The sequence below is a fragment of the Struthio camelus genome, chromosome 30 (genome assembly GCF_040807025.1).
Source record: "Struthio camelus isolate bStrCam1 chromosome 30, bStrCam1.hap1, whole genome shotgun sequence".
In the NCBI taxonomy this organism is placed as follows: domain Eukaryota; kingdom Metazoa; phylum Chordata; class Aves; order Struthioniformes; family Struthionidae; genus Struthio; species Struthio camelus.
This window is the reverse complement of record NC_090971.1, coordinates 4942187-5007243: the sequence shown is the minus strand read 5'-3', so window position 1 is coordinate 5007243 and position 65057 is coordinate 4942187. Positions and strand designations below refer to the sequence as shown.

Below are 65057 nucleotides of genomic sequence, written 5' to 3'. Positions count from 1 at the left end.
TCTTAGTCTTTTTTGTTTTATCTTGAGAGAATGCAAAATACTTTCTTTTTCACTGCTTTACACAAAGCCACTTACCTGTACAACACCCAAGTGAATTGGGTAATTTTTTATTGTTGATTTCTTGATGGGATAATTAAGACTGCGGCTCAATAATGTACCCAGCCATACTTGTTGATTCAGTGGGACAGCTGGGAGGAGTGCTCAGGCATACCAAGTCCTCATTACTTTTATCTCCTATACTGTGACTCTGAGTCAAGGACCATTGTTTTGAGAACTATAAAAATCAAAATAGATGATTATCTTGCACTGACAACTTAAATAAGCAGCCCTAAGACATGATGGGAAGAAAAATTACTGTCTACACTGCCCAGAATAAAAACTCATCTACAGGAAATGAAGGCTGAACAATCAATACTGTGAAAAATACTTGACACAGAGTTTCTGGAAACCTGGCTCATCTCAGACTAGAAATTAATAGGGCAGGGACATGGTGGCTAAAACAGGTTATTGAGACTTAATCATATTATTTCAGCACTTCTGTTTCCAAATACTGTAAGTAATGTGTATTGACATATGAAACCTTTGGGATTATTAAATGCTATTCCTTAAACAAAGGGTGTTTAGTATGACATTACTTCTAACTTGGAATTAAGCCCAATTAAATTAGCTGGGAATTGGACATGAATTTGTTTTGTGTGAAAAGGTGAGAACTGTCATATTAAACAGGGTACAGCCAAGTACCTCAGATTTTGAGGTGCTCAGTTCCAGGTATTTCAAAAGATATTTCCCATGATAGAAATTTGTTTCTATTAGTCCAATCCTGAAGATTATCTTTGAATTTTAAAAGGAAGATTTACGGTTTTTTGCTTCCAAAATGCAGATTTTATTTCATGTAACTGAATTGCCAGAAATGGCTGAAAAGCTAGACTGAAAAACTGATTTCAGTAGTTGTAGTGCCATAAAAGGATCATGCAGATTGCCAAGGCTTTGGACAGAGGTCTGGGACCTTTATCTCCAGCTCTGACGCTATAAAAAACAGGTAAGCATCAATATGTGGCCAACTCATATTGTCTTATAGCTTCACCAGTAGGTCAGTAAAGTATTTTGAAAAATTATTTGCAGATTCATATCGGTAAATCTGATCTCCCTTTGTCTCCAATGAAGTCAGTAGAGTTAAAGCAAACATGCAGCCCACTCCCCTCCCCAACATGCAAGACATCTGCAGGCTATGATGTGGATGTAATGCTATCTGAAGAGGAGTTGCTTAATTAGTAACTATACACAAAACAATTACTTTGAGTGACACATGCAAAAAGTTTATTTAGTAATTAGAGGGACAATGAGCAAAAAGCATGGTTCACTTCCCTCAGGCCAACTGAGAACCTATATAAAAGCACCTGTGGCTGGGAGTCTTCAAACCACTTCTCTTCCTTTCTCTTCAGTACTCCTCTTGTGTTGAACAAGTAAGTGATTTTCTTTGTGGATGGGCAGGCGAGAATTGGGTTATGTTGGTTTGATTTATTTTTTAGATTGATCTTATACCACTACTCTGTATGCTAATAGATAGGTGCTATTTTCACAAAAGAGGGGGTATTTCGTGAGAGAGGCTTTTTCAGAGAATAAGTCGCAGCTTGACCCAGCTGAGGTGCTGAGACTTGCAGTCTGCAGAGATCTCAACCGCTGTTTCATCCTGCATGAAGGAAGACTATCTGGCTAATACAGCCAAAACAGTTTTGTATCCCTTCATCTCTTTGCATTATCCTGGTAATGCCTGCATAAGGGGCAGTCTGCTTGCATCTACCCTTAAAGGGGAAACTGAGGCAAAGCATGGCAAAGTAGTAAGGGGTGTTGTAGGAAATAGAGTAAATAGAGGAAAACAAAGAAAAATGTATTTCGTCTTTCTCATGCTTACTTATAAACAGATTTACCTGGGACGCTTTTCTTTGAATATCTTTCACCATTTCCCTTGACCTGTGCTCTCATCACCTTGTGTTTTTCAGGCTTGCTGCCACCCAGCACAATGTCTCTCTATGGACAGGTCTGCAACTACCGCCCCTACCCACCATGCAACGTGAGCTGCCCCGCGCCCTACGCTGACACCTGGAACCAGGCGTGTGTCACCTCCTGCGGGGACTCCCGCGCCGTGGTCTACCCACCACCTGTGGTCGTTACCTTCCCGGGCCCCATCCTCAGCTCCTGCCCGCAGGAGAGCATCGTGGGCACCTCAGAGCCCCTGGGCCTGGGCAGCCCCTTTGGCCGTGGGAACTACTTGGGTGCCGGCAGCTCCTTCGGGTCCGGCATCTCCCTGGGCAGCGGCTACTCCTACCCTCGCTACTCCCGCAGGTCCACAACCTACAGCCGTGGGAGCTGTGGGCCCTGCTAAGCCCCGCATGAACGTCCCTGTGAGCAAGGCCCAGCAGGGATCAGAGCAAAATCCCAATTTGTGACTGAGCAGAAGAGCATGGCTTTCAGAGGTACAGCCTACTGGGCTCCTGTGGGAGTCCTTGTGAGCTGGGAGCACTTGGCCATTCTGAGAAACAAGGCTGGAAAATCTATTTCCCATCTGTATTAGTTTTCTGCTCATAATGCTCTGATTCTGTGCTTAATCCCATTTTATTCTGACGTGGTGTAAGTGTAACCAAATTCCTCTGTATTCTTCTCTACAATATCGTGATCTGGGTAAAACCCACTTGTCACTCCCAATAAAATCCTTCATGCATTGCAATATCATCTTCTCTGTTTTCTTTGTTTAGTCTCTAAAGCTAGAGCTTTTTGCTGGTAAAATAATCCCCAATGACTAGTCCCTTGCACTAATTAAGGTGTTAGAAGAAATCCCATACCTTTGGTGTGAATCTCAAATGCTTCAGAGCCACAGATGGTGCCCCAAGTGCTGTTTGCTGCATTTGATAGTCTCAGGATCCAAAAGAAAATTGAATGCAGGCATGTATAGGGAGACCACTAGCTCAGCCTCATATTTCCTTCAATCTGGCAGTATAAATGCAGCCACCCTGGACTGTGGTAAGCCTCTCAGTACTTCCCTGAAGGATATGGACACGGAGAAGGAAAAGAGAGCCAGGTGCAACAGCTTAAAAAACACCACCTACATGTCCTGCTTATGCTCCTGGACTAAATAGGTCAAAACCCACCCGGGGCGTTAGCAGTGTCCTGAGCAACACATGCGGTTGTGATGCGTAGTAAAAACAGGCAAGGTGCTAGCATGTTTGCCCTTATTTCAGACAGCATTGTGCCAGGAAATGTTTGGAGGTCCTGGGAAGCTGCGGGGGTGCAGGTGGGACCCTCCTTCAGCTAGAGACTTGGTGACCTGCATTGCTGTTAAATGCTTGCTTTAACAGCTGGTGCTTATAACACCCCTGGGATCTAGGTGGTTGTTACAGAGAAGTCAGATGAGACATCCTGGCAAGTATTTTTCTCGGAATCTTTTGCCAATTCAGAGGAAGAGCTAGGAGGAAAACACAGGCATGCCTGTTCAGGCTGGTGTTATTTACAGTTAGAATTTGGATTTTTTTTCCTGCCAGTAGCTCAGGACATGGCAGGGACACAACCATGACTGTTTGCATCTTTGCTCAGGTTTACTCAGAGCATCGGGACTGTTCTGGCACTTTGAAGTTGTAAATAATATTTCCTGATGTGTAATCCTAGCCATCTTTCAATCCATCCCCTGTGGGAGTAGTGCTTAGCTGGCACAGCTTGGTGCAGTTTTCCTTGTTTTTCTGTTTCTCTTTTCTTTGTTTCTATGAGCGGAGCTGCTGCAGTCTACTGGCAAGGATTGGACAAGAAGCCATTTAGGTCAAGATCTCCCCTCTCCCATGTCTAGCATTTGCTTTTTCACAGAAAGACCTTAAGTGGATGTAAACCGCCTATGTCTGCCTAACAGCCCTGAATAATGAATTGGCATTGGTTCTTACAACCAGAGTAGTGTTTTTAGGTAAAAAACTAAATGAAAAGATGGGTGATATTTCACTTCAAAATGACCATATAGGAATCCCTCTTGCTCTGCTGGTGTAGAAAACTCATGGGTGGTATGAGTTGTCAATCAGCTGGAGAAGTCTGCTGGGGACATTGACAATCCGATATCAAACCTGAAGAGGTGCAAAATAAAGGTTACCACCAGGAAAATGCCTTCATGTTTCGGTATTATGAAACTATTTAAAGATTATGCACTTCCTGTAACCTGTGAAAAAATAAGAGCAAGTGGGTACTCTAAGCAATTTTCTGCTGTCACAGAAATCCCTGACTAGTAATCTGTAAACAAGCTTTCCTGGACAGTTTCAAACTGAAATGGTAGAAAAGGCTTCCCTGGAGATAGACTCATGCCAAACTTACGAGAATCAGGGGTTTAGCAGAATATACAGTTGACAATTAAAGCTACTCTTCTATTTGCATTCCAATATTTAAGAAACCATTGAATAAACTCAATATTAGCCAAGTAATCATGGATCATATAACAAGAAGAGTGGCTGGAAGAGTTTTGACCAGTGAGCACTACTATCCAGTGGCCTCATGTGGATATGAAACTCATTGTTCATAAAGACCTGCTATGTTACTAAGCAATATTTATTGAACGTGCAACTCATTTAGGTGATGCAAAAAATTTTCTGACTTATCCTAATTATTATGGTGCTCCCTGCTTTATCATTTCATGACAGTGTTACACCCCACAGTTCATTTCCTTTCAAAACTTCAGTGACCAAATCCTTCCTGGTATCAGTCCACTCCCTTCACTGGCTTTGGGTGGGAATGAATCAAGCTTCTTTTTTGTGATTACTCTTTTCTTTGACTCCTTCACCATTCTAAACTGTGTTAGATGTCTGGTTGCAGAGTCTGTAATGCCATGATGGGTGTCCACTGGAATTTATCTCCGTAATTCATTATTTGCAGAAAGTCTGTAAGTGGTATGCTTTGCATCACCCCAGATGTCCCACTATCAACCTGACTGATTGCTTTATTGTTCAAATAATCAAGCCCTGATGGCTCTCTGATCACTGGTACTGAAAAGTCTTGGCTTGGAGAATCCTAACAGAGTGTAGTGCAAATAAACAAAAATAGATGGAGTTTTCCCTCTCCTTACAGCTGAGAAAGGCTATCTGCATCCCTTTTAAAGTCATCTTCTGGAATGACCATTGACTTTCTTGGTCGGTTTGACATATCTTCAAAAAGTTCTAATCGCCCCACAAAGTGTCTTGGCTCTTTGCTCTTGCCATCCATACACTAGGCTATCTGTGGCCAAGAATATAAATTTTGCTCAGTTTTGAAGATGTTAATGTTGAGTCTTAAAATGAAGACTTGCACTGGAAAGAGTTAGATGGAAAGTTACTGGGTTGGAGTGTTTTAGGGAATCATTGCTGAAAATATTAGAGAGGACATGGTATAAACTGAGATTAGCTAAATTCAATGGGGCCATGTTCAGCTGGAGCAGTTGAGGGTCTTGTGCCTGAATCTGGAAAGAGATTTGTCCAAGAGTGCTCACAGAGCTGAGAATACAATGAAGCTGAGAAAAATACTGAAGGAAAGGGATAAACACTGGCTCTTCAGCAGTCTGAGTGAAGCCTCGCATCACACCATAAACTGCCCTTTGGTCTGGCTGGGGGTCACAAAGTCTTTGCAAGAAGTTTGTATGAATTAGGACTGTGGTTTAAAGTAGCAGCAGCATTTCAGTTGTGCATAAACTAAATGCTCTTTTTTTGCCTCACAGTGAACTGCACAGATTTCATTCACAGGGAAACTGCTTCTATCAGAAGGATGATGTAGTAAGGCATGAGGGGAAACCGGGAATTGCCTAATAACAGCAAACACTGAGCAAAATGATTATATGCTTGTGAAGTGTGACGTGTAATCTCTTCTGTTTTGAAGCTAATCAAACCTCATGTGCAAAGGGTGCCTCAGATCCTCCAGGCTATCTGAGAAGCAGTATAAAAACACCTGCTCTTCACAGTGCTTCCACCAACTTCTCCTGATTTCTTCCCATCGGTGACCTGAGTAAGTTTTAAATTCTTCATGTCTTTTGGTATGCTCTCTTAATGATAAATCTAAATCAGTCCTTCATGACTGTCTGCTGTGCCACTGACAGGGTCAGCTTTTCCATACGAGGATCCTTAGCCCTGTGCAGTCCTTGAGGCTGGCATTATCCAGCAGACCTTGCTAAGTACTGTGCTTCAAGAGTTTTGAGACTTCTAGTTCTTAAGGCTGGTATAGAAATGAGCTGAGTCAGAGCTTGACTTAAGCAGAAGCTGAAGTTCAGTTTTGAAACCCTGAGATGCCAGATGATCTTAATTTTTTTGTTGCTATAAAGCTTATTATTTCCAATTTGGGGTTATCTCACCACTTTAACTAGCTTGGCAAAAATCTAACTCTAACTAAACCTATGTCCTGTCTTTAAGGACAATTGGTGTAAACTTATATAGGAATATCTACTTCCCTTGCTGTATGATCAACAATTTTAAGCCTTTATCAGTGGTTCAAAGGTTGGTAGCCCTAACCTACCAAGCGTTGGAATTGGGTGCTTTGTAACCAGGGGAACAAAGGCTCGGGGTGTGCTCATAATCCCGTCCTACAGAATAACTACTGGAAAGAGTGCTGGGTTGGATGGCCATTGGTCTCATGAAATACAGAATTTTTTGGTGCTCCTTTACAATAGAACCAAACACAACTGAAGCAAGCACTCCTTACAGTCTAGCCCTCAGGGTTTTGTTTTGGCACATTCTGTGTAGACATGTCAAAAAATGCAGATTGCCTGAAGTATGCAGGGAGGTTAGGAAGAATCCAGAGCTTGGCAAGGAGAGAGGGTAAGTGTGAATCAAGCAGTCTGACTAAAGAGAAGAAAAGAGCCAGAAACTAAGGAACCACATCATCTTTACTCTTGCACCTACCCAAGCTGGAAGCTTCCTGATCAGATATCATTGCCTGAGTGTCTGAACGTGAATCTCTTCTTATACTGGCCACTTGCTTTACATTATTCATCTGTCTATGTGTATTTCAGAGTCGCTTCCTCTGCAGAACAATGTCGTCCTACAGACAGCTGTGCAATTACCCCTGCAGCACAACGTGTGAGGTGACCTGCCCCCAGCCCATCGCTGATGCCTGGAACGAGCCATGTGTTACATCCTGCGGTGACTCCAGGGCAGTGGTCTACCCACCCCCTGTCGTCATCACTTTTCCCGGGCCAATTCTCAGCTCTTGCCCTCAGGAAAGTGTAGTGGGATCCTCAGCACCAGCCGGCATCGGGAGCTCATTTGGCTATGGGGGATCTTTTGGCTACAGAGGCTCTCTTGCTTATGGGGGTTCCCTGGGAACCAAATTTTCATACCCTTACTGCTCTCAGAGGTTCAGCTGCTACAACTCTAGAAGCTATGAACCATGCAAAACCCGGCAGGATTATACCTGCACTAAGAGCAGTCAGGATACTGAGTGCAAGATCCAAACTCAGGAGTAAGATGAGAAAGATGGGTCTCTAAGTTGCTGGCACAAAAAAAAGGCTTATTCTCTCTAACACTTTATGTCATATTTGTGTTTATATCTGCTTATGTACTTCTCATTTCTTAATTATAAATATATTCTTCTATTCTTCTCATGATCCAAATTTTCAAACACATTAATATTCCTTTTACATTTAGTCTAATACTGTACAAGAAGACTCTCTATACAGACGGTATAGAACAGGCTCTATACTGTGATTTCTCTCACTTGACATTGCCTGATGTCGATTAACAATTATGAAAAGGGATGAGAACTGGACTGCATTGTCAAACTGACAGCTGCAAAAGAAGAAAACTGTGTTTGAAATGAAGTTTTCTGATACATGAAAACTTATGTGACCATCTGTAAAAGCCTGGAATTCTTCAATCTCTGTATGACCATATTTTACTATTGTAAACTTTGCTTCTCAATCTCCTATTAAAGATCATGCTGCATTGCAATATTAGCATTCTGGTTTTGCTTTTTCTGTTTTTATGAATCAGTATGATTGAGATAATCATGGTAATTCATAATCCATCCTAGGTAAGCCCTGTGGTGAGGGGGGAGCCAAGATCCTTAACTGATCAAAAGCATGGTGCTGGCCCTCTGCTCAGCAAGGAATTTGCCCATGTTGTTTACTTGTTTTAGCCCTTGTAGGGCACCAGCCTGCACTGCTAGAAAATTGCTGGGGACAGGAAACTATGCAAGGAATGAAAGGGAGGTGTGCCATCATTTTCATGCCTGGACACATTTGTAGGAGAGGGATGACAAGAGCTTGTAGGACACTTAGGAATTAGCAGTTGGCTCAGTGCACCTTGCACAGTGTATAGCAGAGGTAAATTCAGTTGTTCGTAGAAAGACATATTTGGCTATATCTACATTGCACATTTGGTCCAGGTCAGAGACTTGTCTTCCTAATTCCCTAATTCTTAAAACAACGAACTTAGCCTACAACAGTTCAGATCTCAAATTCCAGCCAGCTGCTCAGAGGAGAGGCTGTCTGCCATGCAATACTCCACTAAGCACTGTTAATGTGAGTCCCAGCTGAGGGGCTACTTAGCTAATTGTTTACCTGCATCTCAGCAGTAACTTGTTAGTCCCAGCTGGGCCCTGAGCCAGCAGATGTTCCCTATTTAAGGAGCACTCTTTCTCTTCTTTTGTTTTTTCTGCAGTCATCCTTGGCTCCCTGAAGCTGCTCCCTGTTGCTGCTGAGCTTCTGCTGCTTCCAACTTCTGCTTGTTGTTTCCTAGGACTGTGCTAGGAGATTCCTTTTCTCTGTGCAGTAATAGAAAGGTAAGTTAGCTGAAGATGTCTACTCTGAGGTGTTTCAAGTTGATGTAGTTATTTGATCTTAGAAAGCTGGATATGAAAGCACAAAGCAGGGAAGTCAGTTCAGATTTCTTGGGGTTTTGTCACTAGATCATTCACTGTCTTTGAATTTCTGTCTCTGTAAAGTTTCCTCTGCTGCTCTGTAAAGTCTAATAATCCTTTTTTACTTCTCTGTGCAGAGAGAATTTTATTTCTGTGTTATAAAGAACTATATTAGTTCTGGTAAAAAGCCACAGAAAGGCAGAGGAAGCAGGCATGAGCTATGTACGCAGAATGTTTTGCAAGTGGATATTTAGTACTTCATAGTGGTCTAGAAAGCTTTATCTAAGGGCTGGGCAATTTTCTCACACCTGTCTCCTTCTAAAGATTAGATCGGACATGCTAGCAAGTTCTACATGGTGTAAGCAGTATTTCTTGATGAATGAGTCCATAGGCGTTATATAAACACAGTCTGTGGAGTGCAATGCTCATCTGCTAATCTTTCCCTCTGAGATAAGGAGGTGGTTTGGTTGAGTAGGTTTATAGAGGCTCTGTTACCCCAAAACAGAGAAACAAGAAAACAGATGAATGCTATTAGGCTGCAATAAGTGTTTATTGGGAGCAAGTGTACATTTTAAGCAAAATACAGTACAAGACAGACTTCTAGGGTTTCAAAAAAGGGGCAAATTATGCTTGGGTGTACAAAGGGAGACTTATTCTGTCTGCCTTGTTTCTCATTCCAGCTATTTACTCTAGGTCTGATACAACACCTTGTGGCATAAAGATGATTTGTTTTGTAAATTCTTGCAGATGTTCTGTGTTTTATTTTGTTGCTGAACACAAAACCAGAACCATGTGTTTATGTGAGCTGAGGGCCCTCTGAAGCCTTTGAAACTGGTCCAGACTTTTGTGGGTCAGCACACTTGTCCAGCAGTGTTAGGATTGTGTGTCTAATATGAGAAAAACCACCCCAAAACTGTTGAAATAGTACCTTTTTTTGACTTGGATGTGAATGAAGCAGAAAAACAGTTCTCTAAAGCTACAGGGAAGCAGGATGCTTTATACTGTGTTGCAGGATACCTGAGGTTGGGGTTTAACCCCATGTGCTTCCCTTTCGTCCCACAGAGACCCCTGCCCTGTGGCAGCAGGATGTGAGGGGATGTAGGTGGGTGGCCAAGTGCAGAGGGAGCTTGGGGAGCAGCAGCAATGTAGTGACAGAGTCACAGGAGAAACAGCCCAGCTCTGTTATTCCCCTGCACAAATCTCCAGACTAGCACAGTCTCCCATGAGGCTGTGGCCTTGCACTGGGGCATATCCTACCCATTAACAGTGCCTGGTGCTGTGGGTTTCTGGCTAGTCACACTATACATATGCTGCTTTGCAGTGACTGATGTCTGCAGTGCAGTGTGTCACAGCTAGATTGCAATTATTGGGGCCCATTACTAAGTTAGGGATTTCATGAACAAATACATTTGCTCCTAAGTCCTACAGAAGGCTGTTGCAATGCTGCAGCTCACTCGGATGTTTGGTGTCCTCAGTGATTCAGGGTCTCATCACTGACCTGCACTGGAGGAGGAAAGAATGCATATTTCTGGGCAGTTTTTTCATGTATTAAAGAGTAGCCAGGGAATTCATTTTTTCAAACTGATGACTTTAAGTCAAAGCTGAAACATTTCTAAATGATCCTTTTCTCTTGAGTTGACTGAATTTCTCATTGCCCCTGAAAACAAGAAGCACTTTGAGGTGCCAACAGTATTGATAGATGCTAGTATGTGGTTTCCTGTAGCCTTTCAGGAAGGAATGATGGTTAGGGGAGATGCCTCTTCAAGAATTACATGATTCACTTGCAGGTAGCACCATCAATGTCATCACCTTCTTCCAGGCAAAATGAAACCAGGTGTGGCTCTGGCAGGAGGAGCAGACTGGGTGGGTTGCTTCCCCAGAATGTTATCTCCTGCCTCCCTTTGTTTCTGATCCTGTTTCTTGTTTATGTGGATCCTCCATCATAAAGTATCACTAGCTTTAAGGGTGTCTCTGTAGGCATTGCTGGGAAGTGACGCTGCAGAAATTCCCTGGCTTCCCCAGTCTTCCTGCGTGTGTCACCTTACTGCATTGCATTACAGTGGTGGTAACAGTTACCAAGTGACAATGTGCAAACAATGTCCTTTTAGCCTTAACTGTAAGACTTGAGGAATTAAGGAAATTTTTTCAAAAAAAATTTTTGATTAGATGTTCAACTAAACATCTTCAACTGGATGTCTTCAACTAGATTCCCTAGCAGGGACTGGATTTTAGAAGTGAAGAACTTGCTTTCTTGGGGATAAAAAAGCTTTTGTAAGTTATATCAGTCTGAATACACAAAATTCATAGTCTCTATTGAAAATAATATAATTAACCACTGCCAATCCTGAGCTAGTCAGTGTGAACCTAGAACTTCACTTCTCTCCCCTGTATGTAAAGGGAGCAAAATGCCCATTTGATGCTGCAGATGTGAGCCAGAACTGAAGACAGGATTTTTGAACAAATGTGCTGAAATAAGCAGCTAATCTTCTGCATTAGCTGCGACTGCACTTTGAGATTTCAGTCCAAGGTCTTTGCAGGGTGATACATGGCTTCACTCCCTGACCTGTTTCATCCCAAACAGTGAATAGTTCATCACTCAGCAGGGGGCAGGATGAACTGCACAATGCACCCTTCACAGAGCATGATTTGGCAAAGCAAGGTACTGCCCCAGGTGTGTTGGCATACAGAGTTTGCTGATGAACTTCTGAGCTGTCTTTGCTCTTTGAGGTGTTTGGGGGGGGGGGGAAATAGTTCATTCAGAAACAAGGTAACAAATTGACAGGAATGTTGGTAAGTGAAGCTTTGATGACAGGATTTGCTGGACTGCTTGTCAGAGTGATAGTGTTCTCATCATCAATCACCAGCTCTGATAATTGTGCTAATTGGGGCAGTTACAAGTGGAGTGAATTTTTGCTTGATAGTACAATGGGACTTCACATGCAAAGAATGGCTCACAGCCTCCTGATTGCCCGAGTAAAAGCATAAAAGCAGGCACAGTGCAGAGCTCTGCTAACCACTTCTCTTGCCTGCTCTCTGCTGTGAAAAGGTAAGTCTGAGTCTCTTTCCTTGCTGTTGTTATAACGTTGCTGTAGCAATGCAGGATTGCACCTGAGAATAAACTTGATGCAGCTTTCTTTCAGTAAGGGTTGTTTCTTACTTAGTGGTAGGTGGTGGTGGATATAAGCTGTTAAGTCAGGAAAGGAGTTTATACAGCCTGAACTTTCCACCACTCTAGACTTATCTACACCAAGATTTAGTGCATCACTATTTATAGTGAGATCAAAGTTGCATCTGGTAGTCTAAGATCTAACTTACCTGTAAATATTTGAACATTAGTCCATACAATTCTTGCATTCATAGATCTTTCCTGGTGGCTTTTTCCTTTTTTCCCCTCCCTTGGCTGTGTAAGATATGGACCAGGAGGAGTGCTCCTGATGAATATTTCTATATTACAGTTACCTCTTTAGCTGATGGAACTTGGTTTAAAAAAAATATCTAGGAAAACTGATGGGACTGGTTTCTCCAGCCTGATCGCCCTGCCTTTAGGAGCATGTCTTACTCTGAACTCATTGACTTGCAATAACTGCCAATTTAAGTTAATTCTGAGTTTAAAACTGAGCCTAGATGCTGCTATTACTGATGATGTTTTGTCTTGCTCTTTGCAATTACTTCTGAACTAATGTGAGCCTTGTGTTCATGTGTTACACTACACACTTGCTTGTTACAGTTGGCACTTTATTCCTATTCTTTATTCCAAGCCTTCCTTTTTAAGTGTTTTAGGCGGGGCAGAGATTAGAGGACCTGCAAAGCAGTTTTGTGAGTAACTGAGTGATTTTTATGGTTAAAGCACTTGCAAGGACTCAAAACTTTGCACAGCTCCTATTTCTGCCCCAGCTGGGACCACATTCAAAGAAGTCCTAGCTTTGCTGGAAACCTCACCATGCTGCGTTTGCATCCCAAATAGGGATATTCTGCTGAGCAAGCTCTCCTTATGAGCTTTTCAGTGATGGGGTTACTTATTTCATCTTGCATAGTGCTTGCAAGGGAACCCTAATGCCAGTTGTAGTAGCTAGGTGATTTGGGAATATCAGTGTCACTGACAGCTGGGCTTGCTGGGTCTAACTACCTAAGCTTGCTGGCTTTTTTTCTTTACTATTACCTCACCAAATGGCTCTGGGCAATGCATTTGTTTTTCAGCCTCCATTACCTCTTTCATAAATCTGGAATAACAACTTGCCTCACAGTTGTAATGATTAGAGGTGACAGAGAACCAGCAAAGAATATGTTACTATTTAAGTGCTAGCTAGTATTTCTGTTTGTTTCTGCACATATTCATATGAAAAAAATCAAGGTTCACAAGAAGTCATATTCAATAAAGAGATGGGGGGGAAAGAAGTGATAAAAGATGGGGATAGCTCAAGCTCAAAGGCACCATTCCATTGGTAATTAATGATGTTTTTATGCATCAAATCAGCTCTGCAATTAGGAGCCAAAGGAAATGGAGATGGATGCTCAGGAAAGAGGGGCATGAGAAGATTAGAAAAGAGACACAGCTGCAGAGATGTAACTGAAGTCATTGGCCACAATCTTGGCTCTTTTCCCCTTGTTTTGTTCTCTCTTCCCTGCTCAGCCTCTGTTATTTTGGCAGTTGAGCTTTCAATCTTGTATTGCATTGGCAATGTATTTCAGGTTTATCTCCACTCCCAGAAGATGCCTTTCTACAGACAGATGATCAGCTCTCACTGCCTTGCACCCTGTGAGATGACCTGCTCTCAGCCCATTGCAAATGCCTGGAGCCAGCCATGTGTTACATCCTGTGGTGACTCGAGAGCTGTGATCTACCCACCACCTGTGGTCATGACATTCTCAGGACCTGTTCTCAGCTCTTGCCCTCAGGAGAGTGTGGTGGGCAGCTCTGCACCATCTGGCACTGGGAGCTTATTTGGATCCATGAACTTTCTGGGTTGCCAGGGTTTCTATGGGAGGTCATATTCTCCCTATGGGTCCAGTAGGTATGGTTTTGGGAGCTGCAGACCTTGCTAAATGTGCAATGAAAAATGAGTGAGGACCAGTTGCCTGACAGAGGAAGACGCACCTTCAGGCTGTTGCTGGCATGGCTTTCTGGGCATGACAACCCAGCATCTCTGAATTGTACTTTTATGGAACTCTCAAGCTAATGATTAAATTCAGTTTTGATTACTCTCTCCAGTAGCTCCTGACAATAACCTTGAATTGGTTATGTCAGTGATCTTTGGTTGGAAGTGAGACAAGAGCGAGAAGTTTTCCTCTGCTATGAAAGAGTAATGTGTGTGAAATGTATAGCCCTGGGACAATTCTTTGGTTACAGTCTTTAATGAGACACTGGCAATTTTCTGTATTTTTCATTCTCAGTAATGCATTCTACTTATTACTTTCTCACTAAAATGTTCTGCATCAAAACTATGGGCTTTCCAGACTTTTTCTGTCCGCCACTTTTTTGTTCATAAGCTATTCTGGATGAGAATTGATCTTTGTGGAGGGCCATGAGAGTGTCTGCATTTTCAGTTGCACTAAACGCCTAAAGTTGGAAGATGACCAGGCCCTTTAAACTGGAGGGAGCATAATGATTGGCTTCTGCATGAAAGTAATTTCATGCTCTATAAGCAAGTGTTGTAACTTGTACAACTAAGTTTGAAACGTCCTCCAGGGCAGGTGTGGTTACAGTATGTCTTGGCTACATAGTAACAAAGTTAAATACATGAGTAACTTTGAACATCTTTCCTGTGCTCCACTAATCGCCCAGGGCCCCAGCTTAACTACACATCTTACACTGGTTTCATAAGAGCCATTGATTAAAAATAGCTGCTAATCATCTGTGAGTAGAACTTTCCTTTGACTAGCCAACAGGGATTTTTTTAAACTGAAGGGTCAATCTTCTCTGAAATTCCTTAAATTCTCTGAACTTTCCTCTTGATACCTTTAAACTTAGCAGCCCTGCTTTAAAAACAGGAAAAAAAAATAGTTCTCAGGTCATCTTCACCCACTCCTTTCAGCACCTCCTATGATTGCAGTGCTGTCCAGGACTGCCAGCCACCAGGGATTGTGCACTGCTCTGCACTTTTGCTCTTCCCCATGTGAATCTGCTGTTCTTAGAAATATTGGATATGTATTGGTAAACCTCAGCATGCTCCTGCAAACTAATATCCGTGCATTTGCATATTACAGTCATAGACCAGAGGAAATAGAGGAATGAAAAGCCTCAGTCTCATGCTGGAGAAATTCCTGTCCACAGGAATGAACATGTGATAGTAACTTCAAAGTGTTTGAAGGTGTGACTTGACTTGTAAAACCTGCTGAAATGAGATGAGCCTACAATGATTTAGGCAGACAACACCTTTTTCTTGTTGGGATGTGTCTGGAGACTCTTTGCTTCTATTCTCCTTCTGTCTCCTATCCTCTATGTGGTTTTCCTTGTGGTTCCTGGGATGCTATCAAAGGAGAAGTATTCATTTGCACAGGTAGGCAGACCTCTAGTGCAAAGTTCTGAAGACCTTTGCAACCAGATTAGCTATTTTCCAGCCACATCTCTATGGTTTTGATCACTTCAAAAGATGCATGTAGCCTTTTCTGAGAGTTTTGTCTTTGTGCTACCCAGAAGAATAAAACTGCATCAATCCTCTTTGCATTCTTGCTGCACCTATGCAGTGGACTTGCAGCAGTTGCCAGTTTGTCATGCTTTGGTAAAAGGATGCAGTCAGAAATCTTTCACTGTGGATGTTTTCAGCATATCTGGGTGAAGCTGCTCTGCTCATGTACTTGTTATGGTACAGCAATGACAAATGTGGGAGCTAGAAGTTGAAGCCTGGACTATAAACAGAGTGTGTTAGTATGTAATAATTGAATAATGGACTCTAATGACTTTGAATGGAGCTTGAATACACAACCCTGTTTGCTAAAAAGTGACCTGCAGAGATTGCTTGGAATGAAGGACTGCAAAATGGGCCACTCTGAATTTGCCTGTTACAATCATACTAGAGGAAATATGGAGAAATGATTCTTTAATTGTCTTCACTTGTTCTTAAACTTCTCTTGACAATCAATAATCTGCCACTTTCCAGGTGGTTGCAAAGCTAGGGCAGTAAGGGAAATGCAGCAGGCTGAATTTGGATTAGTTACCTGTAAGTGGAATCACAGATGAATGCAGTGGAAGATAAGAGAGCTAATTTCACTGGCAGCCATAGGGCATCTTAGGTCGGATCACATGCAGACACGAGATGGGAGGAATGCAAGCTGCTGTTCAGTGTGATGTTCTTGGCACAGTGCTGGACTCCCAGTGGTTTGTCAGTGGCGGCAGCCCTGGGACTACATTGGACTCAGTTCTTGGTCAGCCATGGCAAACCGGGGAAGTCTAGGCTGTTAGCAGTAAGTGTCAGTGATTCTGATTCCTATTCTTCCTCTTGGCTCTGACAGCTATACTGCAGAAACTGTGAACCACATCAGACCCCACAGAAATGTCAGTGAAGCAAGTAACTGCTAAGAACAGGGCAAATAAATGAAATGGCTCAAGCTCAGAGACTGAGTCAATAGAGGTCACTGCGCTCTCCTTTGTCTAGTCTAAAAGTGTTATGAGTGTGTGTTTAAATCCTAACACAAGGTAACCGTGTTAGTAAAGGAGATGCACTCAGAAGTTGATCCATAAAGACATTGTAAACATGGCTTAAAGTATCTGTTCTCCCCACGCACTAAATTACATTTCAAGACAAATATCTGTGGGAGTTAAGCCTCTTATGTTTGATTCTAATAAATGGTTTCACTAAATACTTACTAATAGAGCCTAATGTTTTTCATGTGGTTCAGACTTGCACCACTGGTAAGCGGCCTGCAGGTGCAATGACTCAACATAACTGAGCCAGAAACATGCCTTGCTGACTGCTAGCTTCCTCCCAGGATTTGGTTCTGGAGGAATTAGCACATTGTCTACTTATAGTCAACCTTTTATCAGTTTTGCAATTGTAGGATCTGAATTTTAATATTTCAGATATTTTAAAGAAAATGCTCTAGCAGTGAAACTTGAAGAAAGCAATCTTTTTTTAGCTCATATTCCTTTTTTACTTAGGAAACAAATTCTATAATAAGCCATGTCTGGAATCTGTTATTCTTTCCTGAAATGTTTCACAATGAACTCTATGGGAAATTTATCATGTCCTTTATACTACTTGCCATGTGACATAGTCTTTCAGCTAGCGTAAGCACAAGTCCACAAAAACGTGCCAGTTTGATTATCTCAGTTTCAGAGCTTTATCTTTAAAAAAGCATAATAAGAATATTTTCTGGTTTGAGCATTAGCATAACAGACTCATGGCAGTCAGTACTGACTGTGGTTGCAGGCAAAGTTTGAACGTTAACCTGGGAAGTCACACTACTGAAATTCTCCCTGTCCCAATGTGTGCCAGAGTTCCTGACACCAGAGTATTCCAGGAATATTCCACTGTGTGCTCCTCTCTCCCTCTTGTTTTCCTCCTCTAACTAGATGAGAGTGACAGTGAAGAGCAAACTTGGAGCTAATGAGTGGAATAGAAAACTGCAAATACAGATCTATCTTGCATCAATTGTTAGATGGGGATCTTGGAGAGAGGAACTCGGTTCTGAGCTTTGCCAGGCGTTTCCTGTGTAACCTGGGGCAAATGTTAACTACTGTTTTTATCGGAACAGAAAAAGAATATCCTTTAAACTCTGTTTAAAAGGTGCCTATCTGCCATAAAAAGGAAAGAGTGATGATGCTCATGCTTTGCTCATCTTGTCTTTGTCTGTTTACTCTGAAAGCACCTCAGGGCAGGGACTGGCTTTATTCTTTGTTTGCATAGCACTGAACATGCCTTATTTGCAGCTTCCTTACAATTGGAGTTAATCATGTTTCTAACAGGCTAGAAGCCCTGAGTATCTGCTGTTCCTCTGATACTTAACTGCACTACTGTTATTTCTTAGAGGAAACGGGTTATTGCTCTCCCTTTCTTGTTGGGGATAAAGAGGCTAATGACTGCCAGGAGCAATAAGAGTATTAGCTACCTGGGATGTCTGAGCAACATAAATGGCATAAGTTAAGCATCAGCTCAGTGAGTTTAACAATTTAGACTTGGAAAGTCCTCTACCAGGCATCCACTTCACGTGTATTTATGGGCATGCCAAGCTCAATGTGGAAACTCACAATTCTCTTTTTCTCCTTACTGAAATCATATTTCAATAAGAGCAGTGTAAATATATGTTATTTTTAACCATTAATATCTTCATAGGATTGAGACTTCCTACTCAGAAGCGTCTGTGACACGGAGTAAATTCAGTCTGTGCATGCTACACGGTACTATCAGTCCGTTAGCGGCTTGGTCTGTGGGACGTAATTACCCAGAACTGGTTGTGCGTGAAGCAGAGGTCGAGCAAGAGAAACCAGAAGGCCATCGTAGGAAGTAACAGAATTTTAATGAGAAATAAATGCCTCTATTTGCAAAGTGAGGTGTCAGAACAGGAAAACTCTGTTTCCAGATAGTTCCAGAGACTGTTCCATAAATGTTCTGCTCAGAGAAACTGCTTTTCCTTAATGATTTTCTTCTGTCTGTTGTGCAGCTACTGATGAAGATAGTTGTCATTACGAGTGACTTACGCATTGCATGTTCTGCCCCAAAACAGGTTTTTAAAAAAAAAAAGAGGAAAGGTGAAACCAGGTGTTGATAGGGAACAAAAAATAGAAATTGAAGGGAAAACAAAAAGGAGAAAGATCAGAAGTGCTCTGCTGCAGAGCTGCAGGAAGGCAGGACTCCTCCTCACCGTTCTGAATCTGAGTCTTTACTTGTGGTTATCCTGGGCTCTTCTGCAGCTTTTCTGCTGCCTTTAGCATGGCCCAAAGCTTCCGTGGAGGAATCGGTTGTATTGGTGGGAGGTGGACGGGATGCAGTACCCACTGCTGAGTGTGGAGAGGACTGAAGCAGTGGAGAGGATTTGCAGCCAAGAGCAGCGCCAGAGCCGTACAGGGAGGTGGACAGGCTCCTCGAGGTGAGGTATGCCCCCCAGCCCCAGGGAGCCGCCAAAGGCGGGTGCCCCGGAGGAGCCCACGACGGCCTGCTGGGGGAAGGAGCTGAGGATGGGGCCGGGGAAGGTGACGACAACGGGAGGCGGCTGGATGAGGGCCGTGGAGTCGGGGCACTGCCGGGCACACAGCTCGTTGCAGCTGTCAGCGATGGGCTGGGGGCAGGCGATGCCGGCTTTTGGGGATGCGCTAGTTGTAGCGAGACCTTTCTTTCCCACAGAGGTGATCCTGAAATACAGAGCTGAATAAGCACAAGCTCGAGTGGAACAAGTCAACCGTTTCGCGTCGCGTTGTCGGGAGCATGCAAAGCAATAGCCAGATGAATAGGCAAAATTGTTGATGCAGTTCGTAAACTTTCCTGTCAGTCACCTCTGCTCTGATCGTCTGCATCCTGTAATCCCTGTGCTTGTCCTACCTGCCAAACCTTCAGAAAGTGCTGCCTCATCTTTTCTTACTCCCCCCCAGAGAAACAGAGTGTTAGCAGGACTTCTTGTGCTAAAATATGAGCACATCTGCTTACTGAGCACAGTCTGAAATCCAGTAGCTGCAGAAGCTGTCATGAGTAAATATACCCTATAAAATATTTCTGTCCAAATATTTCCTGGCATAAGAATACAACTGCATACAGAATATGGAGTAGATTGGGAAAATGTAGGGAGCTGTCTTTCTTCAGTTAATAATTCAGCTTGCAAACTATTATTTCATCTAAAACTTTGGTCACTAAAGCTTGTAGCTCTGCAGTGCTTCCAGTAAAAATCAGGAAACATTATTTTATTCAGAAAATAGCCCTGTAATGCACAGATTCAAAGCCTTGAAATCAGTGTATTCAAACAGCTAATGTGGATCTCAATTTACAAATGGATATATGAGAAACACTGGATCAGACCATCCTTCTACATCCCTTATTGTCTCTGGTGAAAACAAGTAGGATTTAAATAATCCCTTCCAAATGTTAGTTTTTACCTCTCCATAAAAACTAAATTAATGCAATAAAATTTCCATGTAGGTAATCGATTTCTTCAGCTGGATCATTAAACAGAGCTCAGGGTATAGCCATGTCTCTATGACCTAGTCATTCGCTGAAACAGTACAGGATAATTCTGCATTTTAAAGCTTATTCCTCCCTACGTTTCCAAGGCTGCTGGCAGAACAAGCATGCCCAAATTTGAATGACAGTGGAATAAATGCCTCAAACCTGCTTTTTACTCCTAGAGCCTGCCAGTAACAAAGCTTGCAAGCATGCTTAAAAAAAAAAAAAGGAGGAGGGGGGGAAGAATCACAAAAGATTCCTAAAATCTCAGCAAAATGTTAGTGAACAAAACTCTAAGCTGAAAATCACAGTGCAAAGGCATTTTGCTATTTAGAAAGAGATGAAATAGGATCAGACTTACCTGATATAAAGGAGAATATGCAGGAGAAGGAGATGAACAGATTTGTGCAGCTGCACCTTTTATACCATGCTTCAGATTGGCTGGGGGAGTCTGAGGCACACAGCACACATGAAGTCATAATCACCAGCCAGCCCAAATTTGTAGTATATTTAACTTCTGCAAGTGATGAAACTGTTTTATTTGCTGTTTACAGAATCACCCTAAATCTCTAAATAGCCTGATATGCACATTCCAGCTCCCAGGTTTCTTTCATCTGGGAGCTTAATTGACCAGCTGCAATTCTGGTATCATTCCACCCTCCCCACTGGGATTGCAGGAGGAATTAAACTGGTTCTATTTATTTAGCACTTCCTTCATTAACTTCCCGTAATGATTTTAATCAGAGCTATAACCTACTGTAATACATGCCTGTACTTAACCTCTTCAGAGCTAGGCTATAATCTAATCTATTCACACAGTTTGCAATTAAATTTTCGGTGAGGTAGAAAACATCTGCCACTGCCACTGAACAAGAGAGTGATCCCGTACCAATAGGAACCCACAGATGCTGGCGAATGGTCTTTGGCTCAGGATTTTTTAATTGCTCTTGCTGCTTGGGGAGACCAGCAGAAGATACGTTATTTTAGTAATTGAAACAGTGTTTAAACAGAAAATTGCATTTTGCTCTGAAGGGATATGACACCATTACTCCAGGATTAGGGGTGCTTTGAGGCAGCAGAACTTAAGCAGAAATCTGTACTCCAGACATTCCAGGTTAAGTGGCAGTAAAAGCAAGAGTAATATCCAGAGAATCACTGCTACAACAGTGGATTTTTTTTCTTTTCTTTCTTTATTTGTTAGCAAGACGTTACCTGCAGAATGCATATTGTTGCAGAGCCCAATTTTGACTCCTCAGATTTCAAGTGACTTGTCTAAGCTATATACTCAGGCTTCCTTAAAAGCTTTGCGAGCAATGACAAGAATTACCGCAAGGCAATTCATCCTGTCTCAGATGCTTACCTGAAAAGGGGTTGTAATGTCCTCAAAACATGCTAATTTTGTCCCTTTGACGACTGAGATACTTGGGCAACAAGCTCAAATGAAACATGGTTTTTAGACAGGGAAGTTTTAATGAGATGTATCTGGGCCATATTCTCGTATTCCAGAATCCTATCCAATAAATAGTGCCTGGCCAAGCCTCAGGTTTCCTTATTTGCCTATGGATGTTATCTGCTAAATAGCAAACATTGCAACATTTCTACCATTAATTATCCTAAAATTATAAGGTTCTTTTTCTCCAGAACTTTGAGATGGCCCTGGTGGATCACAAGAGCAATAGCACTCACAAAGGGTGTTCCACAGTTTTGCGCGAGTTTTTTAACAAACCCTCGTTAATGACTTACACAAACTGATGTGTCATTATTATAGCACAAGTATGTAGTTGGATTCAAGCAGCCCAGCATTTTGAAACATATTCTTAAAATTGTACTAGTCTAGCGCACTCGTCGTGTTCCCTTAACCAGCTCATGATTAGAATTTCAGGTCAGTTGGTTTCTTTTTAGAAAGTAGTTTTTGTTTGTTTTTGTGTACAAGCTCCTTTAACGCTGATATTTGAATTCACTCCTCTAAGTTGATGCATCCACTACAGCGTCACTGGAAAAATGTTCTGCAGCGCCTACATCTGTCCTCGTGTTTCCAAAGCTTTTCCTAGGCTATTCCAAGTCTACCTGCGAGCTGCCTGCCTTTCTTTTGTGTTACAAACACACGCGTGGCTTCCTCAAGAAATATATTTAGCGAGTTGCCTGTAATCTGGCTAAGAATCTGTTTATCTTTGTCGTGGATTTTACCTCTAAGACATAAGGGATAGCAGGATCGGATAGTGTGGGAGGCAAGGCACAGGCTGGGGTGATTTAAGAAAATATTTTGTAATAAGCCTTTTGATTTTTCCACTGAAATGGTGCAGGATGGTCCTGTTCAAATGTGAATTTGAACCTCATATAAAGATCACTGATCTCACAAGAAAGACACTATGTTTTGCATCAATTACACTTTATTTGGCATGAGTAAAGAAGGATGGAAAGAAAACCTGCATATGACAGCAGATGGCAATTATGATTAACATCCTTATGTCAGCTCAATAAAATAAGTAAATAAATGAAGCCAGCATAATTCCTACTGTCATTCTAATGCAGTTAATGGCGCGTTACCGGGAATGAATGTTGCCAGTTAAGTGTTAAGATGAAATAAATGTTTGCTTTGTCATTTGCATTTCATGCAGCATGAGAATTTGAATCAAATAGTAAAAATCAATATTGAGCAAAACTATTTCATCATTTTGTGGTGAATGATGTGCAATAAATATGGGTTGTTGTTACTGTGAGCCTCAGGTCCTTCAGGCAGTTTGAGGAACTGTATAAAAAGTCCCTCTTCCAAACCCTGTTGTATTTACTTTTCTTGCCTTTTTCTTCTTGGACTCATTCATTTTCTAGATACAAAACTGTTCCTTGTAAGCTTAAAGTAATCCTTTTTTGTCATTTATGAGGAGGTAATGTTATTTATAGGTTTTTAGGGCTAGGCTGGTATTTTCCACAATGTATTGCACAGGAGCTATCAGCTTTCCACTGGGTCAAATCTCAGGGATATAATCTGCTAAACAGCTATGAAAAGCCAGGACTGCAGAACTACAAGCTGCACTCACTATACTCTACACCACAAAGGCCTCAATCACAGCCATGTTTAAAAGGGGATAACTAATTTCTAGTTAGCTTCTGATAGTTAATTACTTGATCCAGCTGCACTTTCTAACTAATTTAAGTGGAAGAAAGCCAAAGTTTGTAAGAGATGTAAGTGAAGCTTTCTTACTCAGCGTAGAAAGGTCTTCCAGGCATTAGGAGCCAGGTATGCCTTTGGGCAGTTATTCCATAATGGATAGTGTCTGGATTTTTGCACATAATTTCAGACCAAGTAGAGCTGGCTATAGTCAGAGTCAGGATAAGAGCAGCCATTTGTATGATGAGGCATATGACCTTCTATAGCCCTATGTTTCCACTAAGCAATGATTAACCATCACCTAAAAATTATTTTTCCTACAGGACTCATACAGATTTGAGAAATTATGTTGATCTGACCAGGTAGACCTTAGCCAGGTAGCTGCAGTTAGGTAGGACAGATCAGGGGCTAAATTAGTGCTGCGAGGAATCTACACAGTTCTACGTTTCCCATTACCATGGGATGTAAGCTTTTCCTCCTGTTCCAGGGGAGCGTGTGCTGTGTTAATTCACACTTCTCATCATGTTTCTGATCGACCTTCACTGTAGAGAGATGCTTTGCTGTGATGTTTACCCCATGAACGCGTCAAGCACTGGTGCCCAGGGCTGCGAGGAGCCAGCGCCCTGACTTCAGGGCAGTGACTCAGCTGCCATCACTGTTGCCATCACTTTTCCAGGCCAGCTCTAGCTGTTTAGTTCCTTCCTTCAGGACAATGCAGCGGGATCTTTGTCAGCACCAATACTTAAGGGCTCCTTTTGTCCTGGGAGCTTTGGCTAGTCTCTGTCAGAACAGACTTTCTTATGGATTTTCAGCCCTAGGCAGCAAGCAGTGCATGGACCCAGGCTGATCAGTGCACGTTGGTCTCAGAGCTAGAGAAACACAAATTCTGAGGTTTATTAAATATCAGCTGCCAGTCTTCCATGAAGAACTGTGGTGATGAGATTACTTGTACAATACGGGACTGCAAGTCTGCAGTGGCATAAGCCAGGGCTGAGTTTTCGGTGTGTGATTATGCCCTCCAAGGTATTATCTCACAGGCTCTGACATTTTCAGGAGTGGGGCATCCAATGAAACAGTGTTTTTAGAGCAGACAGCTGTCCTTCTATGGCCAGTGTGTTGTGGCCATATTGTTCCAGTTCAGTGGTGAAATAGGCCTAAGCAAGGGCTCACCACAGAGGCTTTCACTGTATGGGGAGGGTTTGCACAATGTTATTGCAGCTAAATATATATATATATAACAGGCAGTTTTATGCAAAGAAGTTGGCAAACTCAGCATGGATGAGAACAGAAAACCACAAAAGTTTTTTTTTTTTTAAATGATGCAACAAAAGTTTAATGAGAATGAAAAGAACAAAAATATTTTGCAATATCAAGAAGGTATATTCAAGATGTCCGAGTCAACCACGTTTTGAAAGGCACTACGTTACATGTTTTACTGCATTCAGTAACAAACATGAGAGAGTAGAAGATAGCAAAGAATTGAACCTGGGAAGGTATTGGAGGGGAATTCAAAGGAAAAAAGGAGAGGCACGGAGCATGCAGAGGTGCTGCACTAAACAGGATTTGTGAGTGCTTACACAAAGCTATCACTCATCTGTTCACTGGCAAATCTGCATTTTTTTTTCTCTTGTACCTTATTCAGTGGATTTTCCTGTTATATCTAGCAAGGCCCGCAGCTTCCACGGCGGTACCTGCTGTACCGGTAGGAGAAAGGGCTGCAGTATCCAGCCCCATAGGATCTTCCATAGCCGTAGAGACCCCTGTAACCCAGGGAGGAGCCTCCATAGCCGTAGAGACCCCCAGAGCCCAGGGAGGAGCCTCCATAGCCATAGAGACCCCCAGAGCCCAGGGAGGAGCCCCCGTAACCCAGGGAGGCTGCAAGGACGGGTGCTCCAGAGGAGCCCACAACTGAACTCTGGGGGAAGGAGCTGAGGATGGGGCCGGGGAAGGTGACGACCACGGGAGGCGGCTGGATCACAGTTGTTGAGTCAGGGCACTGCCGGACGCACGGCTCGTTGCAGCTGTCAGCGATGGGCTGGGGGCGGGCGATGCCGCAGCTGGTGGCGGGGACGCACAGGTCGTAGCAAGACATCTTGCGGGGATGGAGGCAAGTCTGCAAGACACACTGATGTGTAAATAAAAGGCAATAGTTCTACTGGAAAAAGTGTTTAAAAGTTGCACAGGCAGACTAGAATAATGGCTTTCTCTTTCAGTTCTTTATTTTCCTTCCTCTTCGGTTTTATTCGTGTGATGCCTCTTCCTCTTGTAAAAATCAGCACTGCTGAAATTGCAGGCTGTCTAGTCATCATTTTAATGGTCTCATCCTGGTTTCTTATGCTTCATTTTCCGTAAGAAGTAGCTCTTTGTTCTACCCCACTATCAGACATTGTAAAAATATTATCTATCACTTTGCAAGTTACCTTCCACTGTACTTTGCAGCCACTCTTACAGTGTCTGTGCCAAAAAGGTGGTTTCGTCTCTGATTTACGCTAGCAAAAATAAAGAGGAGTAACCTGACAACCAGCTGAGCTCATGTGGTGAATTAATGACTAGCTGGAAGAACAGCTCTGGCATACTGACTTGTAACATGCTTCCAAAAGCAATAACTAAAATCACTTTGCCAGCATGCTAAGCCTGCTTTAAGCAGGATTAAATGAGGCATTCCCTGCCCTAAAGTGCTTGTAAAGTAGCTTGAGAATCACAGAGTGGGTGAAAAGATTATTTACCTGGTTTTCCAGATGGAAAACTGGTACACTTAAACAATAAGGGCTACGTTTCTACTGCGGGTAAGTACGCTGGGATCTGAGCTTTTCTGAAAGAAGAGCTATAGCATCTGATCCTACCTCAAAGAAAATCCATGGTAGAATTAAGACTCAGTACCTCACCCCCCCCCCCCCACTGGAACCAATGAAGGTTAGAAGAGACTTCTGGAGGCCATCTAGTCCAGCTCCCTGCTCAGAACAAGACAGCATGAAAGTTAGATTAGTTTTCCCTAGTATCACCTCTACATGCCAATATTTCCATAGACAATACTTTTATATTACTCCTGGGTAGGCTGTCCCCTCAACACATACATATATGCAAATATTTAATATCAAAAATTTACATGAAAAATCCTTTAAAAATTCATAGTGGCTTGAAAAAGTTTTCTACCAGTGTATTCAAAGCTGCTTGATAGATTTGATAGCTCATGTTTGCATTAACAGAAAATGACCACTTTTGAAAATCCTGATTTTTAAAACTAAATAAGAAAAATAAATGCACAGAGAAATAATCTAACATTATTAAGACTCTTAAAATACTTACGATTGATTCCCAACCTTCATTAAACTGGCAGAAGAGAGAGATTTTAGATTAGATTTTAGGAAAGAGAGCACATAGAATGACACTTACCCTTTTCGCCAAGGAGAATAAGGCAAGCAAGGTGGAATGAAGAGCCCTGAGTGGGGAGAGCTTTTATACTGTTCCCCAGATCACAGGGATCACCCAAGGTACAATTTGTGCGTGTGCATAATTGGGGCAAACCCAAAACTAATAGGACACGTAGGTCCTCAAAGTTTTGCTGACTAATTGTTTATTTTTTGATTGAAATTCACAGGAAACATGATAGGCACATTTCATCACAGAGGTCTCTTTCATCTCAAATTGTTACATGTCATATTCATTCCTGTTATCATTCCATTCATGTCGTTGGCCATGCAACAGGAATTATGCTAACTCTTTTCCTTAGCTTCTACATTATTAAGGCAATACGATGTGGCTTACAAGGTGACTCATCAGAATTGCTGTCACCTGATGTGTGCAGGTCTTTCCATTAAATCCAGGCTGTCAGATACCTGTTGATGAAATCGAGTTCATCAGAGCAACTATTATGGTTGTAATTAGAAATGTTTATCATGTCCACTCTCAGCTACTTAACATGAGACTAATACAACACCCAAAGGAAACCAGATAAAACTTCCTATGGTCTTTAAATGGTTTTCTATTGTTTGGCTTTTGCTCCTGAGCACAATGCTGGCCATCATCTTATGAACAAAACACTTGCAAAAACAGCTTTTTTCTTCTTGTTCGTGCATTGAGCCCTAGATCATTCTCCCTGTCCTTTTCCTGATCACAAGTAAATCCCTTGGACTATAGTTCTAGGAGCATAGCAGAATGCCAAGGGGACTTTAAACAGAGAGCAGAGACAGTCTCCTTTTATGTTTTGCAGATTTTTCTACCTGATGTCTTTCATTCTATTTCAATCCAGGTCACAAACCAGAGGCGTACCCTTTCTATTCTTAAGATTATAAAACACTTTATTTGCTAAGCATGGGTCACCCACATCATCCAGTCTTCTGTCTCCTGATATAACATCTTCAGGAATCCATCAAAACTCTTTAGACCAGGCAATACTGAAGACAATGGAGAAGAGAATACAGAAATGGAAGCCAGCTGGTGGTAACTTGCTAAAGCTATCTGGAGATATGAAATGATACAGACAGAGCATTCATTTAGTTGCATAAAGGCTGATCACTGGTAGAATTGGAACATTCTGAGCAAATAATCAAATCCTTTGTTTCTGTGAACTGATGTTGTGCAACTGAAAATGACAAAGCTACATTGATTATATAGCTTAAGAAATGCTAGTGGTTTTTAAAGTTTATATTTCATTTTATACTTTTATATTGAAGAAAACTGAAGATGCGCAAATGTCCAGGATTCAGATATGAAGGACACAAATGACCTTGACTTACACATTTTAATGTGATGCCATTTCATAATTGCTAGGCACCAAAATGGTACATTCATTTAGTCTAATTATAAGAGTACATTCCCAAATCATTAGTGGATAGTTTGTGTCATTTGAAAAGACTTATTCCCTAGAAGCTTGGAAATATTATTGTCCAGGAAAAGCTCTAACCACCTCAAAGGCCAAAAACCCATCTCATAATTTAGAGATAATTTATGGCATAGAATCTACAGTGTTAAAATAATACATAGGTAAACAAGGGAAGAAACGATCTTTGTTTCGGGTGATATGTTCCAAGTTCATAATTGTTCCCTATTTGCAGAAACTGCCAGCTCAGCCCAATTTGGACTTGTGGCATGCAGTGACAATACTGTATTACAGAAGGTCATCAATTCCTCAGAGTCGAAGTTAATAATTCAAAACACTTTATCAAATTTCTCTTTTAACACCTGAAGATCCTTTTGTACTGAAAAAGCTCAAGTTTCCTCAGGACTATTAACTATTCTCAAGTACCATTTATGCACTAACAGTATCAAACAAGCAATACCTGAAAAAATCTGTTTGGCTCATCACTACAGATCAGCACAGTAATCCCATTGTACCTTTATTTAACTAAGAAACTCATTGCATGTCCATCTCTGGAAAAAAAAAAAAAAAAACCAAAAACCCAGGAAAATAAAGGCTTCTCCTCTGTCTCCTATATGAAATCGTACAGACCTTTTCCCATGCATTTCTGATAGAGAGTATAGCTATCTGAGTGATTCATGAAAGGAGAAACTAATTCAGTTAACATATGTACGAAAAAGAGCTTCGAACACTCCAAAACTAAGGATTGAACTGTCTTTCTACTCAAAATTAAATTTCAATTTCCATATAACCCCTATCTAAAAAGCTAGCTGAAGCAAGCCTTACAGGTGCCTGGAATCGCTGCTGCTCTTTGGAACAGAATCGTTCCCATTGCAGCTAGAGGGAAATACCCTTGACAGACGTCATCGGCTCCCGAGGGTGCCGTGTCCCCCACCTGTGGGTGGGGAAGGTAAGCATGCAGAAACCATCTCCAAACTTCCTGCATGTTGCATTCACAATCTTTAAGTTCTGTCCTGGCAGATTGTAATGTGAATTATAGGTACTTAAACAAAAATCTTGTCCATGACAGCAGTTTGTGATTCTGAAAAACATATGAGACACTCTCTAGGCGTTAAATTAATATGAGTGGAGCTGGCTTAATTTCTGTCCTAATTCCAAAGAAGTGACTGGAATGATGCCAGGTATTAATTTTCCCCAAGACACAAGATGAAAGAATTCTCTGTAATCTAATATAATGTTTAGGTCCTATTACAGAAGAATTTGAAAGGGCTCATAAACTCTAACACTGAGCAAAGCAATTTCATCATCTTTACAGTTTACATGTGCTTGAAATTTGCGCGGGCAAACAGTTTTGATCTTATACTTCCAGGTGCTCTGATAAACTATAAAAGCTTTCCTCTCTCATAGCTTTTCCACACACTTCCCTTGACTTCTTTGTGACTTGGGTAAGTCTGATTCTTCTCTATATCTACCAATATATCTTTTTACTGTGGGTTTCAACTTCAGCTGATGTCCAACATCTATACTGTAGAGTTTTTCTGCACTGCATTGGGATAGAGATCCCAAAGCTGGCTCTGGGTGGGCAGTTACACCCATTTTGTTCATGGAATACTGTAGAGGTCCTAGCTTAGCATCAGAACCCCTGGGACATGCGCAGTACGAGCTGGAATGCATTTAACCTGTTCCAAAGGTTTGCATACTGTGCGATTCAACTTTTAGTAAGGATGTCACCATTACAGCTGATCATACAACCTGAGATGAACAAGCCATGCATCTGTGAAAGTTCTCTGTTCTCTTGGTCCAGCAAATGCTCTTACTCTACTTGATGTTCTCAATTCCATGTTCTTCCTCAGAACAATGCTGGGGACTTGCAAGACATAGTGGGTAGAGAAAACTTAAAATATAATGTATTAAAAACAATTATTCAAGCATAAATATCCTTGGAGAAAACAGCTAAATTTAGAGGAAAGGAACTAGACTGAATTCTTGGGGTCACTGAGGAGATTTTGTTTTTCCTGGGACTAGTCATTGAAAAGAGATTTTTGAAAGATGTCAGAGCCAAAAACACTGACTTAAATTGAAAATTGTCCAAACTATCTCAGTACAATGGCTGCCTAATCAGGAACCGGGATAATAACTCTACCATCTGACCTTCTATTGTTCTGTCACATTGCTTTGTGAGCAATCCAGACAGCGAACATTTCATAAGCTATGTACCTAGAACACTCAGCAAAATTGGGATGAGTGGGAAGGAGAAGCTACTGTAATTAAAATATATATAATAAATTACATCTCACCTAGACCCACTGAACTCAAATCCAAGTTTTTCTATTGAATCACCAAATGAATTTGGACAAAGTAAATTTATTTCTCTGTATCAGTTTTCAGTGTTATGTGTAGATATTTATCTAAATTCTTTGCAGGATCTTTGTGAGGGAAAAGAATGTCAGAGCTAGACATAATGTTTCTCATGTGCTTTTATATGTATAGACACTGTTTTTATCAGAGTTTTCAAAAGTTTCCTTTTTTTAAAAGACAGGATTATGAAGTAATAAGAGAGCTGATTTGCAGACTGGGAAATCCATCTATTTACCCAAAGTCCTATACTCTACTATCACCTTAATGCAAAATGTGATAATTATTTTTCTCTTCAAGTCTTTTCTTTCTGTTTAGTCTACTGATTAGTGTGTCTTGCAGACTTGCCTCCATCCCCGCAAGATGTCTTGCTACGACCTGTGCGTCCCCGCCACCAGCTGCGGCATCGCCCGCCCCCAGCCCATCGCTGACAGCTGCAACGAGCCGTGCGTCCGGCAGTGCCCTGACACGACTGCTGTGATCCAGCCGCCTCCCGTGGTCATCACCTTCCCCGGCCCCATCCTCAGCTCCTTCCCCCAGAGTTCAGTTGTGGGCTCCTCTGGAGCACCCGTCCTTGCAGCCTCCCTGGGTTACGGGGGCTCCTCCCTGGGCTCTGGGGGTCTCTATGGCTATGGAGGCTCCTCCCTGGGCTCTGGGGGTCTCTACGGCTATGGAGGCTCCTCCCTGGGCTACGGGGGTCTCTACGGCTATGGAAGATCCTATGGGGCTGGATACTGCAGCCCTTTCTCCTACCGGTACAGCAGGTACCGCCGTGGAAGCTGCGGGCCTTGCTAAATCCTGCAGAAATAACCCCTGAGTGAGGAATAACTGGCAAGTGAGAGATACAGTCCTGATCCACAGCAGAGTTCCCCCAGAAGTGCTGCAAAGTACTGATCACTACAATCCCACTGCAATGGAGCTGGAAGTGCACAGCACATCTTTAATTTTTTCACCCTCCACTTATGGTCTTTCTGTTTTTTCCACCTGTGTGTGTAACTGATGGGGTGAAATGTATAACTTAAATTCCTGTGAAATGGCTCTTCAGTTTCTAACAGAAGAAGAGCTATAAAATGAACTGTCATCACTCTGCTGCTTATTCTTGCAACTTTGCAATGCTTTTTCTGCAAATGTTCATTCTCAATAAAATTATTCTACTTTGCATCAAAGAATTAGAATTTTGGTTTTCATTTCTCCTGTCAGGGATAAAAATTCTCCACTCTGCAGGCACTTAAGAAGGGGGAGCTGAAGGGAAAAACTCAAGTCCTCACATAGGATGAGGTTCAGACTTCAAAAACACAGCTGAAATGGCCCAACCATCAATGAGGTCAATCTGCTTTTGCTGTGCTCAGTTTGTTACTGGCATTTGCGAGCAGGAATCTTCCCTCTCCAACTGGGCTGGGTCACTGTAATAACAGTGTTTAGAAAATAGCTACACTCAACTCCCCTTCCCTAATGAGCCACTTGGACCTCTTCCCTGGTCTGAGCAGGAGCCACTGTGGTGGCTGTGGTGAGGTAAGATTCAAAGCAGACTATGAGGGAATGGGTTGCAGCTCAGGGAGGAGCAATGTGCCTGAGTGGGAAGGGATTTAGGGAGGTTGGGAGAGGTGGGCACAGGGCATCAATGCATGGGGCAGCTGAGAGGGCAGACAGGAGGCTATGGGGTGGACAAAGGAAACTCCCAGAGACGGACAGGCTGTCGAAGAGACCTCTCAGGTGAGAAATATTGTAGGGTCCTTTGTCAGGAGAAGCTGGAAGTCAGAGCTGCAAAAAAAAAAAGGGGGGGCTAAAAATGGCATTTTCTGATGTAAAGGCTTTTTATGAAGACAAGATGAGGAACCATGGGGAGTTGCATATGCAATGGTAGTGTAGTTCACTCTCTAGCTTAGAGCTGGAAAAACGTATACAGGCTTATGGTCTTTTCTACCTTTTAAGCTCTCTAGCCATCATAGTTATATCCTTTCTACCCTTTACTTAGATATTTTGGAGACTTACCTTTCTTTCTTTAAGATTTTGATCGAAAACTAATTCATTTTTCTGCAGAGATTGTCACTGAGGACAGAGTTTCAGTATTCAGGTGATCACCTGAAGTTCAAAGAGATGAATCAAAGGCTTACTTGGAAGAACTTTTTACTAAATTCTGATTATACATTGTTTTTAGGAGGAACTTTAAATGTATCGATATATTTTTCATCTCTCTATCAATACAAATCTGTAATCAGTGGCTATACTACCTTCACCTTTCCAGGAAGCCAAATTTTTCAAAAGTTTTGAGAGTATGTATGTGAAAAATGGCGAGAGGGAGAGTAGGACAAAGTTCTTCTGTGCTGAGGGCTTGCATGCTGCATTTGTGCATTTACAGTCTCTGATTTTCCTCTTATTTTTAGCAGGGCATTTCTCTATATAGTGCAGACTTATTACTGAACAGGTATATAGGTGAGACTTCTTATCATACAAATAATTAGGATAAATATATGAGGAAAAAAAACACCAGAAAGTATGACTTTGATGCAGCAAACTTTTAATGATACTGAGAAAAGAATACATTTCCAGAGTCTCCAAGAAGTATGAAACTACTCTCCAAGTAGGTATACATTCATAGATTTATCTTTCTTCCTATGTCTTAGATGTTGATTTGGACAAACAGGAACTACACTGAACAATTTTATGTTATATGTTTACCCCAGGCAGCTGGGAAATGTGAGGAGAGAAGTATTAGGTCAGAAACTGAAAGAAGAATTTAAAAGCAGAAATTTCATAGAGGCTGAAGGGGCACAGCTCCACAGTCTTGAATCAAAGCAGTGGAAACTCAGAGCTCTTCAGCCACAAACCCATTGCCTTTCACTTGCCAGTTATTCCTCACTCAGGGGTTATTTCTGCAGGATTTAGCAAGGCCCGCAGCTTCCACGGCGGTACCTGCTGTACCGGTAGGAGAAAGGGCTGCAGTATCCAGCCCCATAGGATCTTCCATAGCCATAGAGACCCCTGTAACCCAGGGAACCCCCAGAGCCCAGGGAGGAGCCTCCATAGCCATAGAGACCCCCAGAGCCCAGGGAGGAGCCTCCATAGCCATAGAGACCCCCAGAGCCCAGGGAGGAGCCTCCATAGCCATAGAGACCCCCAGAGCCCAGGGAGGAGCCCCCGTAACCCAGGGAGGCTGCAAGGACGGGTGCTCCAGAGGAGCCCACAACTGAACTCTGGGGGAAGGAGCTGAGGATGGGGCCGGGGAAGGTGACGACAACGGGAGGCGGCTGGATCACAGCAGTCGTGTCAGGGCACTGCCGGACGCACGGCTCGTTGCAGCTGTCAGCGATGGGCTGGGGGCAGGCAATGCCGCAGCTGGTGGTGGGGCACAGGTCGTAGCAAGACATCTTGCGGGGATGGAGGCAAGTCTGCAAGACATGGTTATTTATGTTAATAAATCTCAAACATTAGATTATGTTGCTGAACAGTCAAACAGGTTATCAGTAGTAAAGCAGGAACTAACTATATCTTCTATGTCAATATTCTTCCTCACACTGTGACCTGGAGCCTATTGACTTTAATATAGAGATGTCATATATTATTTAATTTTGACTTCTGTTGTTTGTAGTAATACTAATTTGTAAAGTATTACATTACAATCAGTTCACAGTTTCTACTTGATGAGCTTAATCATTTTCTTTTAAAAATTCGGCACATCTCTGTTGAATGCTGCTGAAATTATGGCCATATATATGAAGAAATCTTTATCTCCTAAAATGATCAAGAAACTCTCTGCAGCATTAAAATGTTTTAAGTTTGGGATTCAAAACCGCTACGCATACCCCAAAGTTCACTTTTTGTAGCCTGTCTTTACCAGGGCCCAGTACTGAATGAGAAAACCAACATTGTTTCCAGAGAAAAACAATTTGACAACATCACAGTGCAGAGAGAACCTAGCTCTAAGTTAAAACGAAGAGTTACTGAAAGTTCGAAAGAAATCAGACTTACCCAATTCACCAAGGAGGGCAGGATGATAGAAGTGGATAGAAAGCCTGAGTGGAGAGAGCTTTTATATAGCTCCTTAGATTGCCCAAGGGATGTTAGGCATCCTATGCTCTAGTTCATAATTAGGTACCAACCCCAAATTATAGGACATGTAGCTCCTCCTCAAAGTGCTGAAATTGTTTTTGCTTGTTGTTCGTGTGTTACAGGCACTTCAAACTTGCATACAGTGTGACATGTGCTGTCTGCCACAGAGATCACCATTATCTATATTTCATTGCTTTCTTTAGAATTATAGGAGGAACTTTGTTGACTCCACTTATTTAGGAGTCTGGGATAATTAAGATGACAGGAGAACTATCATTTCTTTTGTCTGGGTACAAGTCTTTCTGTTTAATAAATTCAGGTGGCAGTATAGCTAGAGATGAAGTGAATTTTCTCTTAGGAGTTCAAATGATGTTTGAAAACTTCATTCTGCTGGCTTAGCACTATTTTCAACTACTCAATACAAGCCAATACACTAGTTAGAAAATTGGGGACATCTATCAGTGGCTTTTGGAGGGTTCTCTACTAATTATCTTTCACTCCTAGGAACAGAGAAAAATTTCTCTTGGCAGTCACAAGTCCCTCTGGAAACTCATTTTTGAGTTGTTTCAAAGAGCTGCACTTTCATTTATATTTTAACATGTTTTCTCCCCCTATTATTAAGTATTAAGAAAAGTACCTTGCAAGAAGAATCGAGTACGTCAGAAGGTGGTAAGATGCAATTAGTGAAAAGGATTCTAGCCCTGACACAGTGAAGACAGAACTCATTGAGTCCTGAGATTTTTTTTTGGGTTAATACTTCAGCTAATGTAAGTAGATTTCTGTTCCTGGACCAACGTACACTTGATTAAAAAGGAAGGTAGAGATTATTTAAAGAAAATCAAAGAAATGAAGATCCAAAAAGTGTTATAAACCATGAACTGATTATAGGAAAGATCTAAGTAACCTTGATTTACCTATCTCAGTGTAATAACCTTTCATAATAGTGGGTGTACACATTTTTTTATATAATTATGGAACTGCATGTACCAACTATTAATGGGTGTTTGTGAGGTATTAGAAAATCCCTTTGAACGTTCTCGGAAGTTGCCGGGACAGCTTTATAGCTCAGAAAATCTCTTAATGCATCTCAAGGGTTGGAAAAGCTCATCATTTAGAAATAATAGATGATAACAGAAGATAACCATGTTGATGATTTAACCAACAATAGTGCCTTACAGAAAGAAACCTCAGCAAAAGCTGGCCTTTGCTTTTCCCACTGGCTTCCCAGCTCATAATTGTTCTCTACTGAGAGATGCCCTCAGACCCTTGCTGTCTGGAACATGTGGTTTCCTGCAAGATCAATCGTAAAACAGGATCAAGGACTGCGGAGGAGCAAACTAGGAATTAAGGGGTATCTCAGTAAAATGTGCTGTTTCAGACTTGAGGATGAAACTGAACCGAAAGGTTTGAGTATCCATGAGTGTTTATGATTTTGGGTATTCACTGGGAATCTCTCCACTTATCAGACTTGATGTCTGAAAGGTTGTGGTTTTATCTGTTTGACGTGCAAGTGAAATAAGAGCTGCCGAAATCTTTTGACAACTGCAAACAGCCTTTGAATTAAGCAGAAGGTCTTGGCAGTTTCCACCAGGTTGAGAGGAGCTTATTTAATATACTTGGAGATATGCCACAAGAAAGGCAGAGATAAAGCATAGAAGATGAGCACACAGGACACCAATAAGTTTCACGTATTCTAAGAGGAATCAATGTGAATTGTTAATGCTATTAGACTATGTCTTAGTCAGTCTTTAACCCTGAAATCTCATTTGCCAGTTGTCCCATTCCTCTGAAAAAGAGAGGCTTTATTTCTAATATGATTAAGCTTTTTCATCTTCTACAAAAAATAGAGGTATTGGTGTAGATCTCAAATTTACTTGTTAATTCAACATATATTTTAATGATGGCTGCTTTGAGTTTTCTATCCCAAATATTGCAAGTATAAATATTTCTCACTTCAGAACCAAATTCAGCTCTAGTTTGAGGGTTAAATAAAACCTAAAGGATGCTTAGGACATCTGCCACTGTGTGCTGACGGATGGTCCCAAAATAATTTGATTCCAAGAGTACTGAAAAATCTCCATGGTTTCCTATATGAATTGTATCAGATCTCAGATAGAAAAAACTAAGCCAGCAGAATATATTACGTGCCTTCTGAGGATTTAATGATAAACTGTAATCTATTTTTAAGGCGAGAGAAGCCTGATGTAAGGGACTTAGAAAGAAACGCCTCACAACAGGTTATTTCTGATAAATGCCTGAGCATTGCCATCATATAGGCCAGCAACAGAAGAAGTAAATATGTATAAGCAGCTTAATACAGGGTGCAACTCCAAAGCGGATAGAAAACTGATAGTAATTTCATGAATCATGTTTTAAGATGAAAGATGCATTAATTTCACCCATCAGTGTTTTAGATGAAAGAACTTTGTGACATAACGAGCATGTTATGTTACATGATAACTGGAATCAAGTAATAAACAGAAAGCAAAACAATTTCATCACTTTGCAGAGGTATCAATACAAAAAATGTGCAGTGTCAACTAGTTAGATCTGCATTCACAAAACCGGCTCTCATCCCCCCAGGCAGTTGAGGGATTGTATAAAAGCTCTCTCCACTCAGGGTTCTTCCAAATCTTTTTCTGCACTATTCTTCTTAGTGAATTGGTAAGTCTGATTCCACTTTTTGCAACTACTAGAATTTCTCTTTGCTATAAGCTTTAATCTAGGATGGTCTTTTCCATTTGTGACCAGTGGGTGAAGTTTTAGATTAAAAGATAAGGCTTTCCAAAATTATTAAAAGTGCTAGAGAGCTCTTTTCTGCATTTGAGATTGGCATTTAATTTCAAAGCAAATCGGAAGTTTCTTTATATGGTAGAGAAGTAATTTTGTTTTTTATTCACTTTTAGCAGCTAAAGAAATGACATAGGCTAATTCAGTATGGATTTTTCTTTTCTATTTGTTTATATAGGTAACTAAAAATAAACATTTGAAAAATGAAAAAAATAAACCCTCGTGGTCTATGGGAAAACCATGGGGCTCAGAAGCTAATTTTCCTTTATGTTCAGTTTATTCCATTACAGATCACTCAATGTTCTTGTATGTTAGAGATATAGGGTTATGAATCCTAGCAGAGATAAGGTACTAGACTATAGAGAACAGGAGACTATAGAGAAATGAGAACTGTTGAAAATACACTGTAATAGACTGATTTAATGACTAGAGAAGGGCATAGAGGAAATAAGTGAGTTCACAGTTGAGACAATGGATTTTCTGTGTAAATGGGGGAGAATCATTTGGAGTGAGATTTTTAAAAGAGCTTGGAGCACAGAATGAAATAGCTATGTTGCTAGTCCTAAACATCTCCATGCACTGATTCAGTGTTTGGAAACCAGGGATAATGATCTTTGCAATTTTCTTGGAACACTCACATTAAACAAGTTAGCAAGTAAATTTGAACAGGGAATACCTTATAATCCATGTTCCCACAAGGCTCAGCACAAAAAAAATCAGTGGGAAGGAAGAGTCAGTGTCACAAAGTTATGCATTACAACACATTCCATCCTTGAAGTCCTAGTCCTTGCTAACACACTGACTCACCAAAGGATGTGGGTATCTACTTTTACGAATCTGCTACATTTTTCAGTTTTCATGGATATAGGTAAATCTGTGCGCTACAAAGTAGTCTTGTCTGAGGAAAGCAAGGGAACTCTATAGCACTTCTAGCAATGTAGATAATGCATTGTGCTTAGTAAAATTGCCTCTATGTGTTGCAGCTGACCTCCACCCTCGCAAGATGTCTTGCTACGACCTGTGCCCCACCACCAGCTGCGGCATTGCCTGCCCCCAGCCCATCGCTGACAGCTGCAACGAGCCGTGCGTCCGGCAGTGCCCTGACACGACTGCTGTGATCCAGCCGCCTCCCGTTGTCGTCACCTTCCCCGGCCCCATCCTCAGCTCCTTCCCCCAGAGTTCAGTTGTGGGCTCCTCTGGAGCACCCGTCCTTGCAGCCTCCCTGGGTTACGGGGGCTCCTCCCTGGGCTCTGGGGGTCTCTATGGCTATGGAGGCTCCTCCCTGGGCTCTGGGGGTCTCTACGGCTATGGAGGCTCCTCCCTGGGCTCTGGGGGTTCCCTGGGTTACAGGGGTCTCTACGGCTATGGAAGATCCTATGGGGCTGGATACTGCAGCCCTTTCTCCTACCGGTACAGCAGGTACCGCCGTGGAAGCTGCGGGCCTTGCTAAATCCTGCAGAAATAACCCCTGAGTGAGGAATAACTGGCAAGTGAGAGATACAGTCCTGATCCACAGCTGAGCTCCTGAGTAAAGGGCAAAGCATCAAGAATTACCACATAAGGCAGTGCGGTTACAGGTGTTCAGCAGATCTTATGTTTTTCATTTCTCTTATAATTTCTCTTCTCTGCTCCTTCTCATTTATGCTGCCATGTGCCAGGCAGTGGCCATCGCTGGAACAGCACCATCTCCCCAAGGGCGTTCTTCTCTCCCTGCCACAGCCACCGCCACTGCTGGGAGAAGCTTGGAGCAATGCCTTGGTGGAAGCTCGAGCTGACCAGCTGCCTGCTTGTGCCTTGTCTGTCTCTCTCCAGTGTGCCCTCTCATCCCTTTGCAATAAAACGAGTCTGTAGCCAACACGTGCCTCTCTGGGCTTCCTTGCAACGCCCCTCTCGGGGCCCAAGGCTTCCCTTCTGCCCGTGGCCTGTGCGATGCAGGCAAGGGGCATCTCTCAGCCCTGGCAGAGCACAGCTGAGCTTCCTTGGGCTCTGCTCGAGCCCCTTGCAGCTCTCGCCACACACATTGCTGCTGCTGCTGCTGCTGCTGCTGCTCGGCTGCCAGGAGTGTGGCTGAACGCAGGGGGCTCCCGTGCCTCAGGGCCTGCCAGACCTGCAGCCTCCCTGGGCGCAAGCTCTGCTGCCTGGGGGGCTTGGAGGGAGGCAGGGCCTACGCCTGCTGCTGCTTCCCCGCCTCCGCCCCTCAGCTACTCTGCTCCCTGCTCCGGCGCAGGCAGCCGAGACGATGCTTCTCCACCCAATCCCCAGCTGGTGCAAAGCCTTCTGTGCTTGGTACACCTCAGCCCCTGCCTATGAAAATCTGCTTGGGCTCCACTTTATGTTACCCATTGAAACGGACTGGAAAAGTTCCTTCTGTTGGTTAGTCATCTCTCCTGGTCATTTCCAAGGCATATGCTTAGAGGGCACATCAAAATTAAGAAAAAACATGGAAGTCTTTTATCCCACTTAAACAACCATTGTGTCTCTGAGATTTGCTACCACCCTGTCCTGCATCCAGAGCTCCTGGGGGGAGAGAGGGAGGGTTTTACTGAAAGCCTCTTTGCCCAATTTTTCATCACTACTGAGCTGAAATTATCGCCTCAGATGGTCCCTGTGCTAAATATTCCAGTAGTTGGGCTTCTTGTAGGTAGTCTTTTTTTTTTCTCTCTGTAGTTAGAGTTTAGTATTGGCGTTCCACCTATTTTTGCGTCCTCACAGATGATGCACTAGAAATCACGGCACTGTGTTCCAGTCTAAAGTAAAAAACTTGGCCTGAAGTTCTTTCAAAGTGTATGCAGGAAAGAAACAATAGGAAGAAGAAAAACAATGGAAGACAATTTTTCAGATAGGCATCTGATGAGTAAAGATCAGGAGCTACCTCTTCTTTATTGTTAAACACTGCTACGATAATTGTTGCTTCAGGGAAGTTGTGGCCAAGTCTTTTAAGTCAGCTGCATGAAGTAAAAAGAAAAGGAACTGATACTTTAAAGTCTTTTCTCTATATATTACTTCACTGGGATTCTTTCAAAGAAAACCTGCATGCGTAAGTGTATCATTTCCTGCACTGAAGGAGCACTGTGTGATAGAAAGTAATAAGCTAAGTCAGTCTTATGGAAATGGGAGATAGATTTTAACATGTAATTTCATTGCCTCCAAATGTAACTAAGATTGTCAGATTGCCTGTGCTGGAAGTAGTAATGAGCTGAAATCAACAATATTCTGACAGTTTATGTTAGTCAGGAATTTTACTTTTATTTTAAGAAGTTACTATTTTATGTTTACCCATTAATAAATACTTATTCAGAATATTTAGACAAGGAAAAGCTAGTGCTGTTGCCCTGCACCTGTGCGGCTCAGGGGCCACTGAGCAAAGCCCTCTTTCCCCAACATAGGTTCAGCTGAGGGCACTTCCTGGGACAGTTTTACAAGAAAGGGATTTCTCTTCCTTTTTGCTTTTGCACTGCTCAGTACTCTGATGCAGAGCCTCTAAGAGACACTTTATGTTATTTGTATTTATTTATACTTGATCATAGCCGAGCAACTGAGCTCCAAGCTCCAACTTTTCCACCAATTCTCTTGATGAGACAATGGCAGCCAGCTCTCAGCTGGATGCGTTGTTGTATCAAGTAGCAAGTTCCTAGCCTAAGAGAACAAGCCCTGGCATGAGCTATTAGCACCCAGCTAACATGATTATATAGCTTCTATTTGGGTTAGATGCCTGTGCAAGGTGAGCTCATGTCTGACAGCTAAACGATATAGATACAGATATAGATATTCGTGCCATCAGTATCTAATGTTATACGGGAATTATAGGCATGAAGGGAGATTACCAGGCAGGTTACAAAAGGATCAGTCTTGGAATACCTCTAATTATCTGCTTGTATCAATGACGCTGGCACATAATTTGGGAGCACTCCATGTTACATGCTGATAACATACAGCTAAGTATGTAAGATAACATACAGCTAAGTGCCATTTAACAGAAGGGAATCAAGGACTGGAAAAATTAGATGGCTTAACAGATGGGAATAACACTAATGGGAAGATCTTTAGTAACAGGGTGTAAAGCCATGCAGCTGCTGACTATGGAGAATAAGTCTGATATTATATGGACTATAATCACAAAAAAATGTGAAGAAAAGGAAAAATTTTCAGTGTAGCTCCAAATAAGTGATTGTTTTGTACAGGGAGATTATACGTTCTAGAGAGAATCTGTTGTAAATACAGAGTACCAGAGAGTACTGGCAGTGTATCAGAAATTGTAAAAACAAGATGAAGAGCATGCCGAAATATTCTTTTACTACAGACCTGATACTACGCTTGTAAAAGATGGGGAGAATCCAAGATATCTGAATGAAAGCAATCTCGGGTAAATTAATCCTTTACAGGGATTAACAGTTAATCTCCCTGTACCATAAAAGGGTGTAAAATAATAATGTGAGCTGGATCATGTTGAGTAATACTAAGCAAAAGATGATCTTCCATAATACATATTTGTATTTGATCCACAGAGAGTTACAAATTCCTAGAGTATAATAACGTAGCAAATCCTTTGAGTATAAAATTTGGGATAGTGAGGCAGTAACATCACTTCTTCTGCAGCTTCATGAACAGCAAATAAACCATCACAATGTAATATTGGAACATTATGGTATATATATATCTATATCCATATTTTTATAGGTCTATATGAATATTTGTTGAAAGAGCTTGTGGAGTCTAAATGCCCCACTTCATATTCGTTATTACCCTTATCTCCATGAATTAATTTCCTTCTAATATAAGCCAATTCCCTGTGCTGAGGACCTCTCCTGCTGCTCACGAGAAGCAGCACGCGGCAGCCCCCTGCCTCCCTGCTGGCCGAGGCAGGGTCCTCAGTGGTCCCCTGCGGAGCTATTGGCCGAGCCCGCTCTCGCCTCCCACCGCTGGCCGGGCGCCTGCCCCGCGCCGCCTGCCGACTCCGTGGATGGAAGGAGGGAGGGAGACACTCGCTGCATGCAAGAAATCTTTATTGTGCCCGCCAGGGCAGGAGAGAGTTAGAGAGGGCAGGTTGCAAGGTGCGGGGCGGCTGGCTCTGGCACGCCAGGCGGGAGGAAGGGGGATCTTCTGCAGAGCAGGCCTTCCCCCACACGCTGCTCTTCCTGTCCTGAGCGGCACCGCCTGATGACTTGGCCCATCGGCCCCGCAGCGACTTCTAGGTGCAGGCACAGGGCAGGCAGGGCAAGAGGCCCTGCGAGGAGCGCAGCAAAGCAAAGGAGCAAAGGGCAGAGAAGCGCCAAGGGCATCTGGCACTCGCAGCGGTGCTCAGCGCTGCTCGGGGACGCCCCTGGCCCCAAGCTCAGCCGTGCAGCGGTGCCGCTCGGGGTCCTGCGTGCGCTGGGTGGGAGCAGCGGGGGCCGAGTTTAGCAGGGCCCGCAGGTTCCCCACGGCTTCTTGGAGTAGCGCGGCAAGGGGCAAGGGCTGCAGGAGGGCGAAGCGTAGGGTCGGCCAAAGGTGCAGAGGCCCCCCGAGGCGAGCGTGGCCCCGGCGCCGTAGAGGCCCCCCAGCCCCAGGGAGCCGCCAAAGGCGGGTGCCCCGGAGGAGCCCACGACGGCCTGCTGGGGGAAGGAGCTGAGGATGGGGCCGGGGAAGGTGACGACAACGGGAGGCGGCTGGATGAGGGCCGTGGAGTCGGGGCACTGCCGGGCACACAGCTCGTTGCAGCTGTCAGCGATGGGCTGGGGGCAGGCGATGCTGGTGGCGGGGGCGCACAGGTCGTAGGAGGACATCTTGCTGCTGGGATGGACGGTGCTCTGCAAGAGGGGAGAGAGGGCGAGGGAGTAGAAAATGCCTCTCTGCGGGCTGGAGGGCGGCCCCGAGGGAGCCCGGGGGTGGGAGGCTAAGTGCCCGCACACTTACCCTGTTGCCCAAGGAGGAGGCGTCGAGAGAAGTGGTTGGAGAGCCTGGCGGAGGCAGAGCTTTTATACAGCCCCTGCAACTGCACAGCCACAACGCCCATCTGCACAGGCGGTGCTTCCCCCACCTGCTGACTTGGTTTTCCAGCGCCTTGCCCCTCCGTGAGTCAGCATCCCCTCGCCCGGGAACGCACTCCCCTGACAAGGCTTTTCTCCCTTTTCTGCTTCCTGGCCTCAATGACCTCATGCGTCTCCCTCATTAGAGTGGCACGCGGAAGCAGAGGGCCCTGCTTATTCAGCTCCTTCCCGGCTGCCCCGCGGCTGCGGCACGGGCGCACGCCTGCGTCCCGTGCCAGCCGCTCGCTGTGCTCGGAGCGGAGAGGCGCTGCCCCCGAGCGCGGCCAGCCCGGCAGGGAGCTGCTCCTGGTGCGCCGGGAGACGGGGCTGCCAGCTCTCGGGTGCTGCCAGACGAGGCCCTGGAGAGCATCGTCTGAGAGCAACGGGGCTGCCCGGCAGGTGCCGGGGGCAGTCGGGGCGGGCACAGGGCTGGCCTTAGGCCCGGGCAACACGTGCCACAAGCGTGCATGCTTCTTGCACCATTAAGCACGAGAGAGGGTACGAGAGAGGTTTCCCTCCGCGAAGCCCACAGAGGCTGCTTGTGAGGAGCAATGGAGGAGCAGTGCGCTGGGCTTGCAAGCGATGCATCTTGCTGAGTCGGGAGAGCATGAGTGGAGCGCCTTTGATTTGGGTGTTTCGTAACATCGCGCCTCTGTAGATAACCACCGCATTGCATACGTCACCCAGGCGCTGGCTTCCTGGAGGCCTTTCAGAAGGCTTTCTTCCTGGGCAGCGTAGGGGAAAACAGCCTTCCATGTCGCTCTCCAAGCAAGCCAGCGATACACCACCCCTCCTCCCCGCCCCCCGCCCCCCCCAAGATGGAAAACAGCACCGCCTCACTTTGGCAATACTCATGGCACGGAGCTTGCTTGCATGGCAGTCTTTGTCTCGGTGCATGCCCTCTTACGCATTGAGCTAATGAGAAGACACCACAGCTAATTTGGCCCATGAGGTGACAGGCTGGAAAGCATCTGAGTGGGGTGATTGCAGGGGCTGCTCCAACGGGCTGCAGCTGATGGGGAAACAGCATCAGCCAAAGAGCCCCATCCTGTGCAGGGAGGAGGCAGGGGGTCAGTGAGGGAGGGCCATGTGCCCCAAGCACCTCCCAGCTCCTCCCCGTGCTCGGGTGTCCTGCATAAAAGCTCGCCCCCCTGCATGGGTGCTGGTACCTGCTTCTGCTGCCTTGCTCTGCTCAGGAAAAGGGTAGGTTGGGTCCCTTGGGGTCTCTGCCCCCATCTGGGAGGGCTGGTGTGGCCGTGTGTGGGGAGAGCAGGGCTCTTGGGGTTGGGGAGCAGGCTGGAACGGAGAGGGTTGTGGAGAGTGGGGGCACGAGGGCGGATGGGTGGGCTGGCTAGCTAGCTGGTTGGGGAAGCATGGTGTAGCGGGCTGGGGAACGGGGACAGCTCTTGCCCCTGCCCCTGCACCTGCAGCACCAGGCTGCAGCGTGGTCCCTCGTGTCCTGGGAGATGTCCTTGCTCACAGCAGCTGCCCTTGGGGCTGTGTCTTTCAGGCTCGGCTCTCTCGCAGCAGCAAGATGTCCTCCTACGACCTGTGCGCCCCCGCCACCAGCATCGCCTGCCCCCAGCCCATCGCTGACAGCTGCAACGAGCTGTGTGCCCGGCAGTGCCCCGACTCCATGGCCCTCATCCAGCCGCCTCCCGTTGTCGTCACCTTCCCCGGCCCCATCCTCAGCTCCTTCCCCCAGCAGGCCGTCGTGGGCTCCTCCGGGGCACCCGCCTTTGGCGGCTCCCTGGGGCTGGGGGGCCTCTACGGCGCCGGGGCCACGCTCGCCTCGGGGGGCCTCTGCACCTTTGGCCGACCCTACGCTTCGCCCTCCTGCAGCCCTTGCCCCTTGCCGCGCTACTCCAAGAAGCCGTGGGGAACCTGCGGGCCCTGCTAGGCTGAGCCACCGCATCAGGCACGCCTCCCGTCTCTGCTCCTTCACCCTCCTTTCTGATGCCTCTGCTCCTCCGTGCTCTGGCAGTGGCCATCGCTGGAACAGCACCATCTCCCCAAGGGCGTTCTTCTCTCCCTGCCACAGCCACCGCCACTGCTGGGAGAAGCTTGGAGCAATGCCTTGGTGGAAGCTCGAGCTGACCAGCTGCCTGCTTGTGCCTTGTCTGTCTCTCTCCAGTGTGCCCTCTCATCCCTTTGCAATAAAACGAGTCTGTAGCCAACACGTGCCTCTCTGGGCTTCCTTGCAACGCCCCTCTCGGGGCCCAAGGCTTCCCTTCTGCCCGTGGCCTGTGCGATGCAGGCAAGGGGCATCTCTCAGCCCTGGCAGAGCACAGCTGAGCTTCCTTGGGCTCTGCTCGAGCCCCTTGCAGCTCTCGCCACACACATTGCTGCTGCTGCTGCTGCTCGGCTGCCAGGAGTGTGGCTGAACGCAGGGGGCTCCCGTGCCTCAGGGCCTGCCAGACCTGCAGCCTCCCTGGGCGCAAGCGCTGCTGCCTGGGGGGCTTGGAGGGAGGCAGGGCCTACGCCTGCTGCTGCTTCCCCGCCTCCGCCCCTCAGCTACTCTGTTCTCTGCTCCGGTGCAGGCAGCCGAGGCGATGCTTCCCCCCAGCTCGACCACCAGCGGGCAAGACCGCTGCACGCGGTGCCCCTCAGACCTCAGGCGGAGCTGTGGAACTGCAGGGTGTTTAAGGCAGGGCTGTAGTGGAGGCTCCTTGCAGGGAGCCCCGAGAGCCTTTGTGCTTCTGCAGAGCACGTTCTGCAGGGGCCTCGACCAGCTGGTGCCCTTGCTGCGGGCAGCACTCTGAGAATCCCAGACAGGCGGAGGTTGGGAGGGACCTCTGGAGATCCTCTAGTCCAGCCCGCCGTGCTCAAGCGCCGTCGCCTCAAGCAGGCTGCCCAGGACCCTGTCCAGGCGGCTTTTGAATGGAACGCCAAGGATGGAGACTCCACAACCTCTCTGCGCGACCTGTTCCAGCGCTCGGGCACCCTTGCAGGCAAGAAGTTTATGTCTCGATTCAGACAGCAGTTGCTGCGTTTCTGGTTGTGCCCACGCCTCTCTCATCCTGTCAGTGGGCACCACTGGAAAGGGTCTGGCTCTGTCTTCTTTACACCCGCCCTGCAGATATAGGCACGCAGTGATACGATTCCTCGTGAGCCCTCTCTTCTCCAGGCTCCAGAGTGGCAGCTCTCGCAGCCTTTCCTCCTAGGGGAGATGCTCCAGTGCCGTCATCACCTGAGGGGCCCTTGGCTGGACTTGCTCCACGAGCTCCACAGCTCTCTTGTCCCGGCAGGCCAACGAGCTCCCTTCCCGGCTTTCCTGCCCAGCAGCCCACCCGCTCCTGCCGCCCAGCGGAGCTCTGACGCTTCCCAGCCAAGGCCAAAGACCATTTCCCTGTGCTGAGGACCTCTCCTGCTGCTCACGAGAAGCAGCACGCGGCAGCTTCCTGCTGGCCGAGGCAGGGTCCTCAGTGGTCCCCTGCGGAGCTATTGGCCGAGCCCGCTCTCGCCTCCCACCGCTGGCCGGGCGCCTGCCCCGCGCCGCCTGCCGACTCCGTGGATGGAAGGAGGGAGGGAGACACTCGCTGCATGCAAGAAATCTTTATTGTGCCCGCCAGGGCAGGAGAGAGTTAGAGAGGGCAGGTTGCAAGGTGCGGGGCGGCTGGCTCTGGCACGCCAGGCGGGAGGAAGGGGGATCTTCTGCAGAGCAGGCCTTCCCCCACACGCTGCTCTTCCTGTCCTGAGCGGCACCGCCTGATGACTTGGCCCATCGGCCCCGCAGCGACTTCTAGGTGCAGGCACAGGGCAGGCAGGGCAAGAGGCCCTGCGAGGAGCGCAGCAAAGCAAAGGAGCAAAGGGCAGAGAAGCGCCAAGGGCATCTGGCACTCGCAGCGGTGCTCAGCGCTGCTCGGGGACGCCCCTGGCCCCAAGCTCAGCCGTGCAGCGGTGCCGCTCGGGGTCCTGCGTGCGCTGGGTGGCAGCAGCGGGGGCCGAGTTTAGCAGGGCCCGCAGGTTCCCCACGGCTTCTTGGAGTAGCGCGGCAAGGGGCAAGGGCTGCAGGAGGGCGAAGCGTAGGGTCGGCCAAAGGTGCAGAGGCCCCCCGAGGCGAGCGTGGCCCCGGCGCCGTAGAGGCCCCCCAGCCCCAGGGAGCCGCCAAAGGCGGGTGCCCCGGAGGAGCCCACGACGGCCTGCTGGGGGAAGGAGCTGAGGATGGGGCCGGGGAAGGTGACGACAACGGGAGGCGGCTGGATGAGGGCCGTGGAGTCGGGGCACTGCCGGGCACACAGCTCGTTGCAGCTGTCAGCGATGGGCTGGGGGCAGGCGATGCTGGTGGCGGGGGCGCACAGGTCGTAGGAGGACATCTTGCTGCTGGGATGGACGGTGCTCTGCAAGAGGGGAGAGAGGGCGAGGGAGTAGAAAATGCCTCTCTGCGGGCTGGAGGGCGGCCCCGAGGGAGCCCGGGGGTGGGAGGCTAAGTGCCCGCACACTTACCCTGTTGCCCAAGGAGGAGGCGTCGAGAGAAGTGGTTGGAGAGCCTGGCGGAGGCAGAGCTTTTATACAGCCCCTGCAACTGCACAGCCACAACGCCCATCTGCACAGGCGGTGCTTCCCCCACCTGCTGACTTGGTTTTCCAGCGCCTTGCCCCTCCGTGAGTCAGCATCCCCTCGCCCGGGAACGCACTCCCCTGACAAGGCTTTTCTCCCTTTTCTGCTTCCTGGCCTCAATGACCTCATGCGTCTCCCTCATTAGAGTGGCACGCGGAAGCAGAGGGCCCTGCTTATTCAGCTCCTTCCCGGCTGCCCCGCGGCTGCGGCACGGGCGCACGCCTGCGTCCCGTGCCAGCCGCTCGCTGTGCTCGGAGCGGAGAGGCGCTGCCCCCGAGCGCGGCCAGCCCGGCAGGGAGCTGCTCCTGGTGCGCCGGGAGACGGGGCTGCCAGCTCTCGGGTGCTGCCAGACGAGGCCCTGGAGAGCATCGTCTGAGAGCAACGGGGCTGCCCGGCAGGTGCCGGGGGCAGTCGGGGCGGGCACAGGGCTGGCCTTAGGCCCGGGCAACACGTGCCACAAGCGTGCATGCTTCTTGCACCATTAAGCACGAGAGAGGGTACGAGAGAGGTTTCCCTCCGCGAAGCCCACAGAGGCTGCTTGTGAGGAGCAATGGAGGAGCAGTGCGCTGGGCTTGCAAGCGATGCATCTTGCTGAGTCGGGAGAGCATGAGTGGAGCGCCTTTGATTTGGGTGTTTCGTAACATCGCGCCTCTGTAGATAACCACCGCATTGCATACGTCACCCAGGCGCTGGCTTCCTGGAGGCCTTTCAGAAGGCTTTCTTCCTGGGCAGCGTAGGGGAAAACAGCCTTCCATGTCGCTCTCCAAGCAAGCCAGCGATACACCACCCCTCCTCCCCGCCCCCCGCCCCCCCCAAGATGGAAAACAGCACCGCCTCACTTTGGCAATACTCATGGCACGGAGCTTGCTTGCATGGCAGTCTTTGTCTCGGTGCATGCCCTCTTACGCATTGAGCTAATGAGAAGACACCACAGCTAATTTGGCCCATGAGGTGACAGGCTGGAAAGCATCTGAGTGGGGTGATTGCAGGGGCTGCTCCAACGGGCTGCAGCTGATGGGGAAACAGCATCAGCCAAAGAGCCCCATCCTGTGCAGGGAGGAGGCAGGGGGTCAGTGAGGGAGGGCCATGTGCCCCAAGCACCTCCCAGCTCCTCCCCGTGCTCGGGTGTCCTGCATAAAAGCTCGCCCCCCTGCATGGGTGCTGGTACCTGCTTCTGCTGCCTTGCTCTGCTCAGGAAAAGGGTAGGTTGGGTCCCTTGGGGTCTCTGCCCCCATCTGGGAGGGCTGGTGTGGCCGTGTGTGGGGAGAGCAGGGCTCTTGGGGTTGGGGAGCAGGCTGGAACGGAGAGGGTTGTGGAGAGTGGGGGCACGAGGGCGGATGGGTGGGCTGGCTAGCTAGCTGGTTGGGGAAGCATGGTGTAGCGGGCTGGGGAACGGGGACAGCTCTTGCCCCTGCACCTGCACCTGCAGCACCAGGCTGCAGCGTGGTCCCTCGTGTCCTGGGAGATGTCCTTGCTCACAGCAGCTGCCCTTGGGGCTGTGTCTTTCAGGCTCGGCTCTCTCGCAGCAGCAAGATGTCCTCCTACGACCTGTGCGCCCCCGCCACCAGCATCGCCTGCCCCCAGCCCATCGCTGACAGCTGCAACGAGCTGTGTGCCCGGCAGTGCCCCGACTCCATGGCCCTCATCCAGCCGCCTCCCGTTGTCGTCACCTTCCCCGGCCCCATCCTCAGCTCCTTCCCCCAGCAGGCCGTCGTGGGCTCCTCCGGGGCACCCGCCTTTGGCGGCTCCCTGGGGCTGGGGGGCCTCTACGGCGCCGGGGCCACGCTCGCCTCGGGGGGCCTCTGCACCTTTGGCCGACCCTACGCTTCGCCCTCCTGCAGCCCTTGCCCCTTGCCGCGCTACTCCAAGAAGCCGTGGGGAACCTGCGGGCCCTGCTAGGCTGAGCCACCGCATCAGGCACGCCTCCCGTCTCTGCTCCTTCACCCTCCTTTCTGATGCCTCTGCTCCTCCGTGCTCTGGCAGTGGCCATCGCTGGAACAGCACCATCTCCCCAAGGGCGTTCTTCTCTCCCTGCCACAGCCACCGCCACTGCTGGGAGAAGCTTGGAGCAATGCCTTGGTGGAAGCTCGAGCTGACCAGCTGCCTGCTTGTGCCTTGTCTGTCTCTCTCCAGTGTGCCCTCTCATCCCTTTGCAATAAAACGAGTCTGTAGCCAACACGTGCCTCTCTGGGCTTCCTTGCAACGCCCCTCTCGGGGCCCAAGGCTTCCCTTCTGCCCGTGGCCTGTGCGATGCAGGCAAGGGGCATCTCTCAGCCCTGGCAGAGCACAGCTGAGCTTCCTTGGGCTCTGCTCGAGCCCCTTGCAGCTCTCGCCACACACATTGCTGCTGCTGCTGCTGCTCGGCTGCCAGGAGTGTGGCTGAACGCAGGGGGCTCCCGTGCCTCAGGGCCTGCCAGACCTGCAGCCTCCCTGGGCGCAAGCGCTGCTGCCTGGGGGGCTTGGAGGGAGGCAGGGCCTACGCCTGCTGCTGCTTCCCCGCCTCCGCCCCTCAGCTACTCTGTTCTCTGCTCCGGTGCAGGCAGCCGAGGCGATGCTTCCCCCCAGCTCGACCACCAGCGGGCAAGACCGCTGCACGCGGTGCCCCTCAGACCTCAGGCGGAGCTGTGGAACTGCAGGGTGTTTAAGGCAGGGCTGTAGTGGAGGCTCCTTGCAGGGAGCCCCGAGAGCCTTTGTGCTTCTGCAGAGCACGTTCTGCAGGGGCCTCGACCAGCTGGTGCCCTTGCTGCGGGCAGCACTCTGAGAATCCCAGACAGGCGGAGGTTGGGAGGGACCTCTGGAGATCCTCTAGTCCAGCCCGCCGTGCTCAAGCGCCGTCGCCTCAAGCAGGCTGCCCAGGACCCTGTCCAGGCGGCTTTTGAATGGAACGCCAAGGATGGAGACTCCACAACCTCTCTGCGCGACCTGTTCCAGCGCTCGGGCACCCTTGCAGGCAAGAAGTTTATGTCTCGATTCAGACAGCAGTTGCTGCGTTTCTGGTTGTGCCCACGCCTCTCTCATCCTGTCAGTGGGCACCACTGGAAAGGGTCTGGCTCTGTCTTCTTTACACCCGCCCTGCAGATATAGGCACGCAGTGATACGATTCCTCGTGAGCCCTCTCTTCTCCAGGCTCCAGAGTGGCAGCTCTCGCAGCCTTTCCTCCTAGGGGAGATGCTCCAGTGCCGTCATCACCTGAGGGGCCCTTGGCTGGACTTGCTCCACGAGCTCCACAGCTCTCTTGTCCCGGCAGGCCAACGAGCTCCCTTCCCGGCTTTCCTGCCCAGCAGCCCACCCGCTCCTGCCGCCCAGCGGAGCTCTGACGCTTCCCAGCCAAGGCCAAAGACCATTTCCCTGTGCTGAGGACCTCTCCTGCTGCTCACGAGAAGCAGCACGCGGCAGCTTCCTGCTGGCCGAGGCAGGGTCCTCAGTGGTCCCCTGCGGAGCTATTGGCCGAGCCCGCTCTCGCCTCCCACCGCTGGCCGGGCGCCTGCCCCGCGCCGCCTGCCGACTCCGTGGATGGAAGGAGGGAGGGAGACACTCGCTGCATGCAAGAAATCTTTATTGTGCCCGCCAGGGCAGGAGAGAGTTAGAGAGGGCAGGTTGCAAGGTGCGGGGCGGCTGGCTCTGGCACGCCAGGCGGGAGGAAGGGGGATCTTCTGCAGAGCAGGCCTTCCCCCACACGCTGCTCTTCCTGTCCTGAGCGGCACCGCCTGATGACTTGGCCCATCGGCCCCGCAGCGACTTCTAGGTGCAGGCACAGGGCAGGCAGGGCAAGAGGCCCTGCGAGGAGCGCAGCAAAGCAAAGGAGCAAAGGGCAGAGAAGCGCCAAGGGCATCTGGCACTCGCAGCGGTGCTCAGCGCTGCTCGGGGACGCCCCTGGCCCCAAGCTCAGCCGTGCAGCGGTGCCGCTCGGGGTCCTGCGTGCGCTGGGTGGCAGCAGCGGGGGCCGAGTTTAGCAGGGCCCGCAGGTTCCCCACGGCTTCTTGGAGTAGCGCGGCAAGGGGCAAGGGCTGCAGGAGGGCGAAGCGTAGGGTCGGCCAAAGGTGCAGAGGCCCCCCGAGGCGAGCGTGGCCCCGGCGCCGTAGAGGCCCCCCAGCCCCAGGGAGCCGCCAAAGGCGGGTGCCCCGGAGGAGCCCACGACGGCCTGCTGGGGGAAGGAGCTGAGGATGGGGCCGGGGAAGGTGACGACAACGGGAGGCGGCTGGATGAGGGCCGTGGAGTCGGGGCACTGCCGGGCACACAGCTCGTTGCAGCTGTCAGCGATGGGCTGGGGGCAGGCGATGCTGGTGGCGGGGGCGCACAGGTCGTAGGAGGACATCTTGCTGCTGGGATGGACGGTGCTCTGCAAGAGGGGAGAGAGGGCGAGGGAGTAGAAAATGCCTCTCTGCGGGCTGGAGGGCGGCCCCGAGGGAGCCCGGGGGTGGGAGGCTAAGTGCCCGCACACTTACCCTGTTGCCCAAGGAGGAGGCGTCGAGAGAAGTGGTTGGAGAGCCTGGCGGAGGCAGAGCTTTTATACAGCCCCTGCAACTGCACAGCCACAACGCCCATCTGCACAGGCGGTGCTTCCCCCACCTGCTGACTTGGTTTTCCAGCGCCTTGCCCCTCCGTGAGTCAGCATCCCCTCGCCCGGGAACGCACTCCCCTGACAAGGCTTTTCTCCCTTTTCTGCTTCCTGGCCTCAATGACCTCATGCGTCTCCCTCATTAGAGTGGCACGCGGAAGCAGAGGGCCCTGCTTATTCAGCTCCTTCCCGGCTGCCCCGCGGCTGCGGCACGGGCGCACGCCTGCGTCCCGTGCCAGCCGCTCGCTGTGCTCGGAGCGGAGAGGCGCTGCCCCCGAGCGCGGCCAGCCCGGCAGGGAGCTGCTCCTGGTGCGCCGGGAGACGGGGCTGCCAGCTCTCGGGTGCTGCCAGACGAGGCCCTGGAGAGCATCGTCTGAGAGCAACGGGGCTGCCCGGCAGGTGCCGGGGGCAGTCGGGGCGGGCACAGGGCTGGCCTTAGGCCCGGGCAACACGTGCCACAAGCGTGCATGCTTCTTGCACCATTAAGCACGAGAGAGGGTACGAGAGAGGTTTCCCTCCGCGAAGCCCACAGAGGCTGCTTGTGAGGAGCAATGGAGGAGCAGTGCGCTGGGCTTGCAAGCGATGCATCTTGCTGAGTCGGGAGAGCATGAGTGGAGCGCCTTTGATTTGGGTGTTTCGTAACATCGCGCCTCTGTAGATAACCACCGCATTGCATACGTCACCCAGGCGCTGGCTTCCTGGAGGCCTTTCAGAAGGCTTTCTTCCTGGGCAGCGTAGGGGAAAACAGCCTTCCATGTCGCTCTCCAAGCAAGCCAGCGATACACCACCCCTCCTCCCCGCCCCCCGCCCCCCCCAAGATGGAAAACAGCACCGCCTCACTTTGGCAATACTCATGGCACGGAGCTTGCTTGCATGGCAGTCTTTGTCTCGGTGCATGCCCTCTTACGCATTGAGCTAATGAGAAGACACCACAGCTAATTTGGCCCATGAGGTGACAGGCTGGAAAGCATCTGAGTGGGGTGATTGCAGGGGCTGCTCCAACGGGCTGCAGCTGATGGGGAAACAGCATCAGCCAAAGAGCCCCATCCTGTGCAGGGAGGAGGCAGGGGGTCAGTGAGGGAGGGCCATGTGCCCCAAGCACCTCCCAGCTCCTCCCCGTGCTCGGGTGTCCTGCATAAAAGCTCGCCCCCCTGCATGGGTGCTGGTACCTGCTTCTGCTGCCTTGCTCTGCTCAGGAAAAGGGTAGGTTGGGTCCCTTGGGGTCTCTGCCCCCATCTGGGAGGGCTGGTGTGGCCGTGTGTGGGGAGAGCAGGGCTCTTGGGGTTGGGGAGCAGGCTGGAACGGAGAGGGTTGTGGAGAGTGGGGGCACGAGGGCGGATGGGTGGGCTGGCTAGCTAGCTGGTTGGGGAAGCATGGTGTAGCGGGCTGGGGAACGGGGACAGCTCTTGCCCCTGCCCCTGCACCTGCAGCACCAGGCTGCAGCGTGGTCCCTCGTGTCCTGGGAGATGTCCTTGCTCACAGCAGCTGCCCTTGGGGCTGTGTCTTTCAGGCTCGGCTCTCTCGCAGCAGCAAGATGTCCTCCTACGACCTGTGCGCCCCCGCCACCAGCATCGCCTGCCCCCAGCCCATCGCTGACAGCTGCAACGAGCTGTGTGCCCGGCAGTGCCCCGACTCCACGGCCCTCATCCAGCCGCCTCCCGTTGTCGTCACCTTCCCCGGCCCCATCCTCAGCTCCTTCCCCCAGCAGGCCGTCGTGGGCTCCTCCGGGGCACCCGCCTTTGGCGGCTCCCTGGGGCTGGGGGGCCTCTACGGCGCCGGGGCCACGCTCGCCTCGGGGGGCCTCTGCACCTTTGGCCGACCCTACGCTTCGCCCTCCTGCAGCCCTTGCCCCTTGCCGCGCTACTCCAAGAAGCCGTGGGGAACCTGCGGGCCCTGCTAGGCTGAGCCACCGCATCAGGCACGCCTCCCGCCTCTGCTCCTTCACCCTCCTTTCTGATGCCTCTGCTCCTCCGTGCTCTGGCAGTGGCCATCGCTGGAACAGCACCATCTCCCCAAGGGCGTTCTTCTCTCCCTGCCACAGCCACCGCCACTGCTGGGAGAAGCTTGGAGCAATGCCTTGGTGGAAGCTCGAGCTGACCAGCTGCCTGCTTGTGCCTTGTCTGTCTCTCTCCAGTGTGCCCTCTCATCCCTTTGCAATAAAACGAGTCTGTAGCCAACACGTGCCTCTCTGGGCTTCCTTGCAACGCCCCTCTCGGGGCCCAAGGCTTCCCTTCTGCCCGTGGCCTGTGCGATGCAGGCAAGGGGCATCTCTCAGCCCTGGCAGAGCACAGCTGAGCTTCCTTGGGCTCTGCTCGAGCCCCTTGCAGCTCTCGCCACACACATTGCTGCTGCTGCTGCTCGGCTGCCAGGAGTGTGGCTGAACGCAGGGGGCTCCCGTGCCTCAGGGCCTGCCAGACCTGCAGCCTCCCTGGGCGCAAGCTCTGCTGCCTGGGGGGCTTGGAGGGAGGCAGGGCCTACGCCTGCTGCTGCTTCCCCGCCTCCGCCCCTCAGCTACTCTGTTCTCTGCTCCGGTGCAGGCAGCCGAGGCGATGCTTCCCCCCAGCTCGACCACCAGCGGGCAAGACCGCTGCACGCGGTGCCCCTCAGACCTCAGGCGGAGCTGTGGAACTGCAGGGTGTTTAAGGCAGGGCTGTAGTGGAGGCTCCTTGCAGGGAGCCCCGAGAGCCTTTGTGCTTCTGCAGAGCACGTTCTGCAGGGGCCTCGACCAGCTGGTGCCCTTGCTGCGGGCAGCACTCTGAGAATCCCAGACAGGCGGAGGTTGGGAGGGACCTCTGGAGATCCTCTAGTCCAGCCCGCCGTGCTCAAGCGCCGTCGCCTCAAGCAGGCTGCCCAGGACCCTGTCCAGGCGGCTTTTGAATGGAACGCCAAGGATGGAGACTCCACAACCTCTCTGCGCGACCTGTTCCAGCGCTCGGGCACCCTTGCAGGCAAGAAGTTTATGTCTCGATTCAGACAGCAGTTGCTGCGTTTCTGGTTGTGCCCACGCCTCTCTCATCCTGTCGGTGGGCACCACTGGAAAGGGTCTGGCTCTGTCTTCTTTACACCCGCCCTGCAGATATAGGCACGCAGTGATACGATTCCTCGTGAGCCCTCTCTTCTCCAGGCTCCAGAGTGGCAGCTCTCGCAGCCTTTCCTCCTAGGGGAGATGCTCCAGCGCCGTCATCACCTGAGGGGCCCTTGGCTGGACTTGCTCCACGAGCTCCACATCTCTCTTGTCCCGGCAGGCCAACGAGCTCCCTTCCCGGCTTTCCTGCCCAGCAGCCCACCCACTCCTGCCGCCCAGCGGAGCTCTGACGCTTCCCAGCCAAGGCCAAAGACCATTTCCCTGTGCTGAGGACCTCTCCTGCTGCTCACGAGAAGCAGCACGCGGCAGCCCCCTGCCTCCCTGCTGGCCGAGGCAGGGTCCTCAGTGGTCCCCTGCGGAGCTATTGGCCGAGCCCGCTCTCGCCTCCCACCGCTGGCCGGGCGCCTGCCCCGCGCCGCCTGCCGACTCCGTGGATGGAAGGAGGGAGGGAGACACTCGCTGCATGCAAGAAATCTTTATTGTGCCCGCCAGGGCAGGAGAGAGTTAGAGAGGGCAGGTTGCAAGGTGCGGGGCGGCTGGCTCTGGCACGCCAGGCGGGAGGAAGGGGGATCTTCTGCAGAGCAGGCCTTCCCCCACACGCTGCTCTTCCTGTCCTGAGCGGCACCGCCTGATGACTTGGCCCATCGGCCCCGCAGCGACTTCTAGGTGCAGGCACAGGGCAGGCAGGGCAAGAGGCCCTGCGAGGAGCGCAGCAAAGCAAAGGAGCAAAGGGCAGAGAAGCGCCAAGGGCATCTGGCACTCGCAGCGGTGCTCAGCGCTGCTCGGGGACGCCCCTGGCCCCAAGCTCAGCCGTGCAGCGGTGCCGCTCGGGGTCCTGCGTGCGCTGGGTGGCAGCAGCGGGGGCCGAGTTTAGCAGGGCCCGCAGGTTCCCCACGGCTTCTTGGAGTAGCGCGGCAAGGGGCAAGGGCTGCAGGAGGGCGAAGCGTAGGGTCGGCCAAAGGTGCAGAGGCCCCCCGAGGCGAGCGTGGCCCCGGCGCCGTAGAGGCCCCCCAGCCCCAGGGAGCCGCCAAAGGCGGGTGCCCCGGAGGAGCCCACGACGGCCTGCTGGGGGAAGGAGCTGAGGATGGGGCCGGGGAAGGTGACGACAACGGGAGGCGGCTGGATGAGGGCCGTGGAGTCGGGGCACTGCCGGGCACACAGCTCGTTGCAGCTGTCAGCGATGGGCTGGGGGCAGGCGATGCTGGTGGCGGGGGCGCACAGGTCGTAGGAGGACATCTTGCTGCTGGGATGGACGGTGCTCTGCAAGAGGGGAGAGAGGGCGAGGGAGTAGAAAATGCCTCTCTGCGGGCTGGAGGGCGGCCCCGAGGGAGCCCGGGGGTAGGAGGCTAAGTGCCCGCACACTTACCCTGTTGCCCAAGGAGGAGGCGTCGAGAGAAGTGGTTGGAGAGCCTGGCGGAGGCAGAGCTTTTATACAGCCCCTGCAACTGCACAGCCACAACGCCCATCTGCACAGGCGGTGCTTCCCCCACCTGCTGACTTGGTTTTCCAGCGCCTTGCCCCTCCGTGAGTCAGCATCCCCTCGCCCGGGAACGCACTCCCCTGACAAGGCTTTTCTCCCTTTTCTGCTTCCTGGCCTCAATGACCTCATGCGTCTCCCTCATTAGAGTGGCACGCGGAAGCAGAGGGCCCTGCTTATTCAGCTCCTTCCCGGCTGCCCCGCGGCTGCGGCACGGGCGCACGCCTGCGTCCCGTGCCAGCCGCTCGCTGTGCTCGGAGCGGAGAGGCGCTGCCCCCGAGCGCGGCCAGCCCGGCAGGGAGCTGCTCCTGGTGCGCCGGGAGACGGGGCTGCCAGCTCTCGGGTGCTGCCAGACGAGGCCCTGGAGAGCATCGTCTGAGAGCAACGGGGCTGCCCGGCAGGTGCCGGGGGCAGTCGGGGCGGGCACAGGGCTGGCCTTAGGCCCGGGCAACACGTGCCACAAGCGTGCATGCTTCTTGCACCATTAAGCACGAGAGAGGGTACGAGAGAGGTTTCCCTCCGCGAAGCCCACAGAGGCTGCTTGTGAGGAGCAATGGAGGAGCAGTGCGCTGGGCTTGCAAGCGATGCATCTTGCTGAGTCGGGAGAGCATGAGTGGAGCGCCTTTGATTTGGGTGTTTCGTAACATCGCGCCTCTGTAGATAACCACCGCATTGCATACGTCACCCAGGCGCTGGCTTCCTGGAGGCCTTTCAGAAGGCTTTCTTCCTGGGCAGCGTAGGGGAAAACAGCCTTCCATGTCGCTCTCCAAGCAAGCCAGCGATACACCACCCCTCCTCCCCGCCCCCCGCCCCCCCCAAGATGGAAAACAGCACCGCCTCACTTTGGCAATACTCATGGCACGGAGCTTGCTTGCATGGCAGTCTTTGTCTCGGTGCATGCCCTCTTACGCATTGAGCTAATGAGAAGACACCACAGCTAATTTGGCCCATGAGGTGACAGGCTGGAAAGCATCTGAGTGGGGTGATTGCAGGGGCTGCTCCAACGGGCTGCAGCTGATGGGGAAACAGCATCAGCCAAAGAGCCCCATCCTGTGCAGGGAGGAGGCAGGGGGTCAGTGAGGGAGGGCCATGTGCCCCAAGCACCTCCCAGCTCCTCCCCGTGCTCGGGTGTCCTGCATAAAAGCTCGCCCCCCTGCATGGGTGCTGGTACCTGCTTCTGCTGCCTTGCTCTGCTCAGGAAAAGGGTAGGTTGGGTCCCTTGGGGTCTCTGCCCCCATCTGGGAGGGCTGGTGTGGCCGTGTGTGGGGAGAGCAGGGCTCTTGGGGTTGGGGAGCAGGCTGGAACGGAGAGGGTTGTGGAGAGTGGGGGCACGAGGGCGGATGGGTGGGCTGGCTAGCTAGCTGGTTGGGGAAGCATGGTGTAGCGGGCTGGGGAACGGGGACAGCTCTTGCCCCTGCCCCTGCACCTGCAGCACCAGGCTGCAGCGTGGTCCCTCGTGTCCTGGGAGATGTCCTTGCTCACAGCAGCTGCCCTTGGGGCTGTGTCTTTCAGGCTCGGCTCTCTCGCAGCAGCAAGATGTCCTCCTACGACCTGTGCGCCCCCGCCACCAGCATCGCCTGCCCCCAGCCCATCGCTGACAGCTGCAACGAGCTGTGTGCCCGGCAGTGCCCCGACTCCACGGCCCTCATCCAGCCGCCTCCCGTTGTCGTCACCTTCCCCGGCCCCATCCTCAGCTCCTTCCCCCAGCAGGCCGTCGTGGGCTCCTCCGGGGCACCCGCCTTTGGCGGCTCCCTGGGGCTGGGGGGCCTCTACGGCGCCGGGGCCACGCTCGCCTCGGGGGGCCTCTGCACCTTTGGCCGACCCTACGCTTCGCCCTCCTGCAGCCCTTGCCCCTTGCCGCGCTACTCCAAGAAGCCGTGGGGAACCTGCGGGCCCTGCTAGGCTGAGCCACCGCATCAGGCACGCCTCCCGTCTCTGCTCCTTCACCCTCCTTTCTGATGCCTCTGCTCCTCCGTGCTCTGGCAGTGGCCATCGCTGGAACAGCACCATCTCCCCAAGGGCGTTCTTCTCTCCCTGCCACAGCCACCGCCACTGCTGGGAGAAGCTTGGAGCAATGCCTTGGTGGAAGCTCGAGCTGACCAGCTGCCTGCTTGTGCCTTGTCTGTCTCTCTCTCCAGTGTGCCCTCTCATCCCTTTGCAATAAAACGAGTCTGTAGCCAACACGTGCCTCTCTGGGCTTCCTTGCAACGCCCCTCTCGGGGCCCAAGGCTTCCCTTCTGCCCGTGGCCTGTGCGATGCAGGCAAGGGGCATCTCTCAGCCCTGGCAGAGCACAGCTGAGCTTCCTTGGGCTCTGCTCGAGCCCCTTGCAGCTCTCGCCACACACATTGCTGCTGCTGCTGCTGCTGCTGCTGCCAGGAGTGTGGCTGAACACAGGGGGCTCCCGTGCCTCAGGGCCTGCCAGACCTGCAGCCTCCCTGGGCGCAAGCGCTGCTGCCTGGGGGGCTTGGAGGGAGGCAGGGCCTACGCCTGCTGCTGCTTCCCCGCCTCCGCCCCTCAGCTACTCTGTTCTCTGCTCCGGCGCAGGCAGCCGAGACGATGCTTCCCCCCAGCTCGACCACCAGCGGGCAAGACCGCTGCACGCGGTGCCCCTCAGACCTCAGGCGGAGCTGTGGAACTGCAGGGTGTTTAAGGCAGGGCTGTAGTGGAGGCTCCTTGCAGGGAGCCCCGAGAGCCTTTGTGCTTCTGCAGAGCACGTTCTGCAGGGGCCTCGACCAGCTGGTGCCCTTGCTGCGGGCAGCACTCTGAGAATCCCAGACAGGCGGAGGTTGGGAGGGACCTCTGGAGATCCTCTAGTCCAGCCCGCCGTGCTCAAGCGCCGTCGCCTCAAGCAGGCTGCCCAGGACCCTGTCCAGGCGGCTTTTGAATGGAACGCCAAGGATGGAGACTCCACAACCTCTCTGCGCGACCTGTTCCAGCGCTCGGGCACCCTTGCAGGCAAGAAGTTTATGTCTCGATTCAGACAGCAGTTGCTGCGTTTCTGGTTGTGCCCACGCCTCTCTCATCCTGTCGGTGGGCACCACTGGAAAGGGTCTGGCTCTGTCTTCTTTACACCCGCCCTGCAGATATAGGCACGCAGTGATACGATTCCTCGTGAGCCCTCTCTTCTCCAGGCTCCAGAGTGGCAGCTCTCGCAGCCTTTCCTCCTAGGGGAGATGCTCCAGTGCCGTCATCACCTGAGGGGCCCTTGGCTGGACTTGCTCCACGAGCTCCACATCTCTCTTGTCCCGGCAGGCCAACGAGCTCCCTTCCCGGCTTTCCTGCCCAGCAGCCCACCCACTCCTGCCGCCCAGCGGAGCTCTGACGCTTCCCAGCCAAGGCCAAAGACCATTTCCCTGTGCTGAGGACCTCTCCTGCTGCTCACGAGAAGCAGCACGCGGCAGCCCCCTGCCTCCCTGCTGGCCGAGGCAGGGTCCTCAGTGGTCCCCTGCGGAGCTATTGGCCGAGCCCGCTCTCGCCTCCCACCGCTGGCCGGGCGCCTGCCCCGCGCCGCCTGCCGACTCCGTGGATGGAAGGAGGGAGGGAGACACTCGCTGCATGCAAGAAATCTTTATTGTGCCCGCCAGGGCAGGAGAGAGTTAGAGAGGGCAGGTTGCAAGGTGCGGGGCGGCTGGCTCTGGCACGCCAGGCGGGAGGAAGGGGGATCTTCTGCAGAGCAGGCCTTCCCCCACACGCTGCTCTTCCTGTCCTGAGCGGCACCGCCTGATGACTTGGCCCATCGGCCCCGCAGCGACTTCTAGGTGCAGGCACAGGGCAGGCAGGGCAAGAGGCCCTGCGAGGAGCGCAGCAAAGCAAAGGAGCAAAGGGCAGAGAAGCGCCAAGGGCATCTGGCACTCGCAGCGGTGCTCAGCGCTGCTCGGGGACGCCCCTGGCCCCAAGCTCAGCCGTGCAGCGGTGCCGCTCGGGGTCCTGCGTGCGCTGGGTGGGAGCAGCGGGGGCCGAGTTTAGCAGGGCCCGCAGGTTCCCCACGGCTTCTTGGAGTAGCGCGGCAAGGGGCAAGGGCTGCAGGAGGGCGAAGCGTAGGGTCGGCCAAAGGTGCAGAGGCCCCCCGAGGCGAGCGTGGCCCCGGCGCCGTAGAGGCCCCCCAGCCCCAGGGAGCCGCCAAAGGCGGGTGCCCCGGAGGAGCCCACGACGGCCTGCTGGGGGAAGGAGCTGAGGATGGGGCCGGGGAAGGTGACGACAACGGGAGGCGGCTGGATGAGGGCCGTGGAGTCGGGGCACTGCCGGGCACACAGCTCGTTGCAGCTGTCAGCGATGGGCTGGGGGCAGGCGATGCTGGTGGCGGGGGCGCACAGGTCGTAGGAGGACATCTTGCTGCTGGGATGGACGGTGCTCTGCAAGAGGGGAGAGAGGGCGAGGGAGTAGAAAATGCCTCTCTGCGGGCTGGAGGGCGGCCCCGAGGGAGCCCGGGGGTGGGAGGCTAAGTGCCCGCACACTTACCCTGTTGCCCAAGGAGGAGGCGTCGAGAGAAGTGGTTGGAGAGCCTGGCGGAGGCAGAGCTTTTATACAGCCCCTGCAACTGCACAGCCACAACGCCCATCTGCACAGGCGGTGCTTCCCCCACCTGCTGACTTGGTTTTCCAGCGCCTTGCCCCTCCGTGAGTCAGCATCCCCTCGCCCGGGAACGCACTCCCCTGACAAGGCTTTTCTCCCTTTTCTGCTTCCTGGCCTCAATGACCTCATGCGTCTCCCTCATTAGAGTGGCACGCGGAAGCAGAGGGCCCTGCTTATTCAGCTCCTTCCCGGCTGCCCCGCGGCTGCGGCACGGGCGCACGCCTGCGTCCCGTGCCAGCCGCTCGCTGTGCTCGGAGCGGAGAGGCGCTGCCCCCGAGCGCGGCCAGCCCGGCAGGGAGCTGCTCCTGGTGCGCCGGGAGACGGGGCTGCCAGCTCTCGGGTGCTGCCAGACGAGGCCCTGGAGAGCATCGTCTGAGAGCAACGGGGCTGCCCGGCAGGTGCCGGGGGCAGTCGGGGCGGGCACAGGGCTGGCCTTAGGCCCGGGCAACACGTGCCACAAGCGTGCATGCTTCTTGCACCATTAAGCACGAGAGAGGGTACGAGAGAGGTTTCCCTCCGCGAAGCCCACAGAGGCTGCTTGTGAGGAGCAATGGAGGAGCAGTGCGCTGGGCTTGCAAGCGATGCATCTTGCTGAGTCGGGAGAGCATGAGTGGAGCGCCTTTGATTTGGGTGTTTCGTAACATCGCGCCTCTGTAGATAACCACCGCATTGCATACGTCACCCAGGCGCTGGCTTCCTGGAGGCCTTTCAGAAGGCTTTCTTCCTGGGCAGCGTAGGGGAAAACAGCCTTCCACGTCGCTCTCCAAGCAAGCCAGCGATACACCACCCCTCCTCCCCGCCCCCCGCCCCCCCCAAGATGGAAAACAGCACCGCCTCACTTTGGCAATACTCATGGCACGGAGCTTGCTTGCATGGCAGTCTTTGTCTCGGTGCATGCCCTCTTACGCATTGAGCTAATGAGAAGACACCACAGCTAATTTGGCCCATGAGGTGACAGGCTGGAAAGCATCTGAGTGGGGTGATTGCAGGGGCTGCTCCAACGGGCTGCAGCTGATGGGGAAACAGCATCAGCCAAAGAGCCCCATCCTGTGCAGGGAGGAGGCAGGGGGTCAGTGAGGGAGGGCCATGTGCCCCAAGCACCTCCCAGCTCCTCCCCGTGCTCGGGTGTCCTGCATAAAAGCTCGCCCCCCTGCATGGGTGCTGGTACCTGCTTCTGCTGCCTTGCTCTGCTCAGGAAAAGGGTAGGTTGGGTCCCTTGGGGTCTCTGCCCCCATCTGGGAGGGCTGGTGTGGCCGTGTGTGGGGAGAGCAGGGCTCTTGGGGTTGGGGAGCAGGCTGGAACGGAGAGGGTTGTGGAGAGTGGGGGCACGAGGGTGGATGGGTGGGCTAGCTAGCTAGCTGGTTGGGGAAGCATGGTGTAGCGGGCTGGGGAACGGGGACAGCTCTTGCCCCTGCCCCTGCACCTGCAGCACCAGGCTGCAGCGTGGTCCCTCGTGTCCTGGGAGATGTCCTTGCTCACAGCAGCTGCCCTTGGGGCTGTGTCTTTCAGGCTCGGCTCTCTCGCAGCAGCAAGATGTCCTCCTACGACCTGTGCGCCCCCGCCACCAGCATCGCCTGCCCCCAGCCCATCGCTGACAGCTGCAACGAGCTGTGTGCCCGGCAGTGCCCCGACTCCACGGCCCTCATCCAGCCGCCTCCCGTTGTCGTCACCTTCCCCGGCCCCATCCTCAGCTCCTTCCCCCAGCAGGCCGTCGTGGGCTCCTCCGGGGCACCCGCCTTTGGCGGCTCCCTGGGGCTGGGGGGCCTCTACGGCGCCGGGGCCACGCTCGCCTCGGGGGGCCTCTGCACCTTTGGCCGACCCTACGCTTCGCCCTCCTGCAGCCCTTGCCCCTTGCCGCGCTACTCCAAGAAGCCGTGGGGAACCTGCGGGCCCTGCTAGGCTGAGCCACCGCATCAGGCACGCCTCCCGTCTCTGCTCCTTCACCCTCCTTTCTGATGCCTCTGCTCCTCCGTGCTCTGGCAGTGGCCATCGCTGGAACAGCACCATCTCCCCAAGGGCGTTCTTCTCTCCCTGCCACAGCCACCGCCACTGCTGGGAGAAGCTTGGAGCAATGCCTTGGTGGAAGCTCGAGCTGACCAGCTGCCTGCTTGTGCCTTGTCTGTCTCTCTCCAGTGTGCCCTCTCATCCCTTTGCAATAAAACGAGTCTGTAGCCAACACGTGCCTCTCTGGGCTTCCTTGCAACGCCCCTCTCGGGGCCCAAGGCTTCCCTTCTGCCCGTGGCCTGTGCGATGCAGGCAAGGGGCATCTCTCAGCCCTGGCAGAGCACAGCTGAGCTTCCTTGGGCTCTGCTCGAGCCCCTTGCAGCTCTCGCCACACACATCGCTGCTGCTGCTGCTGCTGCCAGGAGTGTGGCTGAACGCAGGGGGCTCCCGTGCCTCAGGGCCTGCCAGACCTGCAGCCTCCCTGGGCGCAAGCGCTGCTGCCTGGGGGGCTTGGAGGGAGGCAGGGCCTACGCCTGCTGCTGCTTCCCCGCCTCCGCCCCTCAGCTACTCTGTTCTCTGCTCCGGCGCAGGCAGCCGAGGCGATGCTTCCCCCCAGCTCGACCACCAGCGGGCAAGACCGCTGCACGCGGTGCCCCTCAGACCTCAGGCGGAGCTGTGGAACTGCAGGGTGTTTAAGGCAGGGCTGTAGTGGAGGCTCCTTGCAGGGAGCCCCGAGAGCCTTTGTGCTTCTGCAGAGCACGTTCTGCAGGGGCCTCGACCAGCTGGTGCCCTTGCTGCGGGCAGCACTCTGAGAATCCCAGACAGGCGGAGGTTGGGAGGGACCTCTGGAGATCCTCTAGTCCAGCCCGCCGTGCTCAAGCGCCGTCGCCTCAAGCAGGCTGCCCAGGACCCTGTCCAGGCGGCTTTTGAATGGAACGCCAAGGATGGAGACTCCACAACCTCTCTGCGCGACCTGTTCCAGCGCTCGGGCACCCTTGCAGGCAAGAAGTTTATGTCTCGATTCAGACAGCAGTTGCTGCGTTTCTGGTTGTGCCCACGCCTCTCTCATCCTGTCGGTGGGCACCACTGGAAAGGGTCTGGCTCTGTCTTCTTTACACCCGCCCTGCAGATATAGGCACGCAGTGATACGATTCCTCGTGAGCCCTCTCTTCTCCAGGCTCCAGAGTGGCAGCTCTCGCAGCCTTTCCTCCTAGGGGAGATGCTCCAGTGCCGTCATCACCTGAGGGGCCCTTGGCTGGACTTGCTCCACGAGCTCCACATCTCTCTTGTCCCGGCAGGCCAACGAGCTCCCTTCCCGGCTTTCCTGCCCAGCAGCCCACCCACTCCTGCCGCCCAGCGGAGCTCTGACGCTTCCCAGCCAAGGCCAAAGACCATTTCCCTGTGCTGAGGACCTCTCCTGCTGCTCACGAGAAGCAGCACGCGGCAGCCCCCTGCCTCCCTGCTGGCCGAGGCAGGGTCCTCAGTGGTCCCCTGCGGAGCTATTGGCCGAGCCCGCTCTCGCCTCCCACCGCTGGCCGGGCGCCTGCCCCGCGCCGCCTGCCGACTCCGTGGATGGAAGGAGGGAGGGAGACACTCGCTGCATGCAAGAAATCTTTATTGTGCCCGCCAGGGCAGGAGAGAGTTAGAGAGGGCAGGTTGCAAGGTGCGGGGCGGCTGGCTCTGGCACGCCAGGCGGGAGGAAGGGGGATCTTCTGCAGAGCAGGCCTTCCCCCACACGCTGCTCTTCCTGTCCTGAGCGGCACCGCCTGATGACTTGGCCCATCGGCCCCGCAGCGACTTC

General features: G+C 50.4%; 15 protein-coding genes and 1 long non-coding RNA gene across 18 annotated transcripts in view; 8 read left to right on the top strand and 8 right to left on the bottom strand.

Annotated features, from left to right (window-relative positions):
• Nucleotides 1-5633: 5633 nt before the first annotated feature.
• Nucleotides 5634-7932, top strand: LOC138062914 (uncharacterized). Its single transcript, XR_011136624.1, has 3 exons — nt 5634-5768; nt 5872-5997; nt 6998-7932. It is a non-coding gene; the product is annotated as an uncharacterized lncRNA (long non-coding RNA).
• A 729-nt stretch (nt 7933-8661) lies between these two features.
• LOC104144167 (scale keratin) lies at nt 8662-31355 on the top strand. 3 transcript variants are annotated; one of them, XM_068922216.1, is made up of 2 exons: nt 8662-8766; nt 30557-31355. In XM_068922216.1, the coding sequence occupies exon 2, from the start codon at nt 30578-30580 to the stop codon at nt 31007-31009; it is 432 nt and encodes a 143-aa protein (XP_068778317.1). In that variant the 5' UTR covers nt 8662-8766; nt 30557-30577; the 3' UTR covers nt 31010-31355. The 3 variants fall into 3 exon arrangements, with proteins under 3 accessions (XP_068778317.1, XP_009673291.2, XP_068778316.1); XM_009674996.2 differs by lacking the exon at nt 8662-8766 and adding an exon at nt 29269-29304; XM_068922215.1 differs by lacking the exon at nt 8662-8766 and adding an exon at nt 29290-29304 and having other exon boundaries at nt 30545-31355.
• On the bottom strand, nt 23888-25132 carry LOC104144168 (scale keratin). The gene is made up of 2 exons (XM_009674997.2): nt 24732-25132; nt 23888-23909 (listed from the first exon to the last, which is right to left on the bottom strand). Exons 1-2 carry the CDS (start codon nt 25130-25132, stop codon nt 23888-23890), a joined length of 423 nt encoding a protein of 140 aa, XP_009673292.2.
• A 500-nt stretch (nt 31356-31855) lies between the features above and the next one.
• On the top strand, nt 31856-38901 carry LOC104144165 (scale keratin). Its single transcript, XM_009674993.2, has 2 exons — nt 31856-31927; nt 38038-38901. The coding sequence occupies exon 2, from the start codon at nt 38058-38060 to the stop codon at nt 38502-38504; it is 447 nt and encodes a 148-aa protein (XP_009673288.2). The 5' UTR covers nt 31856-31927; nt 38038-38057; the 3' UTR covers nt 38505-38901.
• Nucleotides 32736-34200, bottom strand: LOC104144166 (scale keratin). Its single transcript, XM_068922081.1, has 2 exons — nt 34184-34200; nt 32736-33603 (listed from the first exon to the last, which is right to left on the bottom strand). The coding sequence occupies exon 2, from the start codon at nt 33580-33582 to the stop codon at nt 33097-33099; it is 486 nt and encodes a 161-aa protein (XP_068778182.1). The 5' UTR covers nt 33583-33603; nt 34184-34200; the 3' UTR covers nt 32736-33096.
• Nucleotides 38902-42450: 3549 nt separating the features above from the next.
• Nucleotides 42451-43956, bottom strand: LOC138062856 (scale keratin-like). Its single transcript, XM_068921961.1, has 2 exons — nt 43900-43956; nt 42451-42840 (listed from the first exon to the last, which is right to left on the bottom strand). The coding sequence occupies exons 1-2, from the start codon at nt 43954-43956 to the stop codon at nt 42451-42453; spliced, it is 447 nt and encodes a 148-aa protein (XP_068778062.1).
• Nucleotides 43957-44230: 274 nt separating this feature from the next.
• On the top strand, nt 44231-45226 carry LOC138062910 (scale keratin-like). Its single transcript, XM_068922190.1, has 2 exons — nt 44231-44262; nt 44570-45226. The coding sequence occupies exon 2, from the start codon at nt 44594-44596 to the stop codon at nt 44957-44959; it is 366 nt and encodes a 121-aa protein (XP_068778291.1). The 5' UTR covers nt 44231-44262; nt 44570-44593; the 3' UTR covers nt 44960-45226.
• Nucleotides 45227-47009: 1783 nt separating this feature from the next.
• LOC138062855 (scale keratin-like) lies at nt 47010-48515 on the bottom strand. The gene is made up of 2 exons (XM_068921959.1): nt 48459-48515; nt 47010-47399 (listed from the first exon to the last, which is right to left on the bottom strand). The coding sequence occupies exons 1-2, from the start codon at nt 48513-48515 to the stop codon at nt 47010-47012; spliced, it is 447 nt and encodes a 148-aa protein (XP_068778060.1).
• A 274-nt stretch (nt 48516-48789) lies between these two features.
• Nucleotides 48790-49785, top strand: LOC138062909 (scale keratin-like). Its single transcript, XM_068922189.1, has 2 exons — nt 48790-48821; nt 49129-49785. Exon 2 carries the CDS (start codon nt 49153-49155, stop codon nt 49516-49518), a length of 366 nt encoding a protein of 121 aa, XP_068778290.1. The 5' UTR covers nt 48790-48821; nt 49129-49152; the 3' UTR covers nt 49519-49785.
• Nucleotides 49786-51568: 1783 nt separating this feature from the next.
• LOC138062854 (scale keratin-like) lies at nt 51569-53074 on the bottom strand. Its single transcript, XM_068921958.1, has 2 exons — nt 53018-53074; nt 51569-51958 (listed from the first exon to the last, which is right to left on the bottom strand). The coding sequence occupies exons 1-2, from the start codon at nt 53072-53074 to the stop codon at nt 51569-51571; spliced, it is 447 nt and encodes a 148-aa protein (XP_068778059.1).
• Nucleotides 53075-53345: 271 nt separating this feature from the next.
• LOC138062900 (scale keratin-like) lies at nt 53346-54343 on the top strand. Its single transcript, XM_068922166.1, has 2 exons — nt 53346-53380; nt 53688-54343. The coding sequence occupies exon 2, from the start codon at nt 53712-53714 to the stop codon at nt 54075-54077; it is 366 nt and encodes a 121-aa protein (XP_068778267.1). The 5' UTR covers nt 53346-53380; nt 53688-53711; the 3' UTR covers nt 54078-54343.
• A 1789-nt stretch (nt 54344-56132) lies between these two features.
• Nucleotides 56133-57638, bottom strand: LOC104144170 (scale keratin-like). The gene is made up of 2 exons (XM_068921957.1): nt 57582-57638; nt 56133-56522 (listed from the first exon to the last, which is right to left on the bottom strand). Exons 1-2 carry the CDS (start codon nt 57636-57638, stop codon nt 56133-56135), a joined length of 447 nt encoding a protein of 148 aa, XP_068778058.1.
• Nucleotides 57639-57909: 271 nt separating this feature from the next.
• On the top strand, nt 57910-58870 carry LOC104144171 (scale keratin-like). The gene is made up of 2 exons (XM_068922144.1): nt 57910-57944; nt 58252-58870. Exon 2 carries the CDS (start codon nt 58276-58278, stop codon nt 58639-58641), a length of 366 nt encoding a protein of 121 aa, XP_068778245.1. The 5' UTR covers nt 57910-57944; nt 58252-58275; the 3' UTR covers nt 58642-58870.
• A 1832-nt stretch (nt 58871-60702) lies between these two features.
• LOC104144169 (scale keratin-like) lies at nt 60703-62208 on the bottom strand. The gene is made up of 2 exons (XM_068921956.1): nt 62152-62208; nt 60703-61092 (listed from the first exon to the last, which is right to left on the bottom strand). The coding sequence occupies exons 1-2, from the start codon at nt 62206-62208 to the stop codon at nt 60703-60705; spliced, it is 447 nt and encodes a 148-aa protein (XP_068778057.1).
• Nucleotides 62209-62479: 271 nt separating this feature from the next.
• Nucleotides 62480-63478, top strand: LOC138062955 (scale keratin-like). The gene is made up of 2 exons (XM_068922528.1): nt 62480-62514; nt 62822-63478. Exon 2 carries the CDS (start codon nt 62846-62848, stop codon nt 63209-63211), a length of 366 nt encoding a protein of 121 aa, XP_068778629.1. The 5' UTR covers nt 62480-62514; nt 62822-62845; the 3' UTR covers nt 63212-63478.
• A 1305-nt stretch (nt 63479-64783) lies between these two features.
• Nucleotides 64784-65057, bottom strand: part of LOC138062954 (scale keratin-like) — a 1213-nt gene continuing 939 nt past the window's right edge. Inside the window, exon 2 of the mRNA XM_068922527.1 lies at nt 64784-65057. This exon is cut by the window's right edge and continues 597 nt beyond it. The gene's annotated coding sequence lies outside the window, so the exon portion shown is untranslated.

Bases quoted from the DNA above. Each gene is read 5' to 3' on its own strand.
- LOC138062855 (XM_068921959.1), bottom strand. From the start codon at position 48,515: ATGCACCGAGACAAAGACTGCCATGCAAGCAAGCTCCGTGCCATGAGT. The intron at 47,400-48,458 runs GTGAGGCGGTGC...CCCCTCTTGCAG, and splicing joins GTGCCATGAGTATTGCCAAA to AGCACCGTCCATCCCAGCAG.
- LOC138062909 (XM_068922189.1), top strand. From the start codon at position 49,153: ATGTCCTCCTACGACCTGTGCGCCCCCGCCACCAGCATCGCCTGCCCC.
- LOC104144167 (XM_068922216.1), top strand. From the start codon at position 30,578: ATGTCTTGCTACGACCTGTGCGTCCCCGCCACCAGCTGCGGCATCGCC.
- LOC104144169 (XM_068921956.1), bottom strand. From the start codon at position 62,208: ATGCACCGAGACAAAGACTGCCATGCAAGCAAGCTCCGTGCCATGAGT. The intron at 61,093-62,151 runs GTGAGGCGGTGC...CCCCTCTTGCAG, and splicing joins GTGCCATGAGTATTGCCAAA to AGCACCGTCCATCCCAGCAG.
- LOC104144166 (XM_068922081.1), bottom strand. From the start codon at position 33,582: ATGTCTTGCTACGACCTGTGCCCCACCACCAGCTGCGGCATTGCCTGC.
- LOC138062900 (XM_068922166.1), top strand. From the start codon at position 53,712: ATGTCCTCCTACGACCTGTGCGCCCCCGCCACCAGCATCGCCTGCCCC.
- LOC104144165 (XM_009674993.2), top strand. From the start codon at position 38,058: ATGTCTTGCTACGACCTGTGCCCCACCACCAGCTGCGGCATTGCCTGC.
- LOC104144171 (XM_068922144.1), top strand. From the start codon at position 58,276: ATGTCCTCCTACGACCTGTGCGCCCCCGCCACCAGCATCGCCTGCCCC.
- LOC138062856 (XM_068921961.1), bottom strand. From the start codon at position 43,956: ATGCACCGAGACAAAGACTGCCATGCAAGCAAGCTCCGTGCCATGAGT. The intron at 42,841-43,899 runs GTGAGGCGGTGC...CCCCTCTTGCAG, and splicing joins GTGCCATGAGTATTGCCAAA to AGCACCGTCCATCCCAGCAG.
- LOC138062910 (XM_068922190.1), top strand. From the start codon at position 44,594: ATGTCCTCCTACGACCTGTGCGCCCCCGCCACCAGCATCGCCTGCCCC.
- LOC104144170 (XM_068921957.1), bottom strand. From the start codon at position 57,638: ATGCACCGAGACAAAGACTGCCATGCAAGCAAGCTCCGTGCCATGAGT. The intron at 56,523-57,581 runs GTGAGGCGGTGC...CCCCTCTTGCAG, and splicing joins GTGCCATGAGTATTGCCAAA to AGCACCGTCCATCCCAGCAG.
- LOC104144168 (XM_009674997.2), bottom strand. From the start codon at position 25,132: ATGTCTTGCTACGACCTGTGCGTCCCCGCCACCAGCTGCGGCATCGCC. The intron at 23,910-24,731 runs GTACCGCCGTGG...GTGTTTCTCTAG, and splicing joins TTCTCCTACCGGTACAGCAG to CTCTGAGACCAACGTGCACT.
- LOC138062854 (XM_068921958.1), bottom strand. From the start codon at position 53,074: ATGCACCGAGACAAAGACTGCCATGCAAGCAAGCTCCGTGCCATGAGT. The intron at 51,959-53,017 runs GTGAGGCGGTGC...CCCCTCTTGCAG, and splicing joins GTGCCATGAGTATTGCCAAA to AGCACCGTCCATCCCAGCAG.
- LOC138062955 (XM_068922528.1), top strand. From the start codon at position 62,846: ATGTCCTCCTACGACCTGTGCGCCCCCGCCACCAGCATCGCCTGCCCC.